Source organism: Spinacia oleracea, chromosome 4 (assembly GCF_020520425.1).
Source record: "Spinacia oleracea cultivar Varoflay chromosome 4, BTI_SOV_V1, whole genome shotgun sequence".
Taxonomy (NCBI): Eukaryota; Viridiplantae; Streptophyta; class Magnoliopsida; order Caryophyllales; family Amaranthaceae; genus Spinacia; species Spinacia oleracea.
The window spans coordinates 64,562,759-64,634,023 of NC_079490.1; the positions used below are offsets into that span (position 1 = coordinate 64,562,759).

Sequence of the window (71,265 nt, forward strand, 5' to 3'; positions counted from 1 at the left end):
TTTTTTGAATATTGGCTCACAAGTCATAGTAAGCTTGGAAATGAACCTACTAATGTATTGCAGCTTTCCTAGGAAGCCCCTTATCTATTTTTCAGTTTTTGGTGGGGGCATTTCGGTAATGGCTTTGATCTTAGATGGGTCAATCTCGATTCCTCGCGTACTAACAACATATCCTAGCAATTTTCCCGAGGTTACCCCGAACACACATTTTTGTGGATTTAGTCTCATGTTATATTTCAAGATTCGGGTGAAGAACTTTTTAAGTGCCGGGAGGTGACCGCTCCGGTCTTTAGATTTGACGATCATGTCGTCCACATAGACCTCGATTTCTTTATGTATCATGTCATGGAGTAACGTGGTGGCTGTTCTTTGATAGGTGGCCCCCGCATTTTTCAAACCAAAAGGCATTACAGTGTAACAATATGTTCCCCAAGGGGTAATGAAAGTTGTTTTTTCCATGTCTTCTTCTGCCATGAGTATTTGGTTATATCCGGCGTACTCGTCCATAAAGGAGAGGAGCGCGTGTTCTGCGGTGTTGTCTACTAGTATGTCAATGTGAGGTAGAGGGAAGTCATCTTTACGACTGGCTTTGTTGAGGTCTCGAAAGTCTACGCACACTCGTCCATCTTTTTTAGCTACGGGGACAATATTGGCCACCCATTTTGGGTAGTTAGAGACTTTTATAAAGCCGCCGTCTAATTGTTTAGTGACTTCTTCTTTTATTTTCAAGGCTATCTCTGGTTTGAGCCGCCGTAGCTTTTGTTTTACTGGCGTCATTTTGGGATCTAGCGGAATTTTATGCTCAGCGATTTCTCGATCTATTCCTGGCATGTCTTTGTAGGACCAAGCAAAGACACCCTCGAATTCCCGCAAAGTGGAGATTAGATCGACCTTTTCAGTGGGAGTTAAGGTGAGGCCAATTTTAATAATTTTAGGATTTTCTTCTGTTCCAATATTTACCGATTCTGTGTCCTCAATTATAGGAGTTTTGAGTTCTTGTTCACTTACAGCTTTTATTAGTTCGGTATATTCCTCTTCTGGCTCTTTTTCGTGCTCATTAGTGGCGAGACATTCTGCATTATTACTCTGATTTTTAAGCGGCACATACTCAAAAGTTTTGTTTATCTTATTAAAGTCATGAAGCATTACATCAAAAAGATCTCCCGGAGTAGAGATTTACGGGTCTAAACTATTTTTGGGAGGGGTTACAATTTTGCTAGGTTCGGACTTGGAGTCAGACTCGGATTCAGACTCTAATTCTTCGTACATCGGACCCTCTCCCGCAGATATCTTGAACTTCATCCCACAAGCATTAGTCCATTTAAAAGTCTTGCGCCACCCTCGTTGGATTTGGTCATCTTTTGAGGGTGATGGAGCGATCAATTTAGTAGGATCGAACACTTCATCTTGGAGAGCTAATGCCATAATTTCTGTTTCTTTCTTCGCTCTTTTCTTTTCTAACCCAAACAATAGCCCGAAAGCGTGTGAGTTGGGGAGCGTTTTTGGTATACCATAGTTCTTTGGGGCGAGTGGCCTTTGAGAACGTAAAGGGTTGTGTCCCAGAGCTTGCATCTCTTGGGTTTGTGCGACCTCTAGGTATAGATGTTCGGGATATGCTTCTTCCATCGCGTTCCTTGATGGCTATCACGGGCAAGTACTCAGGGGCCCTGCATTATTGTTGTGGAGTAGGAGACACATTAGTTTGTTTCGTGAGTCGGCTTTTTAGACATTCTATGACTACCCTTAAGTCGGACTAGTATATTTGGACTGCTATGTGTGCACTTTGAACTCTTTATGTTTTTGAAAATCTCTGCCCGTGTGACATTCATGATTATTTGCATGGTCGACTTTTAGTGTCGAGCATTGCCGTCGTAGGAGGCCTAACAACGACGCAAAGAGTTATTAATTTTTCGCGAGTCGCTTTTGAAATCGAGTGCTTTTCTTACGCCCTCGTAGCGATTCTTCTTATGAACATTTTTTGCTACGTATTTTCCTTTCGCTCGGGCACCGAGGCTGCTGCGCCTGACCAGAAGGCCAAGCAGCAACTTCAGCGCCCAACTAGGGGCGTGAGAAATTCTGGCGCCCATCCAGGGGCGTTGAAAATACGTCCCTGGCTGGTTCTCGTTTTCTGTCTTCTGTTTATGCGACTTCGACTTGCGTGCTTGCCTAATAACTTCCTTTACGCGTAACAGCGTTTGTGGGATTCGTTACAGGCCATCCCGAGCGTCGCTATTTTTGTGGCGATCATTCGGGTTTACGGAACACGTGTTTTGGTACAACTCTTTGGCAAATTAGTCTATGAATGTTTGGGCAGTTTTTTGAGGTCGTTGGTTTTCTAGGATAGTTTGTCACACACAATCACACATTTCGCTACACATAACTACATTACAAACATGGATTTGAAAATTAAGTATGCCACGTAGTTTATGATAGGCTTCTATGGGTAGTTTATTTGCGCCTGGCTTGGTACCGCTTCTATCGTAGATCCAACACATGCCCCGGTCGAGGTAGTGTCTTCAACAGACGGATTTCGCCCAAGAGGCCAACCCGCAAGTGCAAGCCAAGGGGGCATGCAGGCGAGAGGGACCTAATGGGCGAGCGATTGGGTTCAGGATAGGTGTACTACCTGCACAAGTACCGAGTGGGAAACATGCGCGGCGTATGCACCCCCCTATTGGTGAAAAAAGGTATCCTTAGTCCCAACTCCCGATGGAGCCGAGATTCGTTATGATGTTCTGCCCGTTCACATTAATATGCTCATTTTCAGGTCGTCCCAACTTGATGGGGAAATAAACGCGGGGTAGGATCGTTTCACCCTTCGGCTATTTTGATTACCTACAAGCACGAGTATTTCCTTCACTATCCCCAGTGGAGTCGCCACTGTGAGGGGGTCGAAAAAGCGCGAGGCTAATGCGTGACCTCGTCCCTCGTGGGTGTGACGATTCTTTTTATTCAATCAAGTGTAATTGGATTTCCTGTGAGTATACACCCAATTGACTAGTAATATAGGAGTCGCCATTCAGTTTTTAACGACAATGAGAAAAACTGACAAAACCCGGTTATCGTGACATAAAGGGAGTGCAATTATGTTTGACCACGACGGCCGTAGGTTCCCTTGTGATCCCTGGTGTGGGGATCTCTCAATATACACCCGCAAGGTAGAGATTGAGGGTTCAGGGGACTGTAACTACCGAGAGGAGTACTCCGCTCGTCGATAACTCCAGAGGCAGGATATCCTTACTAGCTCAGCATAAATAATTGAAGGGACATGCGTTAACTTTTAAACTAATCTGAGTTGATTTTAGCAATTAATATGCAACATATAATACTAATTCGATCGTGATTATCTGATTTAAATAGCATTAAGGGACCTAGCATGATAATCTGATTTCCCAAAAATATTATATTTGTTAGGCGTGATAGAACAATCAGATTAGGTTAGTTTAACAGTTCATAAAAAGGGCGAGGAAAGCAGTTAAATCATCGAAGAGGGACACATTACGACGCACCCTTGAGAGGTGCGTCACGGTTCTCAGAAAACTAGCCACTTTGACTTTGCTATTTCTCCTTTTTTATTTAACGAATCTCAATTATGGGACAGGATACGTTCTGTTCGATTTATGGATCGATTGCGACAGAACGCGTGAACAGTTTTGCAGCGAGAGGCTTAGGCTAAGGGTTGGAGTCAATACTCAGAATATAATTGTATGTTGTTGTGTGTTCTTTCACGTCGAAATTAGGGGCCTGTTTATAGGGAAGAGTTTGTGGAAAGATAGAATTGCAGAGTTCTAATCCACAAAGAATTAAGAAAAAACACGCACCCAGGTATTTTCAGCGCCCAGGCCTGGGCGCCGAAATCAGTTTTCTTTAGTCAGATTCGGATTCCTGAAATCCGCAGAGTTTGAGATTAATTCGAGTCTTTTAGCGCGTATCAATTTAATGACGGAATGCGTCTGGGCCCGTTACGAACTCTAGGCTCGTTAGGATTTCAATTAATACGTAACTCTTATTTCCGAATCCTATTAGGAATAGGATTCTCGCAGTTTTCTATCTCATTTAGGATTTATGTTGGAGTGCAACACCTAATTCTGACAGGTTTCTATCTTTTATGATTTGCCACTTTTAGAAGCTACCTTTTACGGCAGTTACTATTTTGAGCAGGCTTCCATAAATAGCAGGTTTCGGGTGAAATGAAATGGGGAATTGAGATTCGTTTATTTTATAGGAGATGAGTTGTCAAGTGGAGTTTTTACGCTTTCATCATCGAACCTTTACCTTTCGGGAATGGGGACAAAAGTAGGTGTCTACAACAGGCGTCCTCTTGACTGAAAACTTAGACGTTCTCATATTGGATAGTGATGAACCTATGACTTACAAGCAAGCTATGACGAGCCCAAGCTCCACTAAATGGTTAGAGGCCCTGCAATCTGAAATAGACTCCATGGCTGAAAATCAAGTCTGAAATTTGGTTGATTTGTCGGATGGGTTCACACCTATCGGATGCAAATGGGTCTTCAAGTTGGAGAAAGACAAAGATGGAATTGTATACATATACAAGGCTAGATTGGTAGCAAAAGGTTACAGGCAAGTTCACGGCGTTGAATACGATGAAACCTTTTCTCCAGTCGCGATGCTTAAGTCTATTCGGGTAATCCTTGCGATTGCCGCTTTTCATGACTATGAAATATGGCAAATGGATGTCAAAACTGCCTTCTTGAACGGTGTTCTTGAAGAGACTATCTTTATGACACAGCCGGAGGGTTTTGTCGATCAAAAGAACCAAGGAAAAGTATGCAAGCTTAAGAAGTCCATCTACGGACTAAAGCAGGCATCAAGGAGTTGGAATAAACGATTTGATGAAGCAATCAATAAGTTTGGCTTCATCAAGAATCAGGACGAATCTTGTGTATACAAGAAGGTCAGTGGGAGTAAAATTGCATTCCTAGTCTTGTATGTTGATGATATACTGCTTATTGGAAACGACATTCCTATGTTGGAGTCTGTAAAGACTTGGCTCGGGAAGTGTTTCTCAATGAAGGACTTAGGAGAGGCACAGTACATATTGGCATCAAGATCTATAGGGATAGATCTAAGAGGATGATTGGACTAAGCCAAATCACTTACATTGACAAAGTGCTAGCTAGGTTCAATATGATGGAACCCAAGAGAGGCCATCTACCCATGTCACATGGCACATATCTAAGCAAGAGTCGGTGTGCCAAAACATCTGATGAGCGTAGAAAGATGAGTGGAACTCCATACGCTTCGGCTATTGGATCCATCATGTATTCTATGATTTGTACAAGGCCGGATGTTTCGTTTGCACTCAGTGCAACGAGCAGATACCAGTCAGAACCAGGTGAGGCGCATTGGACTGCTGCCAAGAACATCCTAAAGTACCTGAAAAGGACTAAGGATCAGTTTCTGGTTTATGGTGGTACAGATGAATTGATTGTTAAGGGCAATACGGACGCAAGCTTTCAAACCGACAGAGATGATTTCAGATCACAGTCTGGGTTTGTGTTCTGCCTCAACGGCGGAGCAGTAAGCTGGAAAAGTGCTAAGGAAAGCACTATTGTGGATTCTACAACTGAAGCCGAGTACATTGCTGCCTCAGAAGCAGCAAAGGAAGCTGTTTGGACTCGGAAGTTCATCGAAGAACTTGGTGTTGTCCCCTCCATTAAAGGACCAGTGGCTTTGTATTGCGACAATAGCGGAGCCATTGCCCAGGAAAAGGAGCCTAGGAGCCACCAGAAGTCTAAGCACGTACTGCGGCGATTTCATATACTTCGAGAGATCATTGAAAGAAAAGAAATTGAGATTTGCAAGGTTGGAACTGACGACAACGTCGCGGATCCATTGACTAAACCGTTGCCACAAGTGAAACACAACGCACATGTAGCAACCATGGGAATCAAGCATGTTGGAGAATGGCTTTGATTTTCTAAGTATTGTTTTAGAACATCTGTTAAATCTATGTTTAAAACAATTGGTTTAACCATTTCATATTTATGAAATTTATTATTTTATATTCATTTAATTGTGGTTTAGAATTAAATGATAAGTCCATGTGATTCAAATCATTCAAATGGGATGTCAAGATGGATTCTTCGACAAAGAAACACCCATAAGTGAACTTGAATATTGAAGTCACAAAGGATCTCTAATTCAGGTCATTGAAAGGTGGACGACCAATGACTAATGAAGATTAGATTGCAAGTAGATTACTTAGTTCTGTTTCTTGAACTAGAGTGATTGGATGTCAGAATATTTTGCATAGATACTTATTGGATCTTGTATCGGATTGACCATGAGAACACTTTAAGAGATTAAAGTCATGTCATAGGTAGTTCTCATTAATGGTGATTAGAAATCGTTCCTCAGAACATGAGCGATTATGTCTGCTCGTTTGAGAATTAGTTCGCTTTGATACTAGCTAAACGTCGCACCGTAAAAGGAGGCTATAAAAGCAGTTATTGGGCGTACTATGAATCAAAGTGAGTGTTCATAGATTGCAAGAATGGATTGTCCTCCTATCTTTGATAGGATGGTGTTGTTGTGTAACAAGGCCTCTCGGAGAGTTAGATACTGTAAAATGCATGGCCGTGCTCAGAATGGTTAGGCTTAACCTTCTGCAAAAGTTTGACAGTTAAACTCTGTAATCCGAGAAACACTTATGGACCTAATAAGGATGGCTTGGATCTTACCTTATGTTCAGTAAGTAACACTAAGTGACAAAGGAATGTGAATGCACACTTGTCTGAATGACAAGTGGGATATTGAAGGAAATATGCCCTTCACCCAAGGTGCATTAAGTCTAATACCAAGGTTCAGATTAATTGCGAACAATTAATTCAGTGAGATCAAGTGACCGAAACAGCTAGCTGGAGCAATGCTTCCGATCAGTGAGTTCTAATGGATATTGAACTCACAGCTTACTCTTGACTGAACCTACAAGGTCACACCAATGACACGTAACAGATCACCGGATTAAATGAATCGAAAATTCATTTAATCGCTTTTGGGGAATTAGTTGGAAAACGTATTATACGATACGACCTTGCATCGGAATCGTATATCGTATCGCGAATATTCGTAAGCTAGGCGAAACGAATAAATCGTATCGTACGACGGTGATTCGTCTTATACGAAACGATAAATAATATATCGGAAATATATTTAATCGCGGATACTAAAGGGGCAACGCTGCCAGCCCAACGAGCCAAGGCGCGCAAGCGCGCAAGGCCCACTGGGCGTAGCAGCGAGCCAGCGCGCAAGGCCCACGCCTTGGCTGGGCGCGCGCACGCAAGGGGCAGCAGCAGCAACGCAAATAGCGCGGCCCAAGGCCCAGCGCCTGGCTGTGCGCGTGTGGGCTTGCGCGGACGAAGTGCTGGCCGGCCTTGCCTTATGGCTTGGTTGGTTAGTAAGGTTATGTAAATAACCTTCTAACCCCTTTTACAACTTAACACAATTCATACACACAACCCTAGGAGAAAACAGAGAACCTTATTCTCTCTGTGCCTCCAAAGTGTGTTCACCCAAAAGCACAAACTCTTGATCGATTGTCTAAGCTACGATAATCAAGACGGATCTGATCGTGTCGGTGAACCAAGTAGAGGAACGACAACTGGAGTTCTAAGTTCGTGTTCGTTGACAGATTATTGTGGAAAACACGCTTCGAATGTAAGTTTGCTTAATCTGTGCTTTATACATGTTTCCTGGCTTTGGGGATTGTTTCCGCACATGTTATTATGTTTAACTGTATTCCCCTACAGATTATACTATGTGGGTTTGAATTAAGAGCAAATTGAATCTCTAATTGTATGGTGGTCACTTTGCTTTAAAGATTGATTTAAGGAACCTAAGGCCGGGTTGTCCAGAAATATCTTTGTTAAGCGTGATGTAACCTTTGTATTTTGTTGTATTTAGCATGTTGGTGATGAAAGCGATAAAGCAAATAAAGAAACATCACAATACTAAATAAAGTGCGGAATTAGTAAATACAAGACCCCCTAGAAAAGGACTAGGGAGTAGGTCCACATTGCCTAGAAATGGACTAGGCAAGTAAAGATGCGGAATTGAAAGTGCGGTATTGAAATTGCGGTATTGAAATTGTGGTGTTGAAATTGCGGTATTGAAAGTACGATATTGAAAGTGCGATATTGAAATTGCAATGTTGAAAGGTGCGTAATTGAAATTTGTACTTGAGCACATGAGATTCGAACGGCAAGCGGCTCCTTTAAAATAAGTGCGCCCGACACGAATTCAAAGCAAAAAATCTCAACTTGGGAGAGGTTGCTCAACCCAAATATCCTAGATTTTGCATGTTAAACTTGAACTTGAAAGCTTGAATATTGAAGTTTTGAACTTGAAATAATTTAAATTTGAACTTGAAATGATCCTAGTTTAGGGAAATAACTATGAATAACCCTAAACATGGCAAGATCTTTGAAAATTGAAGACTTGAACTTGTATATTGAAAATGGAGTTTTGAATCTCAAAAGACTAAACCTTTAAATGTTAAAAGGTGTTTATCTTTGATTACCCCATGTTTGATGGTGATTCTAGTCCAAGAGATGATTGTAAACAACTTGGACATCCTTGAATCTTTGAAAATTGTATTTTGTATTTTGAAAAAGTTTGTATTTTTGGAAAACATGTGTGATTGTTACAAGTGGTGTTTTTGAATGATTAAAAACACCAACTTGCTAATCATTAAGAAATCAAAGCAACATAGTTGATTACAATGGGATTCGGATTTACCTAGTTAGGTTTAGGCAAGAGCTCCCAATTGCTTTTTTGAATTTAGGAATTTTGTATGTGTTTTTGAGGAGTTTTTGAGTTGTATTTTGAGGCGTAATGTCGAAATTACGACGTTGTATTGTTGTGCTCCCCCTTTTTTCAATGGAAATGAAGGGTATTTATAGGAGGGAATGGTGCAAAACGCCAGCACACGCCAGCGCAGGGCGCCAGGCCAGCGCAGGGCGCTGCTGACGTTGCTTGAATGCCGCCAAAGCAAGGACGCGGGCTCCGTCCTTGTTTCGTCTTGTAGTGTTGTACCCGTTGTACGAGTTGTACTAGGTTTGGCGTTTTGTGTTTACTTGGAGGTTAAGGCATCGTTTAGCGTCTAAAAACAAGCCTTTCTCGGGTTTTTGAATTCCGGTTTTACGGGACGGGGCCCGGCATGCTCGGTTTTGTGGGTCGGCGCCCGAATTTGACTTGCCTTATATGATTTTGAGTGGAAAAGGCCTAGTAAAACCGATGGGATGGTCTACTACTTGAGATTGTACTTGGATTTTGAAATTGGATTTTGGAAGTTGTATTTTGTACCGAGTTCCGGGACGGGAACGGCCTCGAGGATTGGAATTTGGACCTTGGATTTTGGAGGTGTTCTTAGCAATTGGGATTTCCGCCTGGAGTTACTCCAATTACCTAGTAAGGATAATGGTATCGTCATCATCCCAAAGGGGAGACACAAATTAGGTGTCAACACCCTGCCACCTTAATATTCAAAACAAATTCAAGTTTCCTCAATTAAGGGCATCCTAAAAATCAAATCAAGTTCAAAAACGAAAGTCAATTGTTGTTGTTGTTCTCATTCCAAATGTGCAAATAAAATGCATGTTCAAGTGGAATTTGGCACGATTTTCAAATGACTCTTATTCAAATGGCTCTAAGGCCTTAACTCAAGGTAATTCGATTACAAGGTTAGAATCAAATGAAGCAAAGTCATTTAAAGCCTATTCACTTCCACCAAACACATTTCTAAACACACTCCTAAAAACATTTCCTACAAATACAATTTTCAAACACTTCAAGGCTACAAAGTACTGGGGTTGGGTGACTATGCTCTTGAGCCTTAGCGCCTTAAGTATTATCCCCTTGTCCTTCTTGCAATCATTCATCCATCTTCCCCTTTCCCAAGCGGTGGGAGAAGGAGCTAGCAAACTTTCCAAGGCAAGATGATGATGAACCTCCACTAGATCCGAAACGGTCAAGCACCGAATGGGTCACGGTCTCATCACTCTTCTCATAAGTAATTGATGCAGGATGTCTAGCCTTAGAACCTCTGGCTCCCACAGACTCAGAGAAAGATGTGCCTCTCTGTCTTTGACCTTTCATCCATACAACATACCCCACAGACAGAGTAGCAGGCTCAGGCGGGAATTGAATATTCAAAAAAGGTTTGACAATCCAATACTTCCTCCACCATGCAAGATGGTCAGTATTCAGTACAACAGGCTTCAGATGCTCCATAGAACAATCCGGAATCTTTTGCCTCAAGCCATATTGTCTCATCACTCGAGCAGGAGAGTAGAAGACTAATGCAGAAAGGCTAGGCACCCTCAAAACAGAAGAGCCAGGTGCATGCCTCATGGAAGCAATTCCCCAACACGAAATTACCCACCTGATGGAGGATCCAATCTCCGAGAGTGCACAACGCCACTCATTCTAAGAAAGCCGGCCATACAGCATGTGCTGCATAGTGAAACCTTTTCTATTATAGCTTGCCATATTTTCTGGTGGTGCCCCCAACTTGAGCCTCTCCATAAGCCAGACCATGGGGAAGATACAAAAAAAGAGCAGCTCAATATTCAATGTTCTAAATACAAGTACAAATTACAATACACAAGAAACTTTAGATTCAGACCATGAAATTTAGGTCCGATTTCAGCATTTCAAGGCCTAGCAGTGTCTCGCCAATTATAAGCGGCATTGGGTCTCTGCCACAAGCAAGCTGCTCTACCATGGCGGCATTGCCGTTTCCAAGCCGATGTTTTGAAAAGAGGAAATGAGCAAAGAGACAAAAATTCAAGGCCCTCAAGCGATAGACCTTGGGGATGTCCATTCTAGTAAAATGAGCAACAAAGAGGGACAAATCCATCGCTCGCCCATATACAATGGCACACAAAAATGGGGGCTCAAGACCCAAATACCTTTGAAATGTTGAAAAGAAGTGTTCTTCAACACTTGGCAAGTAAGGCTCTACCATAAGGGGCCAGTCAAGTATAGCATTAAACTCTTCAGGGAGGGGACATACCTCGTTGGTTCCAAAGCGGAAAACATGGTTCACTGGATCCCAAGCCTCCAAAGCAGCATGAAGAAAGTGCAAATCAAGCTTTACAAACCGGAAAGAATCAAGCACTCCAAGATGCATATCATCAAGCTCCCTTTTCTCCAACTTGCCTAACGAACCAAGCCATGCGTTCAAGGCATTTTCAAAAGAAAGAGCCATTTTATTTTCAAATAAGAAGAAGGCGAATCAAAACAAGAAGTAGAGGTGCAAAGAACTGATTTGCAAAGCCCCCTATTTATACAAGAGCCAACATTTATGGTGGTACTTTAAAGTACTACCAGCGTAGGGCGCAAGGCAGGCGCCAGGCAGACACCATGCGCAAGACCTGCCAGACGGACAACTTCAGCCTCCAACTTTATGGCATCAAGCACGCTTCTTTTCGATCCATAGTACAAAGGAATCAGCTCAAGGATTTGGCCGGATGATCCAAAAAGTTGCAAGTCGCGCAAATTCAAGTACTTCAAATCAGCACCCGGGTCAATTTCGGGTTATTTGTCCAAAATTCAAGCATTGTAGTCCTAGATCGACGTCCTAAGTCGAGTCATCATATGCATAAGAAAAAGTTGAATGTACTTTGACTTGCGCTTTTTCTAACCATAAAACCTCAGTCAAAGTGGGGGATTATAGTGGGTATATACACCCGAAAAAATGGGAAATTTTTGTCCTTTTTGCATGCATACATGTAGCCACAAATTTGAAAAATGAACACACAATGCATACCAGTTCAATTAAAACCATGCAAAAACACGCAGCAACATTTCCAAAAACCTGCGAAATTTCAAAACCATACAAATTCAACCATACTAATACAGAATCCAAATTCAACACCGTACAAATCCAACCATACAATTACGAAATTCAAGTACAAGTATCCATACAAATATCCGTACAAAAATCCCATATACAAAACAGCGCACCCAAGGCAAAGCTAGACCTTGTTCCCATGCAGGATCAGTCAGAGTCATCATCTATCTCCTCAAAAATGGGCCCTCTCCGAGTAAACTGCTCCAGCTCCCAATAAAGCTACATCCTAGGGGTCAGAGGCTCCTCCTGCGACATCTGTGAAAAATCAGGTGGCCGAGCCCGAGGAGCAGGTATAACGTTGACAGGCATAGGCACCTCTAGCTCAGAAGCCTCCTCCATAGCTGCTCGACTGCTCGAGCACTCAAATAGTTTCCTCCGGGTGTGACGAGGCATACTAGAGGCATTCAAATACAAAAATCAACATTCAAATCTAGGGATATCTCATACTAGCCCGTACAAAATTCAAAGCCTAACATCCCTTGTGGTAGTACAAGTCTGGCCAGGGACTTCTATTTCAAGAGACTATTCAGAGTCAACATCAACGCCTAGGCTATCCATGCCTAAGCAGCCATTCAAGTTCTACACCAACGCCTAGGCTATCCATGCCTAAGTAGATATTCAAGTTCTACATTAATGCCTAGGCTATCCATGCCTAAGCTAGCATTCAAGTTCTACACCTACGTCTAGGCTATCCAAGTCTATTCTTATGCGAGACCCACAAAGGTCCCCAATGAAGTGGTCATCTACAAGTTCTAAGTATAAGATTCCAAGTACAAAAGTTCAATTTCACATTCTACAAAGTTCTAAAAGTTCAAGTTCGAGATTTTATCAAATAATTTTTCATAAAAAGTACAAGAAGCCTACTATTATCTACGTTTCAACATATTCAAGATACAAGTACAAAATCATCAATGCAAGAATATTTCAAGTATAAAAATTTATCCTACATGCAATCCTAAGGTAATTTCAAGAGCAAAATTTGAAATACTTACATGGACAAGTGTAGAGCAAAATGCATAAACAACAAGGTCAAAGGGAGAGAACAATCGGACTTTCAGAGAAAAAAAGCAAGTGAAGTGTGCTCGACCAAGAGCACACCAGGGGGTATATATACACTGCCCCAGCGCTCAGCGCTGATAGGGCGTAAGGCGCGTGCCCTAACTGTCCGCGCACGCGGAAACTTAGCGCAGTCCTCGGTGCTGATTGTACGTGCTTTGGTGCTACAATTTTCTGCACCAGGCATCAAACGTTGAATCAGGATCCTTTTTGACAAATACGGGTATACATCTGTTCCATCAACACTGACAGATAAATATCTCAAGCATATAAAGTCCAGAAAATATGCGGATTCAAGCTTCCTACTCCGAGCGGACACAAGCTCCGGGGTAGTCAAAGAAATTCAAATTCCAAGAGTCAATAAAAAACTCTCTCCAGCAGTGGATACGTTCCCCAGCGGATCAAGCCTTAAACGACATATCAAGAAAATACAAAAACCCAGCTGATTCACTCCGGGTTTTCAAGATTCAAAATTCAAAATTTCAAATATCAAAATTCAAAATTCAAGATTCAAAATTCAAGATTCAAAATTTTCGATGCCAAGCTCCGTTCTAAGTCAAAGGCGCAAAATAAATACAATCCATACCAAGATTAGAGTCGTCAAGCCGCACAGAGGTAGACTTTATCCTTCTCCTAATGCTTGTCTTGTGTAGGTACCGGCGTACAAAGAATGATCTTGATTGCAGAACATCTTGACTATTCTCTATCCCATTTCGAAAACTTTGACTATCGCTTTCGTAACCGAACGCTCAGTCAAAGTGGGGGCATTTGTAGACACCAAATTCGTGTCTCCACTAATGGGATGATGACGAAACCATTATCCTTGCTAGGTGGTTGGTGCAACTCCGTGCGGAAGTCCCAATTGCTAAGATATATTCCAAAATCCAAAGTCCAACTCCCGTGCCCGTTCCCATTTCGGAACTCGGTACAAAATTCAATTTCCAAAAATCAAGTTCAAAATCTAAACACAATCTCACCCAATGGACATCTCCATTGGTTTTACAAGGCCATTTCCAATCAAAATTCCATTAAGCAATCCAAAAACGGGCGCCGACCCATAAAACCGAGCATGTCGGGCCCCGTCCAATAAAACCGAGTCCAAATTCAAATCCCGAATACAAAAGGTGGTTTTTTAGCGCTAAAAGCCAAATCGTACAAAAGGTACGATGCCAACTATTAAAAGGACAGTATCATCGTCCTTTTTTGTCAGCTTCTGCCACAAGTCATTAGCGTTGAGCACTGCCCAGGCGCTGGCCTACTTGTCCTGTAGCAGGTTAATCTCCTATATAAATCCCTCTTTTTCACCGAAAAAGATAGGGGAAATTTTTAATACAAGGTCGTAATTCATAAATTTCCTCTCAACACCAATCAATACAAAATACAATTCAATCTTCAAAACTTTAAGAATCCTACAATTTTCCTAATATCAAGAGCAATTGGGAGTTAAAATCAGAAGCATAACCTAACCCAAATAAGGTAATCCGAAACACTATTCTAAATTACTATGATCTATTATAATTTTCTACCTTTCTAATCCAAGATCCAAACTCCAATGATGTTTGTGTTTGTGTTTGAGTTCATACTCATGACAAACTAGGAAAAATATACAAAGGTGCAATCTTTAGGAGAATTTCATTCATGAAATCTCTCTCAAATGATTTTCCAAGCACCATTTCAATAATCAAAGGCAAGTTTTAAGCTTTGTGTTCAAAAATAATCAGTAAAATGAGGAACTTTGACTCTTGAAAGATTTTCTCTTTAAAACAATCATCATACAATCTTACAAAATCCAAACTTTTTCAAAAGTTCAAGGATGTTTATGAAAAGTGTAATCCCTTTTCTAAACTAGAACACATGAACATTCAAGTTCATAATACAAAATTCAATGTTCAAGTTCAATGATGTTTAAATTAGAGAAAACTCTCTTTAAACTAGAACATTTCAAATCATGCAGTATGTTAAAGATGAGATTTTTCTAGCATGAAATCTCTTAGTCTTTGATGTTGAACCTCCCTTTTCAAGTTCAAGTTCTATTTCAAGTTCAAGTTATGTTTCAAGTTCTATTTCAAGTCCTATTTCAATGTCAAAAATCAATGACACTTTAAGATGAGCAACTCATCTAAAGTTAAGATTTTTAGAGAATTGAATACGTGTCGGGCAAACTTATTATTAAGAAGTTGTTTGGCATTCGGATTTCAAATACAATAGTGCTCTTTCAATATTGCAATTTCAATAATGCACCTTTATCCGATTAATTTGCTTAAGTGATGATTGTTATTACTATTTCTTTTATTATTACTATGATTGCATTTATAATATCGCACCCTTTACTTGTTGTTTTCAAGGGAATGTGGTTTTGCACCTAAACGGTGTTGTACGCATTTCAATAATTCCTTGTCTACTTGTGATGATGCTTTACTTGATTATTCAATTCATCACCAAACATGCTAAATACAACAAAATAAAAAGGTTACATCACGCTTAACGAAGATAATATTTGGAAAAAACGGCCTTAGGTTCCTTAAATTAACTTTAAATTAAGCAAAGTGACCACGTACAAGTTGCAATCTCAATGATTCTAAATGCATGATTCAACCAACCTACACTACTACAAAAATTGGCTAAGAAACCATGCCAAATAAGCAAAAGAGACCATAAAAGGTATGGTTTATATCTCAATGGTCTCTTAGCATAAGAAACCATGCTTTTGATGTGGTAAGTTAGAATGAACAAAGAAACCATAATTTAAACATATTTGGTTTCCTTAATGCATTTTTTATTCACATATTAAGAAGGCAAAGAGATCCATTTTCTATACAAAGGCAACGCACGGATGGTGCAGGCGCGTGCACATAGAGGAAGGTGCACCTGCACCAAAACGCAGAAAAATAAGAATAAAACCCAAAAACTTAAAAATACCACAAAACACGTAAAAGAACTTAATATAATAAAAAGAAAGAACATCAGGAAGTAAACGAAAAGAACAATAAGTAAAACAGGAAAGAACAATAAGTAAAAACCACAAAAAAAAAACTTAAAAAAACCACAAAAAACGTAAAAGAACTTAATATACTAAAAAGAAAGAACATTAGGAAGTAAACGAAAAGAACAATAAGTAAAACAGAAAAGAACAATCATATTAAAAACCAAAAAGGTACAAAGAAGAACAGAACGATTTCTCTGTTCTAATAAACTTTAAAAAGAACAAGTACTTTAAAAAATAACAAGTACTTCAAAAAAAGAACACGAAAAAATGCAACAGTAGAACACAAAAAACACGTAAAAGAACATAATACACTAAAAAGAAATAACATCAGGAAGTAAACGAAAACAAAAGAAAAAAAAGGAAAGAACAATCATATTAAAAACCAAAAAGGTGAAAACAAGAAAAGAACGATTTCTCTGTCCTAATAAACTATAAAAAGAGCAAGTACTTTAAAAAAGAACATGACAAATGCAACAGTAGAACACCAAAAAAAAAGTATCGATAATGAAAAAAAAACCTAGAAAAGAACAAAAACAAAAATAATAGAAAAAGGACAAATAATTCAAGAACTAAAACAAAGATTTTATATGCCTTCAAAAAAAATCACTTTCTTTTTCTTTATGAAAAAGAACAAAAGAAATCAATGAAAAGAACAACAGAAACATAATAAAAAGAAAAAAACCGCCAAACAAAAGTTTTTATTTGAAAATATGGAACGTGGCGAGAAAAAAAAACCGCAAAACAGAAGTGTTCCAATGAAAAAAATGGAACGTGGCATGTAATTTCTCTCTCCTCAATATCTTTTAATAAAAAAATTAAATAAGTTATTTCTCTCTCCTCATTTTGTATTTTAAAAAATTAAAAAATAGAGTACTGTTTAAAATATAAAAAATTTAAATTATAATTAAAGTAAAAAAAAGAAATAAAAATCAAATTCAAAAATACTAACAACAACGTTGTACAAGCTAAAAAAAAGAACATAATCACTCAAGAAAAAGAACACAAACGAGACTCAAACGAACATCATTTTCTTTACTTATCAGCCAAAAGAACAAAAAGAGAGGACGAACAGAACAACAAAAATAGAATTAAAAAAAAAAGATGTTGAAATTTGAAAATACTGTAGCATTTATTTTCTCTCTCCTCAATTTTTCTTATATAAATAGATAATTGATTGCGACATTCATTTGCACACTCAACCTACATGCAATTAAACTTCAACCCACCAATTATCAAAAACTTCTCAAAAACCTTTCAAATTCTTACAAATCCGAAACAAATAATTTGCAATTCTACTATTTTCTCTCTAAAAAATTCGCCAATTTTTTATTTGAATTGATAATCTGGTTACAAAAACTTGAACCATAACAATTGAAAATGGGTAAATCGAAAAAAGGAGAAGAAGTTGATGCGACATGTTCTAATAAGTAAGAATTCAACTTCACTTTCCTCTTTTTTTCTGAATTTCAAGTGAATTTTAATTTTTAGTGAATTTTTCATGAATTTTAATTTTTGATGAAATTTCATTTAAAGCGATGATGTTCCTTTGACGACCACTTTGTAGGATATAAGAAACAAAAAGAGGAAGGACAAACAAATTACACCAATAATTGATGCAGATTTGTTGGAAAGTATCAACAAAGAAAATCCAGTAACTGAAGAAGAAGAAGAAGAAGAAGAAGAAGAAGAAGAAAGCGAGTAAGTTCTTTTTTCATTTTTAAACAGAGATCCAGGTTCTTTTACACCTGCTGTTTGTTCTTTTGGTTTGCCTTAATGTTCTAATTACAATAACGAAACCGACTACATTTTGATGAATTTAAAAGTAGATCCACATTTATGTTTTTTTTCGAGTTAAAAGAACAATGAATGTTGACTCAAAAGAACAGTGACTATTAAAATTTTAAAAAAAAATCAATGTAGACGTAACACAGATCTATGTTCTTTTATTTATTTAATGGCTGTTCTTTTCATTTGCCCTACTGTTCTATTTACAATGACGAAAACCTCTATGTTTTGACGAACTTAAAACTAGATCTATAATTTTGTTCTTATCTAATGAATTTGATCTATGTTCTTTTTTAAAATGTATTTTAATTAACTGTCTCATAAAAACTTAAAAGAACAATCCGTGCAGATTAAAAGAACAACCAATGTACACTCAAAAGAAGAGTAGCAATTAAATTTAAAAAACTATCAATGTAGACTTAAAAAGAACAATCCATCTAGAGTAAAAGAACAGTCCATGTAGACTTAAAAGAACACTTGGCATTAAAAGAACAATCAATGAAGAGTTAAAAGATCAATCAGTGTAGATTTGATGAGATGGTGTTATTTTTACCTATTGTTAAATGTATTCTAAAGAATAAAAAGAACAACCAATCACGACAAAAAGAACAAACCATGTAGATTTAAAAGACAAACCTAAAATTGTTAGCACACAGTAAAAGAACACTTATTAAAAAGAACATAAGAAAAGGAACATATAAGCGTACCTTGATCAATACTTGATCAACATTTATCAACAACATCAACATAAATCTTCAGAAATTGATCACAATCCTCTTGAATTTCATGCTCTGCTCCGAATTTCTTTCTACGAAAATTAGCAAAATTGCATTTGTTCCTCTCCTGAGAACTAGTATTCTCTTTAATTCACTTATTCTCAAAAAACTAGAATGATACAGCAAAAAGTTGGAGAGAGAAGAAAGTAGAAATCGCATTTCACTCTTTCTCTGTCTTAAATTCTCTCTTCTGTTGAGAGAAAATAAAACCTCTCATCTTTCTCTCTCTAAAATGTGTTGCTAAAATTATGAAATGATGAATGGTTGAGATTATGGAGGACAAACATTATTTATATAGTATCTGAAAAAATAGAAAAATCAGATGAATAAGATATTGTACAAGTGTGTAGGATGAGAACTGTGCACTTGTTTTTTTGTTGTTCTTTTTTTCATAACATGTGTTCTTTTTTATAATAGTCTTTCCAAACAAAGGAAATCATTGCAAGAGCAACAGAAGATGGTGCAAGAACTACAAAGAAAGCTGATAGAACAGGAAAAGAAGCTGGAGATGAGAGAACAAAAAAAGATGGTTGAGAAAGAAATGGAAGATAAAGAAAAAAATTCAATCGAAGATCCTGAGAAGCAGGAAGAACATGAAAAGGATGAGGATGAGGTAAAAGTGCCTGAAGGGCAGGAAGAACCTGAGAGGAAAGATGAAGCAGATGGAACAAACACGGAAACAGTTCCCATGTTACAAAATGAAATGAAGAAAGATGGACAAGAAGCTGGCGAGGAACCTCAAAAATCAAAGGGGAAATCTAAGAAAACAGTACCAAACAGAAAAAGAACAAGGTAACTTTATCATAAAATAAAATGGTGTTCTTTTTATTTGCTATGTTGTTCTTTTTGTTACTACTAATGTTCTTTTGTTTTGGTCAACATAAGTCCAATGCTGAAGGAAGAATTTCCTGCTCTTATCAAAGAGGTTAAGTAGGAATTGGAGGATGCACAGAGGAAAAAGAACCTGTTCCCTGCTGAGAATGTTCCAAAAGAAAAAATTGCCCCAATTGCTAAGAAGGGGAAAGGAGTTACTTTGGAAAAGACCGCAGCACTCAAGATAAACTTCACATTACCCTCTTTGTATATTTTTTTTATTTACCTCAATGTTATACTATAATAGAGATAATTGATGTGTTTTATATAAAGAATGTTCTTTTTTTCTGTCTGTTGTTCTTTACACCATTATTTATGTTCTTTTTTCATTCAGAGGGGTAGCAAAATTAATCAGATAGTTGTGAGGGAAGTTTATAAAGACGAGGAAGATGAAGAAGAAGGTGAAGAAGAAGTGGAAAGTGAGGCTGTAATAAAGAAGGGGAAAAGAGTAGTTGAGAAGGTCAAAGAATTTCTCTAGTTATTTGTTCTTTTTATTCGTTATAATGTTCTTTTACACCCTGTCTAATGTTCTTTTATGTTTGTTCTTTTTTCCAGAGAGGTACAAAAGGTAAACAAATTGTTGTTGCTGATGAGGTCATGGAGGATATGGATGATGAGGAAGAAAATGCTTTGGTTGTTGCCAAACCAAAAGGCTGAAGAGAGGAAACTGAATCTAAGGCAAACTCCGCAATTGATGATGCGATTCTTGAAAGGAATTGGATCTGATGAAGACGCTCATGTAAGTAAACAACAAGCCATCACGGAGTTAGGCTTTGGATCTCTTCTGCAACTTGACATCCCACAAAACGAAAGTCCATTCCCGTACGAGTTGGTTCAGAATTTTAACTCGTCCGACCAGACCTTGAATCTAGGAAAATCTTCTCTTGATATTACCATAGAGGATGTATACTTGGTGTACGGTATACCTATTAGAGGAGCTCCGGTGGTGGAATGGACTGATGAACAAGATCCACAAGTCATGAGGATTTTAGCTGAATTTTGGGCGTACTGGAAAGTGAGGTGTGGATGCCCAAAATTGAAAACAATGATTCAAAAACTGATCAAAGATGAGACTCCAGTTGATGATAACTGGAAAAGATCTTTCCTAGTGGTTGCAGTTAACACCTGCATTAAATCCACTACCAATATATCGGTATACATCAAAATTATTTTGTTTCTCATTAATGTTCTTTTGTTTGCGTTTTATGTTCTTTTGTGTCTCATTAATATTTTTATAGTTCTTTTATTTGTTAGTTAAATTCCATGTTCTTTCTTTGTCTGTCACTGTTCTTTTATCTCTTTCTGATGTTCCTTTATTTTCTATTGAATGTCCTATTGTTGTACTTTCCTTTATTTGGATTTTAGTTGTGTTCTTTTCAGTTGTATTCAATGTTCTTTTCCTCGTCTTTCATTGTTCTTTTCTCTCAGTTTAATGTTCCTTTCTTTTATTTTGAATGTTATATTTTCTTATTCTATTTAAAAACATAATTAATGTTCTTTTCTTATATATTTTTCTGTTTCAAAAGCCAAACTTCATATTCCTAGCAAGCACTGTTGATTTGGAGCAGGTGAGGAATCTGAATTGGTGCCAGTATGCCTACACCAGCCTTCTTGGGGCAACTAAGTACTTGAATGTGGACCGTAGCATATGGTTTGCTGGTCCACTACCATTTCTAATGGTAAATTTCAATCATTAAGCTAGCATTTCCCTTTTTTGTATATTACTTTCATCTTCTTTTTTCATCTAACTAACAATAAAGTATTTTGTTTTTGTTAAATTAGGTATGTTATTTCGGTTGGGTGCAATGGAAGAGTACCCTCCAAGGAACTTCCCTCTAATTTCTTGCTGGAGAAGAAATATGATAAGCAGCAGGGTACCCAATGACAATGCTACAGGCTTTGGACATGGAGTGATTCTTGACCGAATTCAAGGTCCACCTTAGCAGCAACTATACAGGGATGAGATCGAGCTTCTCAGACAGCAACAAGCACAGAATCAACAACAACCACCACAACTTATTCTTCAACTACCACAACAACCAGCAGCAAATCAACAACCACAGCAACAACAATAACACCAAGAGAACACCAACAACCTATCTGGTTCACAAATGATGTGCTTGAAGCACATCAAGGTTCACCAGTGACTCACCTCGGCGATGACAAGGATATGCCACAGCAACAGGCACACCCCAGTGAGGAAGCAAAAGTCCCTTCTACAATTGAGGTAAAAATTAAATACACTTAACACAACCATTGCATTTATTTTTTTAACGTTTTTGTTCAAATGTTCTTTTTCATACAACGAATGTTCTTTTACATCCTCAATATGTTCTTTTTTCCTACCATGTTCTTTTGCATTCTGTGTTTATGTTCTTTTTATCAAAAACTAGTTCTTTACATTCTTGAACATGTTCTTTTGTAAGTTTATTCATGTTATTTCAGCATGTTCTTTTTTCTTAAAAGATGTTCTTTCTTTCATGCCACTAGTTCTTTACATTCTTAAACATGTTCTTTTATAAGTTTAAGCATGTTACTTAAGCATGTTCTTTTATTTCTTAAAACATGTTCTTTCGATCTTTAAGAATATTTTTTAGCTCTTGATGCATGTTCTTTCAACACCCTCCCTTGTTATTTTTTTCATTCGAATGTTCTTTTTCATCATTCAGTCCTTAAATGATGTTCTTTAATTTTGTTATTGTTAAATAGGAATTCCATGCTGAATTCACTAAAACCACTACTGCACTCAGTAGTGTCATGAACAAGTTCAACGACTTATTGTCGTTGTCTAGAAAGTTCTTTAACACTACTATTGATGTCAAAAAAAAAGTCTTCCATTCAATATGCCAAAAACGTGGCCAAAATGCTCTGGAACTGAAATTCCAGTTATTTTTTAGAAGGGCAAGTCGACGCAAGAGGAGCAAGAAGGAAGGAATACTGAGGAGAATGGTTCAATCCTCAGTCAAGACAAAGAATTTTTCAGCTCAGACTACTTCATAATACTATTTGATGAAGCAGTACGAAAGGCAACAGTAGGAAATGAAAGAAAGGAAACAGAGGAATCTAAGGATGTTTCATTAGATTTGCCACCATTTTTAACACCTCTGAATATGCCTTCCCAGCCTAATGTGTTTGGTGATTTGACATTGAAGCTTGGAATGGCTTCCGCTTCAAATCCTCCTCCTCAGGCACACGACTACGAAGAGGAAATGAATTTGGAAGCAATCTTGGCAAACAAAACTTTAACTCAACGTGATATGGAGACAATTTCTGGGGACAACAAAGATGATGCTGACAAAGAACAGCCACCTACAGAAAAAACTGAGTATGCGTTCTTTTAAAACAGTTCACATACACATGTATAATAAATATGTGACTGTTTTCTTTCATTATTCAGAGTGTTCTTTTATAAACAATTATTTTTTCTTTTATTCGTTGAATTTGTTCTTATTAATAATTTTGTGTCTTTATACAATTATTTAAGTGATCTTTTCTTTCTTTTATTCAGAATGTTCCTTTTATATATTTCTTTATGTTCTTTTCTATCTTAAGTTTAATATCTTCCTACTTTTAATATTACTTTTATGTTTATTTCATTACACTTTTGTTCTTTAAGTCTACTCATAGTGTTCTTTTCTTTTTTCTGTAATACACAGAGAGCCTGAAAGTGTGAGATCAGATATTGAAGATTTAATCAAAGGAGCTAAAGATGGAAACCCAAATTCTCCAAGCTTTAGAATTGAAGAATCCGAGTTTAAGACTCCGACTGCCGTTTAGTCGTAGACCGAAATGGAAACTCCGTCAATGTTCCTGAAGTAAGACTACTGTATTTTATTATTACAAGTTATTTTCGTGTATTTTTCAAAATATAATTTTTCATAATCTTTAATTAAATGTTCTTTTCTTTCACTCTTTTGTTCTTTTTATCCATAGTAAAATATTCTTTTCTTTCCACTCTTATAGCACTCCAAGCGCGGTTTCTCGTAGACAGAAAATGCAACTCCATCTATGAACATAAAGTAAGACTACTCCATTTTATTTTTACAAGTTATTTTTCGTTTATTTTTTAAAATATAATTTTTCATAATCATTTATAAAATGTTCTTTTCTTTTCACTTTGTTGTTCTTTTTATTGTATGTCTGTATTCGTTTTTCCCTCTAATGTGTTCTTTTTACTTTATAATGTCTTTGTTTTCATAAGTGAGGAAGAGGATCCAGATATGGTACAAGTACCTGCACTTGTTAAGAGAAAGAAAAATGTTCCCGTCAAGTTACGGTCACCCTTCTTAACTTAGTATTCACACCTACTGGTTGGGGAAGATCAGTTGGATCAAAAAGAAAAGGACATGCGATGCTTACTGGATTATGCATTTGGAGAGGGAAGACCAACGTAAGTATTTTTATACTATTACAAGTATTTTAATGTAGATGTTCTTTTTGTACCGTTTCATGTTCTTATGGCAATATTATTTTCATTCTTAAAACAGTCAGGTGTTGTACACTGATGATTAGAATATAGTTACCAGAGTAGAGTTTCAAACCCTTGGTATATATTTAATCATTGAAATTTTAAATGTTCTTTTAAATGTTGTAGGTGTTCCTTTTACTCATATTTTTGTTCTTTTCCTTCTAAACAGCTCCAGATGTCTGGGTGATGAATAATGTTATTGACACTTTTGCAAGAATACTGAATGATGATCCAGATCAAAGTGTCAAGAGTAACTTGAAATTCTATTTCTAGACAATTCCTTTCATAAGTTTTAAGATCACTAAAAATTCATTTTTCATATTTCTTCAGTTTTTTTTTATTATATAAGATATATTTACAATTTTTTTTTTGTTGCAGAATATGCTCTGGCAGAATGATTCGTATGGTGGATCATAGGATAGCCAAGCAACCGAGGAGAAACGGTTGGAAAATTTTATTGCAAGTGTAAGGCATGAGTATGTAACCGCTGGTGTGTTAAGTCTTTAAAGGGATTCCATCTGGTAAAATTATAAAATTGTTCTCTTCTTTCTTTGCATATGTTCGTTTTCCTTTGTCTAATGTTCTTTTCTCTGCTTGTAGTTGTTCTTTCCGGTGTGGTCTGGTGAACATTTTTATTTGATTCTAATCAACCAGAAGGCGAAGAAGGTGGAGATCATTGACAATCTCACTTTACCTGAAGGAATAACATATGATGATAAATATAAGACATTTGCAGAGAGAACTGTAAGTCTATTTGCATAAATTCGTCTTATATATTTTATTTTGTACTTTTATACTTTTGTTCTTTTATTTGTTATTGTTTGTTCTTTTACTAATTTATATTGTTCTTTTTGCATTCGGATCATTTCAGTTTGAAGCATGGACAATATTTGCAGCACAAGAGGGACATCCATTGAGGAAGGCACGAATTTCGACATATGAAAAGGTGTTGCTTGAAATGCCATGGAAAAATAGAATAAACAAGACTGATTGTGGGGTATATGCAATGAGGCATATGGAGACCTACAAAGGCAACCAGACGTGGAATTGTGGCTTCAAAAACACAGATGAAGATGTAAGTACATTTTGAATATATGTACTTATATTATTTTAATATATAATCTTCTAATATTGCACTATTTTTTGTTTTTAGAAGGACTATATTTGCAAGCTGAGAATGCGGTACAGTGGTGAAATCTTATTATCCGCTCTGAACAAAAAGCATGAGCTAATGTATCTAGCATTGAAGAGAGCTAATCAAGTAGAATAGTTGGTGTGTTTTCATGAAGGCATGAACATGGTTACTTTTCATTAGAAGTAAGCTTTTAAAAACAATGGTTTATTCAGTAGATATCAGTGTAGTTATTATTGAAATTATGGGTTGTTCTTTTGAACAAGTATCGTGTTCTTTTTTAAACAATTAGATGTTCTATTAGTTGCAGATATGAATGTTGTCTAGATAGTTTGGATATTTTAAGCAATATTTCAACTAAAGGTTCCAAAGTTGTTCCTTCACTATTTTAACAAGTTCCTTTCAATCCAGAAACAAGTTCTTCTATATCATGGGACATGTTCTTTCTATTCCAATATTCTTTTATTCTCTTTTAGCATGTTCTTTTCACATTTGAAGCATTTAAGCATGTACTCGTATGCAATAATTTTGCAATGTAATAATATATATTGTAATTGCACAAAAAGTAAAACAAAAATATATACAACTAAAAATTCTCATTTAAAAATATTGATTGAGCGAAACATTAGTAACCCGTAATAACATAAGCATCACGTAAAAATCTACATCAAAAAAAGTAAAAGAACATTCATGAGAATACAAAAGGAAAATGATAAAAAAAAAACAACAAATTAAAAATCAAAATATTACCAATCGTGAAATGAATCTACAAGGGATGTATGTGTACTCCAAAATAATCATCTGGAATAAAAGTTTCCAACTGTGAATTTGAAGATACTGGATGAACCAAGACACCACCAGCAGTAGGTTTATGATACGCTGGATAAAAAAAAGAACAAAAAAGGGGTCAAAAAGAATATTTAAGAGATGAAAAAGAACGTAAAACAATTTCAATAGAACATGTTTAACTGAAAGTAAAAGAAATCTAGAACAACAACATAGAAAAAAAGAACAAGCATAACCAAAAAGAAGAAATTAGAGAAACAAAAGAACAAATTAAGATATGAAATAGAACACTTCACCTGATCAGAACATTGTTTTATGTTCTTTCATCCATAAAAAGAACATTTTTGAGGTGAAAAAGAACATAAAACAATTTCAATAGAACATGTTAAACTGAAAGTAAAAGAACATCTAGAACAAAAATAGAGAAAAAACGAAAAAGGAAAACTAAAAAGAACAAATTTGAGAAACAAAAGAACAAATGAATATATGAAATAGAACACTTCACCTGATCAGTAGATTGTTTTATGTTCTTTCATCAATAAATAGAACATTTTAGAGAACAAAAAGAACATAAAAAAAATTTCAATAGAACATGTTAAACTGAGAGTAAAAGAACATCTAGAACAACAATAGAGAAAAAACGAACAAGGAAAACCAAAAAGAACAAATTTGAGAAACAAAAGAACAAATTAATAATATGAAATAGAACACTTCGCCTGATCAGTAGACTGCGTTTCCTCCCTCAAATTATCAACATGTCTTTCTCTTCTCTTGTTCCAACCTTTCAATTTATTGCGTTTCTTCTCAACAATTCCTTTTGGCCTAACATTCCTCTCATTAGTCTTTTCATTCCCTTTCTTGTTCTTCTTAATTCTCTTTGGTGGATTTTTAATCATTGTTGGAATAACTTCTTCAACAATCGGTTCCTCAACAATCGGTTCCTGCAAAACTGGTTATGTTGAAAGCTCAAAAGCATCAAGTAAAGTTTCATTGCGCACGAAATTGTTTGATGAATCATCAGCCCCTCCAACTCCACCAATGTACTCCTTAACTTTAGTTGACATATCCAGCACACCTGTATCAATAATCTCCCTTGCAGCCGGATAGTGTTGAGCTTCATTTATAACTTTAATGCAACTCCTAATGGTTTGCATCCTCCACACCGATGCAGAAACAACACTTACTTCATTATCTCTATCTTCTCCCTCCTCAACAATTGTATTCATAGCCTCTTTTGTCCATCTCTTCATAATGTATCGATTGGGAAGCCTTTCAACATTATGGACAATAAAAACTCGAAGGATATGAGAACAAAGAATGACTATTTCTCCAAATGACTTGCAAGTACAATCAACATCCATGTCTAACTCATTAAATCTGACATTGTGTCTAATGAAATCCTTTGTAGGATTCCCAACAATATACTCAGAAACTGGATACTCAAAACGAATCCGTTCACTCCTCAAACCAACGGCTTTGATGAATCGTTGCTCAAATATCAAATATGTTGCAATAGTGTACACATCCCGGGCATGCAAACATAACATGTTATCCGAACATGCATAATACTTATTACCAGTAGTAGAATTATAATCTCCCGTGTGCTCCTTACTTCTCCAAAAAACACTTATAAAAATCACATAAACCGTTGGTTTTATGCAACCTCCTAGAAATAGAATGATTTGTAGTCTCGATCACTCCTTTGAGAAGATAAAACACCCCCAGAAAACCACTCTTTGTTATATGCAGGACACCATTTCTCCTTCAAACTATATAACCTTATTATCCATGAATGTTTAGCGCAATTGTAATCAGCCAAAAAACTACAAAAGAACAAATAAGGAGAACAAAAGAACAATCAGGGACACTAAACGAACACCCTAAGTAAAATAAAGAACAAATGAAGAGAACAAAAAGAACAATAACAGAAACATACAGTTCAATAAAACTTGAAAAGAACAACAAATAAGATGTGAGGGAAAGGAAAGAACAAACAATCACAGTACAAGAAGTATAGACTCTATTAATTAAAGAAAAGAACTTTCAGATTAAAAGAACAAGTTTCGTCAAGCAAGAAAAAGAACAGTACCTAACAATAGAAAGAACATGTTCTGGAATGAAATGAACAAAATAAAATTCTAGAAGAACTAATCAGTCTATTCCAATAATGCTCGAACTCAACAACTGTGTCACTATATTTCAAAACATAATCAAACTGACGTTTGAATCCTTCTTTGGCCATAACACCTTTGATGTTTACAACTGCATTTTCTCCAATGTGCCACATACACAACTGATGCCTCGATTTTGGAAACACTTCCCTAAAAAAACATAAACCAAAACAATATATAAATAAATAAACTAAACAGAAAGACAAACGAAAAATAACATAAAAATTTGTACAAAAATATAAAAGAACAAAAATGTTTGATGAACGAACATACAAACATCCTAAACGAACATTACCTTATAGCCTTGTCCATGGCAGAACATTGATCAGTCATGATAGTCACAGTTTGCTTCCCTCCCATGGAAGTCAAAAAAGAATTAAAAAGCCAGTCAAAACTACCTGCCTTCTTATACAATATAAAACCAACTCCAAACATGATATTTTGGGTGTGAAGATTCATTCCAACAAAAGGCCCACAAATCATATCGTATTTATTAGTACGATAAGTCGTATCATGAATCAATAAATCACCAAATGCTTCATAATCAGACCGCATTCTTCCATCTCTCCAAAAAAAATTGGTCAACTGATTCATTTCATTAAGTTGAAAATCATAATAAAAAATGATGTTCATTAGTTTGTTTCATAGCAAACCATTTGATCAACTGATTTGAATCACAACCATCCAAATTTTTCTTCTGCTCTGCCAAAACTGTAGGGGAATTCAGTTAAATACATATAACATGTGCGGAAGATCCCCAAAGCCAGGAAACATATATAAAGCACAGATTAAGCATACTTACATTCGAAGCGTGTTTTCCCGAGTTTAATATCAACGAACACGAACAAAGAACTCCGATTGTCGTTCCTCTATTTGGTTCACCGACACGTTCAGATCCTTTTTGATAATCGTAGCTTAGACAATATTCAAGAGTTTGTGCTTTTTGGGAAGAACACATCCGTGGAGGCTAAGAGAGAATTAGGGTTTCTCTCTCTTCCTTAGGGTTTGATGTGTAAACTGAATTGTGTGTGTTGGAAAAGTGTATTGAGGTTATTAGAATAACCTAGTAGTCATAATAAGAAAGCCAACTAACTTGATGGGCAAGCCAACCAACTTGGCCGGCCAAGCCCACACGCGAAGCAAGCAGCAAGCGCGCACTGTTGGGTCGTGGGCCGCGTGCCGCTGCTGCTCCCCTCTCCTTTGATCAGCGCGCGCCACACAGCCAAGGCCTTTGGGCCAGCACTGCATTGTCATGTGCGTTGCGCCCATGGGCCTTGCGCTTGTGCGCTCCGGCTCGTGGGTTTCTTTCGTGTTGCGATTAAATTATCCTTCGACAATTTGTTTATCGTTTCGTACTTGACGATCCAATGTCGTATGATACGATTATTCATCTTGCCTATCTTACGAATATACGCAATACGATATACGATTTTCACGATCCAATGTTAAATCTTATAATTATGTTTAACCGAACTAATTTCCCAAAAAGCTATTAAATGAATTTACGATTCATTTAATCCGGTGATCTGTTACATGCCAATGGTGTGACCTTATAGGTTCGGTCAACAGTAAGCTGTGAGCCTAATATAGATTAGAACTCACTGATCGGAAGCATTGCTCCAGCTAGCTGTTCTGATCACTTAATCTCACTGAATTAATTGTTCGTAATTAATCTGAACCTTGGTATTGACTAATGCACCTTGGGCGAAGGACATATTTCCTTTAGTCTCCCACTCGTCATTCAGACAAGTGTGAATTCCTATTCCTTTGTCTCTTGGTGTTACTTACTGAACATAAGGTAACATCCAAGCCATCCTTATTAGGTCCAGAAGTGTTTCTCAAATTACAGAGTTCAACTGTTAAACTTTTACAGAAGGTTAAGCCTTAACCATTCTGAGCACGGCCATGCATTTTCACTGTATCTAACTCTTTGAGAGGCCTTGTACAACATCAACACCATATCCTATCAAATATAGGAGGATAATCCCTTCTTGTAACTTATGAACACTTTACTTTGATTCATAGTAAGCCCAATAAATGCTTTTATAGCCTCCTTTTACGATGCGACGTTTAGCGAGCATTAAAGCGAACTAATTCTGAAACAAGCAGCCATAACTACTCAGGTTCTGAGGAATAGGGTCCAATCACCATTAATGAGAACTACTTATGACATGACTTTAATCTCTTAAAGTGTTCTCATGGTCAATCCGATACAAGATCCAATAAGTATCTATGCAAAAGATTCTGACATCCAGTCAATCTAGTTCAAGAAACCGAACTACAAATCTACTTGCAATCTAATCTTCATTAGTCATTGGTCGTCCACCTTTCAATGACCTGGATTACGGATCCTTTGTGACTTCAATATTCAAGTTCACTTATGGGTGTTTCTTTGTCGAAGAATCCATCTTGACATCACATTTGAATATTTTGAATCACTTGGACTTCGTCATTTAATACTAAACCAAGATTAAATGATATATGAAATATAATTTCATAAATGATAAATGTTTAAACCAAATGCTTACCAATTTGTGGGCCTCTAACCCAAAATCAAGCATTTAATGTTTTACAGATATAGGCCTTTCACCCAATACTTAAAATATTCATGGAACTCAAACTTGATTCCATTTCTGCATATGAGTGTTGTATCTCATTCGATGCGGAGGTTTAGTTTATCATACTTTGCTATTCTTAGCATCTTTTCTATCGAAAGCCTTTCGATGTAAGATGAAAAGATCTTTGAATATGTTTATAGAATGATCTAGTCTTTCGTTGCTGTTTAGGATGATAATCATATTTAAAATAGAAAATTATCCAGATAGAAGACTTGTGATCAACCTGAGTTCATGGAAGAACTCCCACTAAAAAACGATTCTCTTTTCATTTCTTCTTTGCCAATAATGAATTCATTTCAATTATGTAGAATTTCAAATGATGCTTTCCTTTTGGAATGTTCCAACTAGTTCACAGAGATGTGGGAGATACATCTTTCAACTGAGAACTTGGAAACTAATCATTGATTCAGTTTCCCATGCATCACATATGGTTTATAACCTATGTTACCACCTTTTAATCACGACGCCTAATTGCCCGTGTTTGTTTGTGGTTTTCCTAACAACAAGATTCAACTTTTGCTTAGGCAAATGCATGTAGCATCAAAACTCTAGTTCATCTTCACTTCCGCTTATCAAGTGTTCATCGTATATCCAAATGTATTGGATGTTCTTGATATGGTTCTAATGATCTTTGATTTGATCAATAGAGATTGGTATGAAGTCGTCACGATCCAATGTTCACGAGTTATCTTGGCGATCTATATATCACATCATACATGATTGATTGTAATGAAAAAACCATTCGCATTTTAAAATCTATCCATGTAACTTTAGCTTTATTCTGTTTCAAGAGATACTGAATCTTGCTAAAATCTTGGCATTTCCATGTGATATAAGGTGAAGGCACCTCTTCAAGGTCCTTCATGCTTAACTTTAGTGATAACAACCTAACTTCATACTTAGTTAAGCATTCATTACTTAGACTTACTCATATGGGTTGAGAGTCTCTTTTGAGTCTCTCAATTGTGTTTGATTTAGTAATTACTTTTACAGAATCCAAACAAAGCTTTATATCCTATCCAATAGATCTTTAACCCACTATGTTCTAAGTTTCGCCATGGTTCTAATATTGACAAATACTTTCAAATCTAACCATTTAGAATTTGAATGTCATTTTCAATAGAGAGATGTGTATCTCATATATATATAGAACCAATAAATTTAACTTACCTCCCACTAAACTCCTCATCTACAAGATGATCCATGTTTTCATAGAGCCATGATTGCTCAATAGCCTTGTTCAAAAATATGTTCCAATTCCCACTTGCATGCTTTAATCTGCGAATAGATTTCTTAAGCTTGCTCTTTTATCTAGCATCCAAAACTTTTACATTGTGTGATTTACACAATTCCTTTCTACAAGTCCAATTGAGGAAGGTGTTTCATTTTCCAATTGCCATATTTCCATATGCAATGATTACTAGATTTATCCAAAATAGTTCAAGAATTCCGACTTGGTGAAAAAGATTTCAACATTATCAACGTCGTGAAGTTGTTTATAATCTTTAACCACCAATCTAGCTTTTCTTTTGTATGTGTATACAATATCATCTTTGTATGTTTTGAAAACATGTTTGCAACCAATGGGAGTGAACCCTGTATGCAAATCAACCTTGTATGTTTAGAAAACATGTTTGCAACTAATGGGAGTGAACCCTTTATGCAAATAAACCTTGTATGTTTAGAAAACATGTTTGCAACTAATGGGAGTGAACCCTTTATGCAAATAAACCAAATCATAGATTTTTATTCTTTAAGATGAAGATACTTTGGATAAAATGGCCTCAAACCATTTTGTATGGCCTCGAACCATACTTATATTTCTGATGGCCTCAAACCATATTTGGGAATTTTTAATTCGTCGTAGCTAACCTGTAAGTCGTATGTTCTTGAAGCACTTTCCAAAGTCTTCATAGTTTTCATTCCTCAAGATATATATGTATCTATCTTGGTTGAATTCTATTCCTTATACGATTTACATAGGTATTGAACATCAAACGTTAGTGTCTATAAAGATATTACGTACGCAAGTCCTTTGAGTATTAGGATTCTCTTGAAGCACTTCTAAAGTCTTCCTGAAGCTCTTTTAAAGGCTTCTAAGTACGGAGATTTTCCAAAGACTCCTAAGTATCCTACATTTGTTTGTTGCTTGACTCGAAGTCCTTTTGCGGTCACTTCGAGGTCATTTTTCTCCCACTTGCCTTTTTGGAAATATGATGGTTTCCTAAAAGTCATTATCTAGAGCAACAACTATATGTTCTCAGATTTGTGGTAGAACCAATACCTTTTGTTTCTATGAGTCGCTCATAAAGAAACATATATCTATTCTTGAGTTTGTTTGATGTAAACACTAACTCCCACTGGACCCTAGATATATATGTACTGAAAAGATGTACTGAACCGAAGTTCAATCCTTAAGACATCTTATCCTTAGCTTTGACAACTTTGTTTAGTGTGATAGTCACTTGGGAGTATCATTTAGAAACTATATCGCAAAATAGTCGTGATTATTGTTAATCGAATGGATTCCGATTTCTCCATTTGGACATAACATATTCTTATATATGGAGCTTCGATTGTCATAATTCCATATAAATAATCTATATAATATTTCTTGGTTCATGCAAACATCACCTTGACCCAGCCTAGATGTTCCAAAATTCTTGCCAAGTTGATTTTTTACCCTTTTGTGAATCGCATTGAAGCATTTCACATATTTCACGTTGAATAAATATAGCCATATTTTCTCAATTTCTTGTGAAATAGGTAAGTCATAAAATCCATCTTTGGCCCACGAACATAATTGTCTAGACTCTTCTAACAATTGTCCATTTCGATGTCATGTTCAACAAGCAAGACCCACGTGTCTTAGATTAACCAACTTTCAGAAATCCATTCCATGGAATCTTAGAATGTTGTCTTGTTGATATGGTCGTATGACATTGCCAAAGATATGTGGAACACAAATCAAAATGTTTGATTTGAAGTTTCAGTGTAAAGAGATTTGTTTTTTTTTTATTAATCAATCATATGACTCAACCCTTAAATGACCATTTCATTCAAATAAACGCTCAACGAATGTTTTTGTTTACTTTGAATGTGAGTCTTTTTGTTGTCCAAACAAAAATTGTTTATGATGATTAATGGAACATAATACCATTAAGTTCCAGCCTTTAGAAGGACTTTAAAACAAACATGATGACCCTACAATTAATGTTGCACAACTTTGCTTCATTTCCCACTTGTAGGTCAATAACCAGACTTAGCTCCCGGAATTTGAGTTCTTAACAAGAGTTAGAACCTCAAGCGGTAATCTAATACCATAGGAGTTTATTTGCTAAGTCGTTTCTAACACAAACTTTTAGGTAGAAATAGAATATCTAAATTCATTTCTTTTGTTCCCGTTTTCCATCCTTTCTAGCACGTTTTCTTATAGTCCAAAAGATTTTACTCTTTGCTTGATCTTCTTACTTTGTTATGCTTGCAAAGTCCCTTTCTTTTATTCACTTTGAATGACAAAATCCAATGAGTCTAGTTCATTTATTGAATCAAAAGAAAATTGGTTGTTAACCATTGGTAATACATGAGTCTTTAACTCAATACTTCATTATTCCAAAACTACCCAATATTATGAATATATGAGGTCTAATTGGTCTACCATTCAAATTTTAGTTGGGAAACAACCATGAAGATCACTATAAGAAAACAACATTCAAGATACAGTCTCACTTTCCTTTTCTTTGAGAATCGCTCTCAAAATTAGTTACCAATTGATCGAGGAAATATCGCAGTTCTATTATCCGGACGCAACAAAGTTGAAAATTTACAATTCTACAAAATGAACTACCAAAGAAAACATTCATCATACTTCAATAACTTGAATAAAAGCATTCACGTAATCATTAAAGCTATTAAACATTTCATTCATGCAAAAAATAAAACATGGTCCATAATGAATGAAACGATTCCAAGACCCTAAAAGTCCTAAATCCTTAAGCAGCTTTGGCATGTCTTAAGTCTTTTAAGATTCTAGGTAAGCAAAACCTATTGCTAGTAATCTCCAAATTACTCTTGGTTAATAAATTAATACCATAATTTATCCCATTCCCACAACATATGCCATTATTGTTTGAGTTAACACCACAATCAACGTGCTCCTTTGAGACGCCTTACCATCTAAGTCAACTAAAATAGCACCTCGCTTTGGCGTAAACCTACTATGTTAGATCCTTAGATTTTTGTAAGTGCTTGATTTGGAAGACAACTCATAAACTCAATATTACTTTGGACCTAGTTGTTTCTATGTTGTTTCGATTATTTAGTGAACTAAATCTAATCGAGCATACAAACAACATTCATGCATAATATATTCATTCAAGCATAATATATAGTGCATAAACTAAATTGGTGAACTAGTATGGCCCAAACTCTTGTCTTGAAGCATCCAATCTTCTTCACCATCTTGTTAGCTTGGCATCGTCTTGAATCTTCATTCAATGCTAACTTAAATTTCTAAACTTAGAAATACTTGAAATAATAAAATTACATCAAAATTTCAATGGTACGCAGACCATATTTAAAACTTTACATTCAAAGATAAAACGGTTCGCAAACCGTATTTAACTATCCTAGATTGGCCATACTAGTCACTTGGAGTACCTGCATTACATAAAATATGCATTCTATGCATTCACCAATTCGTATCCTAAAACGAATGGCCCAATTAAATATGCAAGTATTTACGTGAATTATTTAAAATTCACGTTTACATAAACGCGTCCTAAAAGATTAATAAATTTCAAATTATTAATCCTTAGAATTTATTCTAATTAAATTTTAATTTAATTAAAATAAAGCGACCTACGAAATAATTAAAATAATTATTTCATTTTAATTTCATTAAGCGGCTCCCACTCAAACCAATAATTATTCCGGATAAATAAATATTTAAATATTAAATTAAACTCACGGCCCCGCCCAAGTTAAATAAAATAATTAATTAATTATCCCGTTAGCCATTTTAATGCAAATATCAAATTTTAAAGCCCAACGAAACAAAAATGCCCAAAATTGTGCAATGCGGGCTAGGCTTGCGCCCAGCCCAACACTGCCTCGTGCTGTGTGGCCTACGAGGCCCATGAGCTCGTCGCCCATGCCCCGCAAGCCCTCGCACACACTGCCGCAGCTCGTCCCTACTTCGTGACATGCTGCTCGTTGTTGTGATGCTCGACGGTGCGCGCAAGGCAAGGCACCCTTGCCCTTGCTTGCTCACAGCTCGCAAGCCAAGGCTCGTTGCCTTGCTCGCTCACTCCACCCAGCGCGCGCGGCACGCAGCTCGCTTGCTGTTGCCCGCGTTGTTGTGGCTTGGCTACGGGGAGGCAGCCTGCATGGCTACGACGAGCCACACGCACCGCACACCCCTTTTTGTTCGTGCCTTTGGTTCGTGCAAACGAACCAACTAATTAAAAAAAATTCAATTTCACGAACATATTTGCATTTAGTTATTTTTCACAAAATTAATAATTTTTATTTTCGAAAAATAACAACTTTATGATTTAAGTAATTTTTACAACAATCCGATTTTGCAAAATTTATTAAATCTAGGCTAACTTTATTCAAATTTTAACGAACGAACAATGTCAATAAAAAATTTGAACGTTTTGATAATCGAATCTAAAACTTTAAATCGTTCTAAACATTTAAATTTCAGATTTTTACCAATTTGGTTTAAGTGTTGATTAAAATTAACGAATCTAATTAAAATTTTAATCCAATAATTTTTAATAACTGCCCCTTAATATGAAATTATATTCCCTTTCCCAATTAACCAAATTTCCAGATCCAAATTATTTAAAAAATCAATTAGCGATCTAAAATTTACGAATTTGGGGAAAGCAAAATTAGGGTTTATACTTAACAAAAATGGCCGAAATTTTTACCATAATTTTAAAATATACCCAACAGCAGTGTGTCAAAATTTCAGGCAATTCTGAGTAGTTTAGCTCGACCGATTAATTGAAAAACTTTCCAAATTTGTTAATTTTAATATGAAAATTAACTAAAACGCCCAAAAACACATACTTCGAGGCCTGTTTTTGCAATTCCGTTCACAAGAGTTGATCTTAGAAAATCGTTTTCAATCAGATTAGGGTCAGAAAAGTCGAAAATACAAAACGTTTTGAATTCAGAACTTATTATACGATTCATCCAATAATCCATAATAATTCGAAAAATTCAATAAAAAATCCAAAAAGTTCGACAACAACAAAAACAATAAATCATGCTAAAAAATATTTTGAATACATAAGGCTCATGATACCATGTAGGGGAATACGGTTAAATACATATAACATGTGCGGAAGATCCCCAAAGCCAGGAAACATGTATAAAGCACAGATTAAGCATACTTACATTCGAAGCGTGTTTTCCCGAGTTTATTATCAACGAACACGAAAAAAGAACTCCAATTGGCGTTCCTCTATTTGGTTCACCGACACGTTCATATCCGTCTTGATAATCGTAGCTTAGACAATATTCAATAGTTTGTGCTTTTTGGGAAGAACACATTCATGGAGGCTAAGAGAGAATTAGGATTTCTCTCTCTTCCTTAGGGTTTGATGTGTAAACTGAATTGTGTGTGTTGGAAAAGTGTACTGAGGTTATTAGGATAACCTAGTAGTCATAATAAGCAAGCCAACCAACTTGGTAGGCAAGCCAACCAAGTTGGCCGGCCAAGCCCACACGCGAAGCAAGCAGCAGGCGCGCACTGCTGGGCCGTGGGCCGCATGCCGCTGCTGCTCCCCTCTCCTTTGATCCGCACGCGCCACACAGCCAAGGCCTTTGGGCCAGTGCTGCATTGTCATGCGCGCTGTGCACTCCGGCTCGTGGGTTGCTTTCGTGTTGCGATTAAATTATCCTTCGACAATTTGTTTATCGTTTCGTACTTGACGATCCAATGCCGTACGATACGATTATTCGTCTCGCCTAGCTTACGAATATACGCAATACGATATACGATTTAACGATCCAATGTTAAATCGTATAATTATGTTTTCCGAACTAATTTCCCAAAAAGCTATTAAATGAGTTTCCGATTTATTTAATCCAGTGATCTGTTACATGCCAATGGTGTGACCTTATAGGTTAAGTCAAGAGTAAGCTGCGAGCCTAATATAGATTAGAACTCACTGATCGGAAGCATTGCTCCAACTAGCTGTTCCGATCACTTAATCTCACTGAATTAATTGTTCGTAATTAATCTGAACCTTGGTATTGACTAATGCACCTTGGGTGAAGGATATATTTCCTTCAAAAACAGCATCATACGCATCGGGAACAGTGAAGCCTAAATGCGCCTCACCACAAACTTTTTTCATCATAGCTCTAAGAATATCAGCAAGCGTAGTGTCACTACAAGTAAAAGTAGTAAGAAAAGCCAACTGTTCTTTTGAAATGTGCCTATATGACCTAATAAGGTATTTCTTATTAGCAGGAACCATTGAATGGTTATGCAGACGACAATGTTTAGAAAGAACATACACTCCAGTTTTCTTATCAACATCAAACTGAACTGAAGCCTTGCATCCAGTTCTCCTATCAATTTTTTTAAAGGATTTAGGCACAACAACATCTGGATTTTTAAACCCCTCATATGCACAAACAAAAAACCGTTGTCGAACTATTCTAGTACCACTTCTATACTACTTTTTACCCTTCCTAGTACCAAAACCTTTCCTAAATGCATGACTGTTGTATAACTCATACGCCTCATCATCATCCTTAACTACACTTCCCTCTAATGAAACTGGTTCTTCAAAATCTGCATGACGATAAAAAAAGAACCCAAAGAACATCAGAAATAAGATAAAGGAACAAACAATAGAAGTAAAATAACATTGTAACAAACAAGTAAAAGTGCAATTCATATACCTTGGCCAACAACCACATAGGATAGTGGATCCTCATTAGCATCATTTTGTCTGAATTATTAAGCGCATTATTTAAAATATCTGGAAATTTATAAAATAATCAGAAAAAGAACTCAATCAAAAGAACACATTAAAATTTTAAAGAACAATTTGTGCATATTTAAAAAGAACAACTAATGTAGACTCATAAAAACTTAAAACAATAATTCGTGTAGATTAAAAAGAACAACAAATGAAGAGTAAAAAGAACAGTAGTTGTTTAAAAAAAAAATCAATGTAGACTTAAAAAGAACAATGCATCAAGAATAAAGAACTGTCCATATAGACTTAAAAGAACACTAGCTAGGCATTAAAAGAACAATCAATGCAGAGTTAAAAGAACAATCAGTGTAGTCAATCGAAAGAACACATTAAAACTTAAAAGAACAATTTGTTCAGATTTAAAAGAACAACCAATGTAGACTCATAAAAACTTAAAAGAACAATCTGTGCGGATATAAAAGAACAACCAATGAAGAATCAAAAGAATAGTAGCTATTGAAAAGAATAATGCATGAAGAGTAAACGAACAGTCCATGTAGACTGAAAAGAACACTAGGCATTAAAAGAACAATCAATGAATAGTTAAAAGAACAATCAGTGTAGATTTGATGAGATGATGTTCTTTTTATTTTTATTTTAAATGTATTTTAAAGAATAAAAAGAACAACCTATTACGACTAAAAGAACAAACATTGTAGATTTAAAAGACAAACCTAAAACTGTTAGCACACGGTAAAAGAGCACTTATTAAAAATTCAATATGTTCTTTTAATACAAACATTTGTACGTTAAATACATTCACTTGTTCTTTCTGAAAAGTCAAATATATAAAAAGGAACGTCTCAATACGTATTCTAAACATGTTCTTTTGATACCGACATATGTTCTTCTGAAATGATTTAATGTTCTTTTCCGCAAACGAACATAACCAAACGTATATTCCTTAATTATACTAGTTATTACACAATCAATTTCACCACATAAATGACATAAAATGCAAAATCAACGAAAAAAACAATTCGTAACCTTCATTATCAACAATCTCCAAAATCAACGAAGAATGAAATTCAATATTAGATTAATCAAAGTAATTACAATCACCAATAACATAAAAAGTACGATTATTACGAAATCGAAATCATAAAATCAAAAAAAAATTGCAATTCGTTATTACAAATTGAAAAAATACCTTCGTAAGTCTGATTTTCAGCTGAAGAATTTGAATGAGAAGAAGAAGAAGAATCATTCGAAACTGATGTTGAAACAGATAAATCATGGAATATTTGAGAATTTTCCATCACTTTCTCTCTCTAAAAACAATTTAAACACAAATGTAAGCTTTCTCTCTCCTCTTCACACTTTTTAAATTCAAAATTATGAAGTCCAGACATATAAATACCCGCAAAAAGGAGCGAACAACAAAAAAAAATCGCGAAAACTAAACAGAGAAGAACAGAGCATATGATGTTCTTTTGTAAAGTGGAACATGTTCTTTTTATCTGCAGAATTAATGAAAACACGCGTTTTGTTTTAAAATGTTTGCGTTTTAATCTCGGTGCATCTAGATCTAGGTGCACACGCCTGCACCATCCAAATTGCGACTCTGAATGTGGTTCCACCGATCGATAACAACATCAAAGGTTTCTCTCCTAAAATGTCTTTTATATGATGATATTAGCAGCTTAGCAAGGTCCTTTGAAGGCTTTTTAATTTCTCATGTGAAAATGGTAGACAACACGGTAGCTCACCATGTGGTATGGTGGGATACCCGTGGTAGTACGGAATTTTTATGATGAACTCCTTTCCACAAAGCATCACAATCTTTGGTGGAACTTGATTTCCGATAATACTTTTAGCCTAACTTTTCCCTCAAAAAAAAAGGTGAAGTAAAAAATGTCCTCCTCTGGTCTAAATGTTGCAGGGATGCTCTGATTTAATAAAATCTGATCTAATAAGTAACAATGACATGATGAGAGAACATGACCTTAGCATTTGACTTGGACATAAAGGGGATTTAAGGGCTCCTTTTCCAGAAAAAAGATGATCCTAGAAACTTAACAACATCAGTGTCTAGCATCTGGCATACCAGGAATGATCTGTTTCATTTAATAACAACTTTGACCAAGATTAAAGCGAAAAAGTCAACTTGAGACATAGTATCATGTTAGAAAACATAGCATAGGCATAAAGAACAGAATTAAGAGAAGGAAATAGTATTGAACGAAAAACCCCTAAGATAAACAACTATAATTTTTGTTTGCAATCTGAATCTGATTTGTTTCCCTGCTTCTAGGTACATGAATATTTGTACAAGAAAACAATGTATGGCCAATGTCATTGAATTAACAAATGTTGGTACTAAACTTTTATGATACTAAATGCCGAGTGTCTGCGAGGTCTAAGTGACCCTCCTTTAATCTCTCTCTCTCTTGGAACAAAGACTCGATTTCCTCTAGTGTCTTTCCTTTTGTTTCTGGAATAAACTTATGGACAAACACTACCGAAAGTGCAGAAAACGCACAAAACACCAAGAACGTCCCGGGCACTGAAATGGCGTTGGAAACAGACAGGAAGGACAAGCTAACAAGCCCACTGCAGACCCTGTTAGCCGCAAAACCAACAGCTACTGCTTGAGCTCGTATCCTCAACGGATAAATCTCTGAAGTCAAAACCCAGCAAATTGGACCTATTCCTATTGAAAAGAAGGCGACATCGCCACAGATAAATAATATTGCCAATGCAATCCCAATTGGTCCTTTTCCCATGAATGGCAAACTCAGTGATATACAAAACAAGCAAATGGTTATCCCAATCGTGCTGGTATACAACAGCGGCTTTCTACCAATTCTATCAATGAGTAAAAGGGCAACTAGTATCGCAGCTGTCTTTGTAACTCCAACAGAAATTGTAGCTGCTAAGAGCTGAGAGTTACCCTCTATCCCAGCTGTTTTAAGAATCGTTGGACTGTAATAAACTAATGCATCTATTCCTGTGATTTGTTGGAAACACTGTAACCCAACACCAGCAGCAAGCATTTTATAAACTGCATGACTAGGCTTTACAATTTCACGCCAAACAGCTTTCTCTTGAGAGTTGTTGGATTTCGCTTTGCTGGCAGTTTTTAGAATGTCATCAAGTCTTTCCGCTACTTCCTTTTCATCTCCAATCGTTTTCATTAATATCGTTCTTGCTTCATTAACTCTATCTTGAAGAACCAACCAACGTGGTGATTCTGGGATTACCAAGAGTGCAAATCCTATGATTACAGAAGGGAGTACCCCTAAAGCAAGCATTACCCTCCAGTTGATATTTGCAGGAAGACCTGAAAATGCATAGTTTGAGACATAACCCAGAAGGATTCCAAGATTGATGCAGATCTCAGGAAATGTAGTGAGAAATCCTCTTGAGCTAGCAGGCGCTATCTCAGCTATGTAAACACCCATGATGGTTGCTCCAAACCCGATACCAATCCCTGATAAAAGTCTTCCAACCATTAAGATCTGGAAAGAATTAGCAACAGTCATTATCAAACCTCCTAATTGAAATATGATTGCTCCTATACCCATCGTCCATTTCCTTCCAATTGCATCAGATGTTCTTCCTCCTACCAGACTACCTATCAACGAAACAATACTCAAACACCCTACTAATACTTCTTGTTGCACCTCGGTTATCTTTAATTCTTCCTGGATAAATATGATTGCTCCACTCATTACACCAACATCTGAATCAACAAAAGGTCTCACCTGATATAAATTCAATATATGGAAAAAAAAATTAAAAATAAACAGAAGGGAAAGGTATTGTCTTTTCAGGAGTGGGTTTTCTGGACATGATTTGAAGGATTCATTTCTGTTGTCCACATTAATATAAACATGTATAATTAACAATATGTTAAAGGAAAACTACACCTGATTGGCCATGGGCATTCATTCATATCATTTTCTAGATTTAAATTCAGTAATGAAAGGTAACAAGGGTCAGATTAGATTTTATCAATCATTGTTATGAATTGAGTTAAATGAATTCCTTCCACCCTTATATACTTGTTGTTCAATTATCATTATATTGGTTAACTAAACTAAAGAACCCTGATTTCACTATAACAAAATTGAATCATTAAAGTCAAACATCTAGAAAGCTTACATACCGTAACCAAGAAGAACAGAATTGACAGAAGCGAAAAAGGCGCAAGTCATAACATAATTTCTGGTACTGTTTATCTTATCTTGCTCCTGATGGTAACTTGAAGATTCATTGTCATGCTCTCCAACTTCAGAATCCATCCTGTTGTACTTATTTTGACTTCCCATCTCAATGTTGGACATTTCTGAATTTCCATTTAGCAACCCCATATCTCCTGACTTCAGTTGGCTCAGCTGCCGCCTTCTGAAGAGGAGGGAAAAAGGCGAACACACGATACAAATGCAAAGCTTTATTGATTCATCCTCCTTTCTGTAGTAGCTATAAAGATGAAAAAGGTTCTATTTCCTGAGTTATTTTATTTTTTCTTTTTATGAGAGAAGGATGGGGGTTGATTTTTAAATAAATCCATGTATTATGGCTGAAGCTGCTGACAAAAATCAATACAGAAATAATTTCAAAGATCTGAGTTTATGGAAGTTGTAAAATATTGATTCAAGTTGCATAGATTAAAATACTGAAAATAAATAAATAAGAATAAGTAGAACAAAAGTATGGAAGTTATAAAATGTGGAATATTCTTTCAGGTCAACAGAATTGTATGACTGGTTCCTCTGACTATTACACATTTACACCAACTTCCTTTTTTTCTCCTCCAAATTTTTATACATCCTTAAGCATGTGTATTGCACAAACTTCCAGAGATATTATACTATTGTTGCTTGCTTATGCCGTTATGACGATAAGTTAGCGCTCAATAGCCACCGATCAGGGTTGTTGACCCTTGCGTCCCTAGGGACCTGGCCATTCGGAACTGCAAGGAAAAGATGTATACCAATATACCATTCATGGGAGCTGCAACATCAGTTTCTGCGGTGGAAATTTTCGTTATTTCTGCGGGCCAGGCTGTGTACTAGAGACAGACTTCAGAAAATCGAAGTCCATAGTACTGCCTTTTTTTTAATTTGTGCCAATCATAATGATCACAGGCATATGTTCTGTGGTTATTACTTCAACTCTATGTACTTCTATATAAACTTCGGCAATGGTCAGGCAACTTCACCACTAAAAAAGCATTAGCTTAGCCTCCAGCATACAAGAAATGACTTGGAGTAGAAGAGGCTTTAAAGGCGCAGTTTATGGAAGAAGATGATCTGAGAAACTATAACAGCAGTGTATAGCCTCCAGGATACAAGGAATGCCCCTTTTCAGAATGCAATACTATATACAGTACGAAATAGATGATGAAACTGTACACAATATGATACTGTGAAGAAAGAAACTACGACAGTGTATGGAAAAGAACTGAAGAATTGGTTATATTTAGGCCTTTTAGGCAAGCTAGTGCTTTCTTACCCAAAAAAAAGCAGAAAAACCCAGTACGTATGGTGACAGGTTGACAGCCATCCAAATGATCCAACGAACTAACGTTACGAGAAGAAATATCTGCAAAACTTTTGTTGGTCGTAACAGACTCACAGTTTATACCGATGAAAGAAAAGAAAAAAAAGGTGAGCATCAATTGTTATCGGGTGATATGTAAAGGAAAAAATGAATGACAAATTAGAAAGACAGAAACTATAAAACCAACCAGAATAAGATCATCAATTGAAGCTTAAAATGACTTTTTTTTACCCCTGATTTCATACACTGAACTGCTTCCTTTATTTCTACATTATCTTTGAACTACATAACCTATCGACTGAGATCATTACTGTTGGATACTTGGCTGCTGACATTCGTAACATATGAAAATTTCCTAAGCCAATCCAACAAGCTTTTCGCTGACCTCCCACAATTTCTTTGCTTTCTCTTCATCGCTAGCTTCCTTTGATAGCTCATTTTCAAATGATTTAGAATTGTTGTTCCAGCTCCAGTAAACCCCTGATTTCGTTAAGCTCGGATCACTGACCACCTGTTACAAAATATTTTACAAATCAGCTCCTGGGAAAATAGTTTTATAATCTTGTGGTACCGTGCTAAATGATTTAAACTAACCTGTGCAAGCCGTTTTCCAGCCTCTTCTTCAGAAACATAACCTTTTGTAATGTATTTTTGGAAGGGTGGGAAAAGAGTTCTAAACAACGCAACATGATTCCTGAACAGACCAGTCTCAGCTATACATCCAGGATAGAGAGATGAAAAGGTAATTCCAGTTTCTTCGTGGAACCGCTTGTGGAACTCTAGCATACTGAGCATGTTACAGACTTTGCTGTCTTTGTAGGCCTTTGCACCATCAAACTCACCTCCGTCAATCATTGATGAGGTGTTTACTCCATTCAGCCCTCCGGCAAGTCCCCTCAGATCTCCGAGGTTGGCCTTTGGGGGGACATTCCCAGCGACCGTGTTTGAGTTACCTGTAATAAAATCAACAGTAAAATATTTGCATAAATTTCAGATCCAAAATAAAATGATAATGCAGAAAGTTACCTGTGATAGAGCCGACAATGATAAGGCGTTTTAATGGGTAGTCCGACTGTTTTAAGTCATCGAGGAGCAACCTTGATAGAAGAAAATGCCCAAGGTGGTTGGTCCCAACACTTAGCTCAAAGCCGTCAGCAGTAAAAGTTGGGTCTTTATCAGTAGGCAAATACACAGCTGCATTGCAAACCAAAACATCGAGTGGTTTACCAGAACGGCGGAAGTTATCCACAAATTGTCGAACGCTTTCGAGGGAAGCAAGGTCTAGGTGCATGACAGAGTAGGTCCCTTTGGCCATACCTACTCTCTTAGCTGCCTTCTCTGCTTTAAGGAAATCTCTACAAGCCATGGTTACGTTCCAATTTCCCATCATTGAGAGGGCCTTGGCGGTGGCTAAGCCTAGCCCAGATGAGGCTCCTGTAATAACCACATTTCCTTTTCTTAATGTCTTCTTACCTTCGGGGGTTGCTTGGTTGATTGATGGTGATTCCGTTACTGCTTGAGCTTTAATCATCCCATTTCTGGATTCCTGCTGTTAAAGTACTATGTAACGTCAATACAGGTATATGAAATGATTATCTTTGGTACACACCAACATGGCAAAAACATACAAACCGGTGCATCAGTCTTAAGCGTCTTAAGCAAACGCACCCATTGATTATTTTGATACATACTCTCCTGTAACTAAGATTGCAACCATTAGAACCTTAATTGCTCTTGCATGCATTCATGATCTTGTTGTGCATCAAATGGATGTGAAAACTGCATTTTTAAATGGTGATTTAGATGAAGAGATTTATATGGTTCAACCTGAAGGTTTTGTTGTTCCAGGTCAAGAAAACAAAGTTTGTAAACTGGTCAAGTCATTGTATGGGCTTAAGCAAGCGCCTAAGCAATGGCATGACAAGTTTGACAAGACGATGACTAGTAATGGCTATCATGTAAATGAAGGTGATTCTTGCGTTTATTATAAACATGATTCTTCTGGTTGTGTGATTATTTGTCTTTATGTGGATGACATGCTAATTTTTGGTACTGATTTGGATCGAGTGAATGAAACAAAAGAATTCTTGAGTTCAAAATTTGAAATGAAAGATATGGGTGAGGCAGATGTGATTTTGGGAGTGAAAATTATTAGAACTCCAAATGGCATTTGTCTCAGCCAAGCTCACTATGTTGAAAAGCTTCTTAAAAAGTTTGATTCATTTTATGTCGATCCAATCAAGACCCCTTATGATATAAGCATTCATTTAAAGAAAAACAAAGGTGATCCTGTTTGTCAATCTGAGTATGCTAAAATTATTGGTAGTGTTATGTTTCTCATTAACTATACTAGACCTGACATTGCCTATTCTGTAAGTAGATTGAGCAGGTACACCCATAACCCAAGCAATGAGCATTGGGGTGCGTTAAGGCGATTGCTTAGGTACCTAAGGGGTACCATGGATTGGGGATTGCATTACTCCAAATTTCCAGGAGCATTGGAGGGTTATTGTGATGCCAACTGGGTATCTGGAAATGATGAAGTCAACTCCACTAGTGGTTATGTCTTCACCCTAGGGGGTGGAGCTGTCTCTTGGAAATCCTGTAAGCAATCTTGTACTGCTATGTCTACTATGGAATCTGAGTTTATTGCTCTTGAATTGGCAGGTCATGAGGCAGAATGGTTGAGGAACGTGCTTGCAGATATTCCACTGTGGGGGAAGCCAGCTCCTTCAGTTGCACTTCATTGTGATTCGCAATCTGCTATTGCCGTGGCAAACAACCAAGCCTACAATGGAAAGAAAAGACACATTCGTTTGAGGCACGAGGCTGTCAAAGAATTGCTGTCAAGTGGAGTGATATCACTGGACTATGTCAAGTCCGAAAAGAACATCGCGGATCCGTTAACGAAAGGCCTATGTAAGAAACTAGTTTTGGAAACGTCGGAGGGGATGGGCTTGAGGCCCATTGGATGAATTGTAAGGTAATGAACTCCTACTCACCATGAGTTCAAAGGGGAACATTATGTAATAATTCAGAAGCACAAATTTTATTTTCTGTCCATCCCTTAGATTTTATGATGTGCTTGCTATTATTGAACGAGGTTGAGCATACGGCTCTTAATGAACCCATATCCATATTTTTGGTGGTGTGATGTAGCTCACACTTGATGGGATTCACCTACTTAGGTGTGGAAGTGAGGCCGCTTCCTATGAGAATTGCATGGGCTATTCTCTAGAGCACCTATGAGCATCCAGGTTATGGACGTATGGCCAGTATAATGCGTCACTTTTATTGGCGGAGATTCAGAATATCATACATGTTCAATTGTGTGCTTTGAGTAATGAGTTTCTAACCCCCTATTAAGTTCAATACGAAAGTCACTTGGTAGGAAAGAGATTCTAGCTTGAATGTCACTAAGTGTCAATTCAAGTCGCAAGACATTGACACCTATTCAATTGTTTGTTTTGCCCAGAAATTCAATTCTTTTACTTCTTTCTTTTTCTTCTCATCTTCGGACCTGTGGGGGATTGTTGGAAATCCTAGTGAGACAACAAAAGAAAATGAGTGGGAAAATGTGGGAATATGAAAAGTCCCACATGGGAAAAACACAAACCATATTCAATGTTTATATTTGGGGGTTTGAGGGAAACATTTGTTTAAGAAAGCATGTGAGTGGCATGGGTGGTCACAACACACACACGCGCGCGCGCCGGGCCGGGCCGGGCTCGGGCGAGGGCCTTGGGCCTTGGGCCTTGGGCCTTGGTACTTGGTACTTGGTACTTGGTACTTGGTACTTGGTACTTGGTACTTGGTACTTGGCGAATGCGGTTCGCGGGCGTGGGGTGGGTTTTGTGGGAGAAGACTTAATCAACCCACTAACTTTGGAAACTGCTCCATTACTCCCCACTAGCCGTTTTATGACTGTTGCAGTTCCCCATTACTCCCGTAACTTCTCCACTAATCACGTCATTACTCCCCACTAGCCGTTTTATGACTGTTGCAGTTCCCCATTACTCCCGTAACTTCTCCACTAGCCGTTTTTTGCTGTTACAGCTTCCCAAAAGCCTCACTATAAATTCATCGTTCATTTCCACAAAAATATACAGAAACTTACAATCAATCTCTCTCTCAAATTCCTCTCTTTCTGGGCAAATATTCTGGTCTCCAATCGGGGATTGTGAGTGCACATAATTCTCGGTGTCGTGTAAACCCTGGAGGGCAACCGCAAGCGTTCTACTGCATCGGAGGTAGCGCGGAATTGTCTTTTAGAGCAGTGGTCCGGCCACGGCACGACAATTGTTTCAGTTCGTATTACGCAATATCCAGTTAAGTCGTTCCAATTACTTATTTAGCTAACAAACACTTCATTTTCGACAAAAAAAACATGGCAACTTATAATGAAACGACCTATTTAAACACTTGAACTTGTACCAGTGTGACCATTTGTCGTACTATTGAAGTGCCCAATTCGTAGTAACATAGAAGTATAGAACAACATCCCAAACAAAAGAATCCAGTACCAATTCAATCAAAATAAAGCAACAGCTCAAATTTCAGAACCAAACAAAAAAATATTCACCTTGATTCTCAAAGATGGAGCATGAAATTCAGCCTTCAAATGATCAGAAAATGAAACCCCAAAAAAGGATGTCTCTTTAAAACCAATGCATTTCCCCTGATATCATTCCAACCAAAACTTTTAACATTTCATAAAAAAAAAAAACAGATAACCAAAATTAACATTAATTTAATGATAAAATTGCAAGATTATCATAAACATACCTCTTTATGAAATGAGACTGAAGAAGGTACCAAAGAAGCTGCTTGTAGCGCCATTTATTTCTTCAACTAAGTTATATAAGTTGATTTAAAAATTTTAATTTAATTTAGGACGATGAAATGAGACATTGAAAGAAGAATTGCGGATGTTTTTTATGATATTTTTAGATGCTGAGCAAGATAAGGTGGGGCGGATTAGGACCGTTGATGGATTGGCCACGTCAACAAGATAAACCAATCAAGATTTCATATTGGATTTTTGAAATTTCTAGAGTGCTGAACGGCTAATGCAAACGTCAAAATTTAATACTCCGTAATTTTATTTATTTTAGGCTGTTTGGACCGTTCTGCGATGCGAAAATTCTCCAATGTACATTATCTAGCGAAATGATAAAAGTCGCAATTTACGAACTTGTAAGATGTGTTGCAAGGGTGATGCATCAAGTTGAAATTAAATTGCCATGTCACCTTTGACAAAATATTGCTATGTTTGAAGTATTTAGATAATATGACTAAGGAGGAGTAAAATATATTTTTAGGGACTCATCTTTCTTTATTTTCATCGTTTGGGGACTCACCTTTTATTTTTCATTATTTGGGGATTGGCGGTGGAAAATTGATTATTTCTGGTGAGTTTGATTTAACTAATATTAGCGTTTACATTAAAACAAGCAAGTAAATTAAATTTCATTAAACAAAGCTATTTTTTTTTAAAAAAAAAAAAGAGATAGAAAATACAAGTTAGAGCAGACTCCTGACTCTTGGACGACCCTAAGCGAAAATCTCCAGTCTCTTTCAAAGAATTCACGCTAATCTCAGCCAGGTATTACATCTAATTTACGTTCTTTCTTTGCAATTTAGACATTTAACGTCACTAGACATCTATTTGTATATGTAACTTGTTAGGGTTTAGGGCTTAGGACTTCATGTAAAAGTTTCAATTTTTTGAAGGAAATTCGACCAAAATCTGTGTGAATTCATAACAGGTACTTACATTGTTGCAATGGAACCAAAACCATGCATCGTTGTTCATCACGGTGGATGTTGGAAATCAAATTGTGGCAGTATGGAGTACGAGGGTGGGTCTACCACAATATTCAATGATTTGGCAGAGGATTTAGATGCATTATATCTCAAAAAATTAGTATTAAATTTGGGGTACACTAATCTAAGTAAGTTGCATTATTTGGATCCTAGGAAAACTATGGTTGATGGTATTAGGTTCCTTGGATATGATCATGCGACATTCGATCCTTTTGTAAGTCTCTTGCTTGAGTATAGTCTGATTCATGTTTATTGTGAACATAACTTAAATAATAATCATGAACCATGCTATATTGTTGACTTAGGAAATTATTTTCATGATGAAATATATGCCAATACTAGTACTATGACTTTTACTGAGTTGTTACAACACGATAACGAGGATGATAATGATTTTGAGAATCATATCACACCTATACTAGATGATGGAATTGATTATGATGAAGACGGTAGTGATATGGATGATGAAGAGGTTGTTGATGCAATAGAAAAGGTTAAACAAGCTAAGAAAACTGAAAGGGACTACGAGGAGGAACTTAAGCAACTTGAAAGAGTGGCACAAAACAAAAGGAAGCAACCTGATGATTTGGATAGTGAATATGAAGATTCTACTGACCTGGACAGTCCTGACGAAGCCTCCGATGAGGAAGATTGTGGGTATATAGTGCCAGCACCACCCAAAAAAAAAAAGATCTTCAATGTTCCAAAAATACAAACAAGGGACAACACCTCAAGAAACTGTGTTCTATGTTGGGCAAGAATTTGATAATGCAGAGCAGTTGAGAAAAGCAATAACAGACTATAGTATTTTTCATGGGAGGGATGTGCATTTGAGTACAAACAAAAAAAATAGGATCGGAGCCGATTGTAAAGTACAAGGTTGCAAATGGAGAATTTGGGCTTCTTGGGCTACTGGTAAAAGAACTTTTCAGATTAAAACACATCATGCTGAGCATATTTGTGGTAGAAAGAACAAGGTGACAATGATTTCTTCGTCATGGGTTGCTTCAACTTATGCTAGTAAGTTAAGATTAACCCATATATGAAATTGCGAGAAATAGTGGAGCATGTGTGGTGTGATTGGGGTTTAAAGATTTCCATCTGGCTAGCAGTTAAGGCTAGGAAAAAGGGACAAGCTATGATTCTTGGTGAGTATCGAGAACAATATGGCTTATTACACAGATATGCGTTGGAGATATTTAAGGCGAACTCTAACAATACAGTTGTTTTGAAATTAGACAACGGAGAATTTCAACGAGTGTACTTTTGTTTTGAAGCATTGAGGAAAGGGTTTCTTGCAGGATGTAGACCATTTATTTCACTAGATGGTTGCTTTTTGAAAGGTCCGTTTGGTGGGCAACTTCTAGTAGCCGTCGGGAGAAATGGAAACAATCAAATGTTTCCGATTGCATGGGCTGTTGTGGAGGTTGAAAGTGGTGATAGTTGGGGTTGGTTTTTGGAACTCTTAGCTCAAGACCTAGGTACGAATGATGGTGCAGGTTATACCTTAATGTCAGATCAAAAAAGGGTTTAGTGAAAGCTGTTAGTGAAATATGGAAGCAAGCAGAAGTTAGGTGTTGTGCTAGACATGTCTACTGTAATTTTAGGGGCGTGTTTGGTGGGGGGCAAGAACTCAGGAAATGGTTCTGGAGGATTGCCAAAAGTACAACTGAAAATGTTTTCCGTGAAAATATTGAAGCTTTTAAAAAAGTTTTTGATGCTGCAGCAAATGACTTGCTGAAAAGGAATTACAGTAAATGGTGCAGGGCATTCTACACACCTCAATCTTGTTGTGATAACATAGACAATAACATGAGTGAGGTCTTCAATGCATATATTCTTAACTCTAGGCACAAACCAATCATTACTATGCTAGAGGACATAAGGGAGAGTATCATGGAGAGGTTATTTAAGAAGAGAGATTTCATCAGCAAGAAAGAGTGTTTTATTTGTCCGAGAATTCAAAAAAAGTTGGAAGAGAACAAGTTAAAGTCAAGGGGGTGGTCTGCATTTTGGGATGGGAGGTTTAAGTTTGGTGTGAGAGAAGGGATTGATCAAACTAAATATGTTATTGATCTAAGGGATAGAACTTGCAGCTGCAATGCATGGCAACTTAGCGGAGTTCCTTGCAAACACGCAATTGCTGCCATTTGGAAGTCAGTGGAACATCCCGAGCAATATGTTGCAAGTTGTTTTACTAAACTTGAATATTTGAAGGCTTATGATTATCCTTTGTAGCCTTTAAATGGACCTAATGAATGGCCAATTTCACTAGCAGAACCAATTTTGGCCCCTCCATTTAAGAAGGTTAGAGGTAGACCACAAATAGCTAGAAAAAAACAGGTTGGAGAAGTTACTAGCAATGGTAAAATGAGGAAGACTGGCATGATAATGAAATGCATTGTATGTGGAGAGCAAGGACATAACAAAAGAAGATGCAACTTAAGAGTAACCGAAGAGCCCCCTCCAATTCACCATCCCCTACAACATAAGAAAAAGGGGAAGAAACAAGCCTCCCTTGTCACTGTTAATATACCTCCTGCATCAAATGACCATGCCCCTCCTGCACCCCAAATGCATCAAAGAGGGGTAGGGTTGATGACATATCCTAATGAGTTTCAGAGGGTAACCTCAGTAAGTTCACTCACTTAACTCCTTGAAACAATCATTTATATTATATATGCTGCATTATGTTAATGGTTTTTGTTTTAATTTCTCATAGATTAATCAACCAAGGAGGCAAGCTGCTTACTACATAGATTATGGGGGAGAGCAAACTTTGCGGTCAACGACAATAATGAATGACAATGCTCAATTACCATCACAATCAACACAAAATAGTGTTACTTCCTCTAATCATAGCTTTATTGCTCCAAAAGGAAGAAACTATATATACTCTCAAGCATTACAGGTATTATTTTCTTAAAACCTCCATGTTGAACTCATTCTTTTTACAATAAAATCAAGTAAACTTACCAACTAATAAGCCATACTCTTGTTGCAAGGATTTGGCTAACAAAAATAGAGTCCTCTGCAATCGAGATTGATCAGAGGGTGCAAAACATTTTAAATTCCAGGTAAACTCATTTCTGTAAATTCATTTTTCTACTTGTAAGCTAGACAATACTACTTTGATAAATGTATAAAATGACTCATCACTTTGGAGTTGGGATTACCTGATATGGGATTATAATCATTCTATTTGATGAGCTATGAGTTGAGTGTAAAAATGCATTGCATACGTTGCAAGGTGCATATCTGATCTACTTTGTTATCTTAAGGGACATATTATCTGATAGTTTGTTAATATTTCTATTTTATGCTCTGTATTTCAGGAACTTGGCATCACTGCTCTCCGTATCAAACTCCGTGCTACTGGAGGAAACAAGACTAAGACTCCTGGATCAGGTGTTCAGTCTGCACTTAGAGCCCTATGATAGTTCTATAGACTTATTTAATTAGAAGTAGTATGGAGTACTAAATAGCATTGAACAATTTGTGAAGGATAAACATTTATCCAAGAAACTAGTTGTAATTTTTTTGGGCAAATTTTGTGGTTACTCTGATCATTTTAGTGGTCATATTATGACCGGAATTTGCAGTACAGTTTAATCTTCATAAATTGTATTTTTTTTTTTTAATTAAATATTGTATTTATTTTATAAAAAAAACAAAGCTTGCCGGAATATTATTTCTCCGGCCATAGTCGATCCCTAAATGATGAAGGATATAAGGTGAGTCCCCAAATGATGAAAATTATGAAAGGTAAGTCCCTAAAAGTGTATTTTACTCGACTAAGGAGAACCAAAACAATTTTCATTTGTACCGGTTAGATAAAACTAGGAAGTTGCAGGACGTAATATAGGTTGATGCTCGTAACAGAGTGAGTATGAGTATTTTGGGGATGTGGTATGTTTTTACTCTACATAAGTGAAAAAAAAGCATGAGTTGCCTTTTTCAAACTTCGGAGGGGTAAATCACCATGGGTATGTCATTACTGTCCCATGAAAATGCCGAGAACCTTCGTGTGGTTGTTTAGGGAAGGGGTGAAAGTTTGGTATTCGGATTGGATTATAGCCCAAACCGAATCCAAACCGAAATAATTTGGTTTTGGTTTTTTCAAACCAAATCCAAACCGAATTGGGGATGGATCCCAATCAAACCGAACCGAAATTTAAAATTTTAATTCGGATCCAAACCGAAAACAGAATTAGTGAAGTATATTTTTGTTTCACAAATTCTTATTTATAATGGGTGTACAATAAATATTGTACACCGGAGTAAAAGTTGACTCAAAATGCTTAAAAGTTACATTTATATATGTAAAAGTTATTTATTTTTTAATGATAAATTTTTTCATTTGAATAAAAATTATTTCTTCAAAATCACTAATAATTTATAAATTAATCATTTAATCCTTTAAAATATTTATCTATCAACTTTTTAATTTTATAATATAAAAGTTATAGGAAAATATGTTAAAGTTACAAAAAAACTGCATAAAAGTTATCTTAGTGTACAATAAATTTATTGTACACCTTGTGCGCGCAAGACCTTTTATTTTTGTTTGTTGTGTTTTTTAACTACACGTCCAACCAAAAGAATATTACCGGCCAATAAATTCATAACATTAAATTAGAAGTATGTAAAATTGTAAATACATCCTAGATCTAAATCTAAATGAAAATTAAACAAAAACATAAACTAAATAAATGGAAAATTTAATCTTCAAAGTTGAACTGGTAATCTCCAGCGCCATAGAACTCCTCATCAAAGTGTGGAACTTCCTCTTCGTCGCCAACAAAAATATCATCATATTTGTACGCATCATTTGGAGAATCGTCCATTCGTTTATACTAATTACCCCAATTTCGTCTAAAACCCAGAATACTAGTAAAAAAAGTCAACCCAACAAAAAGTTAGAAAACAACAATTGAATTATTAAAGGGAGATCAAGAAAGAGTCACGCCGCCTCCATGGTTTATGGGAAATAAATGAGAAAGAGAGTTGAGAAAGACAAGAGAAATGATAAGAAAGAATGACAGTTTAGAGAGACCAAAAGATGAGAGAGAAAGGCCGATACGCAAAGTGGATGAGAGAGAAAGGAGCTACGAGAGTAGAGAGAGACAAATGAGGGTTAGGGTTTCTACAAAATATGGTTTATACACCCGGGTGCACAATGCTCACTGTGCACCCTGTTTTACAAAGAACATATAGTTCAAATACAAAGAACCTATTGTTCATACCCAAAGAACATATAGCCAATGAACATAGAGTTCAAATTCATAGAACATATAATTTCAATATTTCACTAGTACATGTACATTGAAATCGTTCTCAATGTTCATTAGATTTTCAATAAATGTTCAACAGGGTGCACACTGAGCAATGTGCACCCGGGTGTATAATCCAAATTGCGGGGTTTCTTAGTTAATCTATATTAATATATTAAAAGGCGTTGTGGAAAATGTATATGTGTCACGTAGTACTTTTGTAGACACCTAAATCGTGTCTCCCCTCTGGGATGGTGACGATACCATTATCCTTGTTAGGTAATTGGAGCAACTCCGTGCGGAAATTCCAATTGCTAAAAGCATGTTCAAAATCCAAGAGCCACAATCCAATCCCCGAGGTCGTTCCCCTTCCGGAACTGGTACAAAATACAATTTTCAAAAAACCAATTTCAAAATCCAAGTACAATCTCATCTAGTAGACCATTCCATTGGTTTTACTAAGCCTTTTCCACTCAAAATCATATAAGGCAAGTCAAATTCGGGCGCCGACCCACAAAACCGAGCAAGCCGGCCCTCGTCCCGTAAAACCGAAATTCAAAACCCGAAGCGGCTTGTTTTTAGACGCAAAATCAAGTCTTAACCCCCAAGCAAACACTATGTGCCAAACATCGTACTATTCGTACGAAGGTACATCAATACTAGACAAATCAAGGACGAAACCCGCGTCCTTGTTTTGGCAGCATTCATGCCACGTCACTAGCGCTAGGCGCTGCTTCGGCGTGATGCGCTGGCAATGGATGACGTTTAGCAGCCATTCCCCCTATAAATACCCCCTAATTCCAAGCATTAAGGGAGGTAGATTCAAGACATAACGTCGTAATACAAAAATTGCACCTCAATATTCAATACAAAAATCAATACAAAATCCTCCAAAAATACCATACAATCTTCAAGCTTTAAGCAATTGGGAGTTCTAATCGGGAAGCTTGCCTAAATCTAACTAGGTAATTCCGAATCCCAACCTTAATCTATTCAATGATGTCTTGATTTTCTATTTTCAATACAAAAATCAATACAAAATCCTCCAAAAATACCATACAATCTTCAAGCTTTAAGCAATTGGGAGTTCTAATCGGGAAGCTTGCCTAAATCTAACTAGGTAATTCCGAATACAAAATCCTCCAAAAATACCATACAATCTTCAAGCTTTAAGCAATTGGGAGTTCTAATCGGGAAGCTTGCCTAAATCTAACTAGGTAATTCCGAATCCCAACCTTAATCTATTCAATGATGTCTTGATTTTCTATTTTCAAAATGATTAGTAAGTTGGCATTTTTACTCTTAAAAATGTCACTTGCAACAATCATACATCTGTTCAAAATCCAAACTTATCAAAATACAAAAATGCAAACTTTCAAGATTCAAGGAAGTTCAAAGTTGTTTGTAATCACTTCTTTGAACTAGAATCATTCTCAAGTATGGAGTAATAAAAGATGATGTCTTTCTAACTTTTAAAGGTTTATTCTTTGAGATTCAACACTTCATTTTTCAATATACAAGTTCAAGTTTTCAAATTTCAAGATCCAACGATGTTTAGGGTTGTTCATGACTACTTCCCTAAACTAGGATCCTTTCAAAGCAAGAGCACATCAAAGATCTAACCTTTTCAACATTAAAAGGCCCGATCTTTGAGATTCAAGTCTCTTAATTTCAATATTTCAAGTTCAAGTTCAATATTTCAAGTTCAAGTTCAAGTATTTCAAGTTCAATATTTCAAGTTTCAAACTTTCAAGTTCAAGTCCTATATGCAAAATCTAGGATACTTTGGGATGAACAACTTCTCCCAAGTTGAGATTTTTGGCTTTGAATTCGTGTCGAGCGCACTTATTTTTAAGTAGCAGTTTGGCGTTCGGATGTCATGTGCACAGGTACACATTTCAATATGGCAATTTCAATTACGCACCTTTCAATTATGTAATTTCAATTACGCACCTTTCAATTATGCACTTTCAATTCCGCAATTTCAATTCTGCACTTTCAATTCCGCAATTTCAATAACGCATTTCAATTCCGCACTTTCAATTATGCAACTTTACTTGCCTAGTCCTTCTAGGCAATGTGGACCTACTCCCTAGTCCATCTCTAGGGGGTCTTGTATTAAATAATTCCGCACTTATTTAATATTGTGATATTGCTTTATTTGCTTTATTGCTTTCATCACCGCGCATGCTAAATACAACAAACTACAAGGTTGCATCACGCTTAACAAAGATAATTTCTTGGACAAACTGATCTTAGGTTCCCTTAAATTAACTTTAAAGCAAAGTGACCTCCATACAAAGTAGAAATTCAATTTGTCCTAAATTCAAACCCACATAGTCTAAACTAGGGTATTTTTGAAAATGTCGTGTCACGCACTTGAATTATTTCTAAAGCTCGCGGAATAAGCATCTCGTTCCCTTGCCCGGATCTCACCCATCCGTTTCGAAGATTCAAGTCTTATCCTAATAGAGTCATTTTTCCAAACAAGACCCTAAACAATGTTTGCTGGCGACTCCTACAAAGTACAAAAATAGGAAGGTTTCTAAAACAACTGCCCCCCGTAGGGGAAACTCCAAAAACACCTCCTACAATTCTGGCGACTCCACTGGGGACTTCCTGATTTCAACTTCGAAAATACGAGCTGACTTTGAGCATCAAGCCACTGATCTGCTTAAGTTCTGGATGCCATCACTGGCGCCAGGCGCAGCCTCCTGCGCCCAACGCCACTGTCTGCATCCAGCACAGTGGCTCACAGTGGCTTGCTGCCCATATTTTGCTCAAATTTTCAAGTGGAAGTCAGTCTGTTTCTGTACTTTGAAAGACGCTCCCAAACCTTGAAAATGAATGTCGAAAAACGAGCTTTTCAAATACAATATTCAAGTGCGATTTCAATTTTCAATTTCTAGGCATTTCATGCATTTTTCGAAAACCATATTTGTGCAAAATGAATTTCTACCTTTGCCCAAACGGATGTGTTCTACATTCGGGCTAGCCCCGGGGGCAACAAAATGGTGACTCTCCATACGGTTCCCGACCAAAGTGTGTGACCATTTCCGCGCCTACCGAAACTTGGCATTTACTTGACGTTCCCGATATCAAGTATGGAGACCGTCTGCCGACACACACGTCCCTTAGGCGGATGTGCAAGTTATCGCCGGATCCGTTTCTTAGTAGAGTACCTTTTGACACCCAAAGACGACCACTTGCATCATACAAAAACTTAGACCGACCTTAGGTTGAGAACTTTGCATGTCGCATTCATATACATGTTAGTGTGACAACGTGTTATTTGTGCATTGTGTGGGCGTCTTTGCACGCGTGAATGGTGTGAGGGGGTCGAAAAAGCACGAGGCTAATGCATGACCTCGTCCCTCGTGGGTGTGACGTCGTCAGATCAAGTGTAGTTAGATTTCCTGTGAGTTTACACCCAATCGACTAGTAATATAGGAGTCGCCATTCAGTTTTTAACGACAATGAGAAAAACTGACAAAACCCGGTTATCGTGACATAAAGGGAGTGCAATTATGTTCGACCACGACGGCCATAGGTTCCCTTGTGATCCCTGGTGTGGGGATCGCTCAACGTACACCCGCAGGGCAGAGATTGAGAGTTCGGGGGACTGTAACTACCGAGAGGAGTGCTCATCGATAACTCCAGAGGCAGGTTATCCTTACTAGCTCAGCATAAATAATTGAAGGGACATGCGTTAACTATTAAACTATTCTGAATTGATTTTAGCAATATGCAACACATAATACTAAATCGATCGTGATTATATTATTTAGATTGATTTAAGGTACCTAGCATGATAGTTCAATTGTCCAAGGTATTATCTTTATTAGGCGTGATAGATCAATCAAATAGTTTAACAATTTTATAAAAGGGTGATGAAAGCGATTAAATCATGCGAAGGGACACATTACAACGCACCCTTGAGAGGTGCGTCACGGTTCTCAGAAAACTAACCACTTGGCTTTGCTATTTCTCCTTTTATTTAATGAATCTCGGGTTTCAGAGCAGTGTTCCAGTATTTAGGCTTAATTCATCAGCTACAGGGGACATGATACGTTCTGTTCGACTTTTGGGTCGATTGCGACAGAATGCGGGATCAATTTCGCAGCGTGAGGCTTAGGCTTAGGGTTGGAGTCAATACTCAGATTATGAATTGTGTGTTCTGTTGTGTTTCTTTCACGTCGGATTTAGGGGTCTATTTATAGGAAAAAGTGGCGTAGAAAGATAGATTTTCAGGAATATGAATACGAAACGGATTAGGAAAAGAATCCGTCCCAGGTATTTTCGGCGCCCAGCACTGGGCGTCAAAGATTTCGGCGCCCAGGGCTGGGCGTTGAAAATAGGATATGGGCAGAATTCTTTGTCAGATTGCACTCTAAAGTACGGAGTCCATTAAGAGACTTAATCCGAGTTATTTGGTGCGTATCAATTTACGACGGAATGCGTTTGGGCCCTTTACGAACTCTAGGTTCGTTATGAGTTTAATTAATACGTTAACTCTTTTATCGAATTGCGATAGGAATAGAATTCCTTTTACAATTTCTATCTCTTTTAGGATTTATGTTGGAGTGCAACACCTAATTCTGACAGGTTTCTATCTTTTTATTCTTACTACTTTTAGCAATTACCTTTTTACGGCAGTTACTATTCTTAGCAGGTTTCTATAAATAGCAGTTTTGGCTGAAATGAAAGGGTGATTGAGATTCGTTATTTTATAGGAGATGCGTTGCCAAGTGGAGATTTATGTTCTCATCATCGAACCTTCCCTTTCGGGAATGGGGACAAAAGTAGGTGTCTACAAATGGCTAACCTCGAGTTCTAGCTTGCCAAAACCAATTAGCCTCCAACTAGGAAACCAAACCCCTAGGAGCATCATTCTAACCTCATGCATCTAAAATCGCCGATTTAAGGTCTTTTAGGAGTGCCACTCCATTTGATTCAAAACCCTCAAACACGCCTCACGCACAAATGCCAAATACAAAATTCGAATCCAACGGCGTCATAATGCCGGATTTTCCACTCCAAATTTCAAAACCTCAAAAAGCAATCCAACGACGTCATAATGCCGGATTTCCCATTGAGTTTCAAAGTCAAAATTCAAACCAACGGCGTCATAATGCCATATTTTCTAGTCCAAATTCCGAGTTTCAAATTCCAAGTTCAATCCAACGGCGTCATAATGCCGGATTTTCTAGTCCAAATTCTGAGTTTCAAATTCAAATTCAAATCCAACGGCGTCATTATGCCGGATTTTCCAATTCAAATTTCAAATTTCAAGTTCAAAACTCAAATCCAACGGTGTCATGCCGGATTTTCTAGTTAAAACTTTCAAGTCTTCAAACCTCAAATTCAATTTACCAATTCCAATCTCAAAACCTCAAGTTCAAAAGTCCAAACTCATGCCGTCGTAATGCCGACTTTTCCATTCCATATTTCAAACCTCAAGTTCAAAATTTCTAATCTCAAGTCCCATATTCGAAACTTTCAAATTCCAAATCCATGATGGCTTAATGCCGGATTTCCCTCATTCAATTTCAAATTCAAAATTCCATGATCAAACACACCTCAAAATTCCAAGTCCACGCCGGCATGATGCCGGACTTTCCCAATTTCGAATTCAATAGCGTGACGCCGGTATGTTCAAATTCAAACATCTCATGCTCTATACAAAAGTGCCTCTTTCCCATTTCAATGTTCAAACTTCGAATCAAATTCAAACTTCAAATTCATCTTCAAGCTACAAAAAAATCCTTGCTTTCCGTCGCTTCCAATTACAAATTCAAAATTCCTATCCAATGGGTTGAAACTCCGCTGAAATAATACAAATTCAATCCCTCAAAACACTTCCAATGGGTTGAAAATCCCTTGAAATAGTGCAAATTCAAATTCTATTATGGGTTGAAAATCCCTTGAAATAATACAAGTCCAAATCCAATGGGTTGAAATTCCCCTAAAATAGTACAAAATCAATTTCCAAATTCTATTCAATGGGTTGAAATCCCCCTAAAATACTTCGAAATCAAAACGGGTTGAAACTCCCCAGAAATAATACAAGTTCAAAAATTCCATTCGATGGGTTGAAATTCCCCTAAAATATTCCAAGATCCAATGGGTTGAAATTCCCCTAAAATATTGACGAGTTGAAATTCCCTTGAAATAATACAAAAATCAATGCCCTTTCAATCGGGTCGAAACTCCCTTCAAATACTCCAAGTCCAACGGGTTGAAATTCCCCTAAAAATATTGACGGGTTGAAATTCCCTTGAAATAATACAAAATTCAATCTCCTAGTACCAGTCCAATTTCCAAATTCTCGATGGGTAGAAATTCCCCTAAAATAGTTCAATTTCCAATAGGTCGAAATATTGTTTTTCGATATTCCAAGTCCTAGTACAAAGAGTCAAATTCCACCAAAGAATGAAGGCTCCTCTCAAACACTTCCAACGGGTTGCAAATCCCGAATACAAGTACAAAATCCAAAAATCCCGAATCTTCGGAGTGGCACTTAGAGTCAAGTCTAGGTCTCATTCATTGAATGCATATCATATCATGTGTCGGGAAGTTCAAGTTCTAAAGTTCTAAATCGTGTGGTGTGTCCTAACTAGGAGTCCAAGAATCCCGTGGGTTCACCGAAGAGGAGAGAGGTTGAAAAGAACTCCATCAGCCCTAGCCTCACTCATAGCTGGCATCGAAGGAGCAGCCAGTTCATCTCCTACAAATAAAGCTTCTAGTCCCCTTCAAGAATCAGTCCAAATGTCTACCCCCGATCAACTCACCCAGCTCATAGCAGCTGTCGCCAGTCTCAGCACCAATGTGGAGAGCATAAGCAACCGACTGGGTATTGTGGAGCAAGCTACACCCACCGATGACTTAACCAAGAAAATCGAGAGCCTGGCCAGTAAGGTCACCAATCAAGAGAACTATTTTGACACCTCAATGGAAGAAAACCTCAAGGGGAAGGCGAATCTGCCAGACAAATTCTCCGCCAATGACATTCCAAAGTTCAAGTCCACCGACAATCCTAAATATCACCTCAAGAACTTCAGAGCTACAATGACCATCAAGGGGGTCGAACTCGAGCTATACCCCGTGGTATTTCCCATGTCTCTGGAACCAGTCTGCCAGAAATGGTACTATTCACTCAAGGAACATCAAACATGTACATGGGAAGCAGTTGCTCGAGCATTCATGGAGCAGTATCAGCCAAACATTCAACTTCAAACTACTCTAAGGAAGCTAGAGGTTCTCAGGCAAGGGCCTCAGGAAGGCTTCACTACTTACCTCAACCGGTGGAGAGAAATGGCGTCCCAGATGGTGACTCGACCCTCCGAGAGAGAACTGGTCAAGATCTTTATTGCTGGTCTTCTTCCGAAATATAATACTCACATGAAGTATCTAGGCTTGGAGAGCTTCAAGAGAACCTACGACATCGGGGTCGACATAGAGGATGACCTGATGAATGCACCAACAGCCTCGGCTCCACAAGCTGAAAAGTGGAAGGGAAAGAGACCTGAAGCGACACACAAGGTTCACGAGGTCAACGCTCTAGAGGCTCCTCAAGGTCCAAAGCCAAACAATTTCAAGAACAATGCCAACCAGCGCAACTTTCAGGGCAGACCACAAAGGGTTTTCACGAACCTCGGAATGTCTTACAGCGAGGCATTCGATCGGCTGGTCGAAAAGAAAGTCATAACACCAATCGGTCCAACACCCGATCCTCCAGTCGACAAGAGATCCAAGAGCTGGGATCCGGCAGCCCATTGCAAGTACCATCAAGGGAAGGGTCATGACATCGAAGACTGCTACAAGCTTAAGCATCTGATCCAGAACATGGTCGACAACAAGACCTTACCCCTACCTCCAGGAGCCAAACAAACTCCCTTGGTCCAAGCCATCTCCTATGACTGTGAAGATGACGGAGAGGAATTTCCATGCAACTTAATCTCTACAATATACAAGCCAGGTTACGAGCTGATGGTTCCAAGCTTCTGCCATCTCCTTCTAAGTTCTCAAAACTGGGTGATCCCCGAACCTAGGGTAACCACCGACATTCAAGAAAACATCTGTCCCCTCGCCACCTTGAAGGCTTTGGGCTTCTTCGAATACGATCTCATGCTGAGTGCTCAGCAGACCGTCAAACTCCAAGATGACACATACAAAGTCTTGGGAGTCCTCGAATTGGTCTTCTCCTTCGACACCTATTACAACAGTGCTGAATTCCTAGTTATCGATGTGCCTGCCAACTTCGATTTACTATTCGGAGAGCCTTGGTTCGAGGAAATATTGGACGGCCCTGCCTGCCTCACCCTCAAAGGTTCGAGCTTCCGAGACACTTCCATCAAACAAAAGCCGGCTGTACGCCAGGAAAAAGATGAGTGCATCCAAGAATACTACTACAGGTGGGAAATCTCCGCCTGTACAATCAAGCCTGAGCTGCTAGAGGGAAAGATGGTGAGAATGTTCCTCTTAGGGCTCAACACTTCATGCAAAAGCAGCTTCGCCATATTTCCCTACAGCACCTGGGACCAAGTCTGGGATCAAGCCCTGAAGATCTGTGCATGTAGCCCCGTCTTCGATGATTACGACGATGACGTGGATGTTTGGGAATACCCCGAGAACTATCTTTACGATTAGTGTCTTTGTCCAAGTCCAGAGTCTATTTTTCAATTTTCGAGTCTAGCACTGAGTCTAAGAGTCTAGGACTAGAGTCTTGCATTAATCAAGAGCCTCTAAAGGCCGAGCTTCAAGTCAAAACAGTCGATGTAATGATTGTTGATTTCAATAACACTTCAATTTCTACTTACTCTTCGAGTTCTAATTCAAAACACAATCCTAATCCAAACAACTTTTCTTCACAAGAAACTGACCTTGAAATTCTAAAAGGTATCGAAAATCATGAAAACAGGACGCCCATAATTGAGGAAACAGAAAAAATCAACCTTTCTAACAACAGTGATTCAAAACTAGTTCAGATTGGCTTAACTCTTTCTCAAGCAGAGCGGGATGATCTTATCAAGATACTTTCAGAGTACATAGACGTCTTCGCATGGTACTATCATGATATGCCAGGGGTTGATCCAAGCATCGGTCAGCATAAAATTCCCCTCATTCCAGGTTCAAAGCCCATCAAGCAGAAACTCCGTCGCATGAAACCGGAAGTTTCCCTCAAAATTCAAGAAGAGGTCTCCAAGCAGCTAGAGGTCGGGTTTATTCGAGAAGCAAAATATTCGGAATGGATCGCAAATGTCGTCCCAGTTCCAAAGAAGGACGGCAAAGTACGAATGTGTGTGGACTACAAAGATCTTAATAGGGCGAGCCCTAAAGACGGTTATCCATTGCCTCACATTGACATTTTGGTCGACAACACCGCAAATCATGCCTTACTCTCTTTTACGGACGGGTATGCAGGCTACAATCAGATTTCCATGGAAGAGGAGGAAATGGAGAAGACAACCTTCATCACTCAGTGGGGTATATATTGCTATACGGTTATGCCGTTTAGACTAAAGAACGCAGGGGCAACCTACCAAAGAACAGCCACAACCATCATGAGCGATATGATTCACAAGGAAATTGAGGTATATGTCGATGACATGATTGTCAAATCCAAAGAGCGACACGAGCATACCTCAGTACTTCGAAAGTTTTTCAACAGGCTCAGGCAATACAACATGAGGCTCAATCCTCAAAAGTGCGCATTTGGGGTAACCTCGGGCAAGTTGCTCGGATATGTTATCAGCTCTCGTGGCATAGAGGCTGATCCTTCAAAAATCAAAACCATTGAAGAGATGAAGCCGCCAGCAAACGAAAAGGAGATTCAGGGGTTTCTCGGCAAACTGCAATACATTAGTAGGTGTTAGGTTATGATATATAAAAATCATATATATTTCATGCGGAAAAACCATAAAGCCAGGAATCCAAATTAATTGCCACATAACAATTAGCATAATTTAGGATACATACTTATGAAGCGAACAGAACAAGAACAAGTTTAGGACTCCAAATGTCGTCCCTCCTTAGATAGTCCACAGTACGTTCGGATCCGCCTTAGATTTAATTAACTAGAATTGCACCTAAGGTTTTAAGTTATTCGAATAATTTGAGGCAAATCAATGTTAGTTTTAATCCTTAAAACTTATGTGAATACTTGAAATATGTGTTCAAAAATTGTGAATGCCATCACATATTTATAGGGTTGGAATAATGGAATTAGAAGTCTATTAGGTTTCAATTAATCTAATCCTATTAGAATTAAACATTAATTAAAACTAGTAACTTTAGGAAATTAATCTTTTAATCTAATCCTAATTGCTTAAGGATTTGATGCATGCACGAACTTCAACACACACACGCACACGACCCACAAGGGGCGCCGGCCATGCGCGCGCGCGCGGAGAAGCCCACAGCGCTGTAGCCCACGACTGCTCGCAGCCCATGAGCTTTGGGCGCGCCTGTTGCCATGCGCGCTGGGCCTGGCCTTGCGTGCTTCTTGGCTAGGCCTGCGTGCCTTGGCTGCTGCTGTGTTGCCTTGCGCGCTGGGCTTGCTAGGCGCGGGCCTGGCCTTGTGCTGGCCCTTGCGTCTAGCAAGCTCGTCCGATGTTTATTTTGTACGACGCGCTTACGATTAATTTTCCAATTCCGGAATTCATTTCCGATTCGAACAATATTTAATATTTCCGATTCCGGAATTAATTTCCGTTTCGAACAAATATTTAATATTTCCGATTCCGGAATTATTTTTCGATTCCGATAATATTTCCGATTCTGACAATATTTCTGTTTCGGGCAATATTTCCGATTCCGTCAATATTTCCATTTCTGATAATATTTTCTGATACGTACCATGTTTCCGTTTCCGGCAACATCTACGACTTCGATAATATTTATATTTCCGATACGATCCTTTTTCGTTTCCGGCAATATCATCGTTTTCGTAATTTTCCTTTGACGATTTCAGCTCCCACTAGAACCGAGATCCGTCGATTCCGAATATCCATAAATGGAGTATTTAATTCCTTTAAATACTTGATCTGTTCACGTACTATTTGTGTGACCCTACGGGTTCAATAAAGAGTAAGCTGTGGATTTATTAATTCCACTTGAACTGAAGCGGCCTCTAGCTAGGCATACAGTTCACTTGATCTCACTGAATTATTAACTTGTATAATTAATACTGAGCTGCATTTATTAGACTTAGAATTAAATGCATACTTGGACCAAGGGCATTATTTCCTTCAGTCTCCCACTTGTCCTTAGGGACAAGTGTGCATTTCCTAATTCCTTTGTCGCTTGATGCTTGCTCATGAACATAAGGTAAGAGTTGTCATCCTTATCATGTCCAGAGGTGTTTCTCGATTTCAGAGTTCAACTGCTCAAATAAACAGATAATCATAGCCTATGATTCATCTGAGCACAGCCATGCATTTTACAGTTTCTAGCTCCCCGAGTTTCCTTATACAACTTTTAGCATCTCATCCCGATTTATGGGAGGACAATCCCAATCTTGCGATCTTGAGATTAGACTTCGTTTGATAGGTGATTACTTGAGCGTTGCCTTTATAGCCTCCTTTTACGGTGCGACGGTTGACAACGTCAAAGTAAACAGTTCTCAAACAAGTAATCTCAAATCACTCAGGTATTGAGGATTAATGTCTAATATTTTTAATGAAATTTACTTATGACAGATTTTCATCTCTTACAGTAAAGCTCCATAGGTCTGTCCGATACTAGTCTTCCCAAAGCAAGTATCTATGCAAATGATTGCGACATTGCCATGTCCACATAGTTCAAGAAACAGAACTACTAGTCATCTTGCATTCTAGTCGTCTAGCGTTTTCTATGCGTCCATCTTTATAGAAAAATCCGACCAGGGACCATTTTCAACTTTTGACATTCAAGTTCACTTGATAGACATTTCTTAGTCACAGGACTGGTCCTGACAGTGTATCTTGAATATATCGTCAATTTGGCAGCAGTCCAATGTGCCTCTCTTGGGTTTGACTGGTATCTGCTCGTAGCACTGAGTGCGTACGCAATATCCGGGCGTGTACATATCATAACATACATTATTGAACAAATCAATGATGCATATGGAATCCCACTCATTCGTCTACGCTCATCCAGTGTTTTTGGGCACTGAGTCTTGCTTAGAGTCATTCCATGAGACATGGGTAGGTAGCCTCGCTTGGAGTCTGCCATATTGAACCTTTCAAGCACCTTATTGATATAAGTGCTTTGACTGAGTCCAATCATCTTCTTAGATCTATCTCTGTAAATCTTGATGCCCAGTATGTACTATGCTTCTCCTAGATCCTTCATCGAAAAACATTTCCCAAGCCAAATCTTGACAGAATTCAACATAGGAATGTCATTTTCGATAAGTAATATGTCGTCGACATATAATACTAGAAAAGCAATTTTGCTCCCACTGACCTTCTTGTATAAACAAGATTCATCTGCGTTCTTGATGAAACTAAAGTCACTGACTGCTTCATAAAAACGTATATTCTAGCTCCTTGATGCTTGCTTCAATCCGTAGATTGATTTCTTAAGCTTGCATACCTTTTTAGCATTCTTTGGATCCTCAAAACCCTCAGGCTGTGTCATAAACACAGTTTCTGTTAAAACACCGTTTAAGAAAGCGATTTGGACATCCATCTGCCATATTTCGTAATCGTAATATGCAGCGATTGCTAACATTATCCGAGTAGACTTTAGCATTGTAACAGGTGAAAAGGTTTCATCGTAATACACACCGTGGACTTGCTTGTAACCTTTTGCAATCAATCTAGCTTTGAAAACTTCCAGTTTCCCATCCTTGTCCTTTTTCAGTTTGAAAACCCATTTGCTTCCTATGGCTTGGTAGCCATCTGGCAAATCAACCAAATCCCAAACTTGGTTTTAAGACATGGAGTCTAATTCAGATTGCATGGCTTCTTGCCATTGCTTGGAGCTAGGGCTCGTCATAGCTTGTTTGTAAGTCGCATGTTCATCACTTTCAAGTAGTAGAACTTCATAGCTCTCGTTCGTTAAAATACCTAAGTACCTTTCTGGTTAAGATCTATATCTCTGCGATCTACGCGAGGTTACATTTCTAGATGGTCCTTGATTCTCACCAGATACTTCTAAAGATCTCAGAGTTTCATCCTGAATGTCATCTTGAGCACTCTCTAGAGTGTTGTTTGACTCGAATTTCTTCGAGGTCTACTTTTCTCCCACTTGTCATTTTGGAAATGTGATCTCTTTCCAAAAAGATACCATCTCGAGCAACGAACACCTTGTTCTCAGATGTATTGTAGAAGTAATACCCCTTTGTTTCCTTTGGATAGCCCACAAGGATACATTTGTCAGATTTTGGTTGAAGTTTGTCTGAAATTAATCTTTTGACGTATACTTCACAACCCCAAATCTTAAGAAAAGACACTTTTGGAGGCTTTCCAAACCATAAATCACATGGAGTCTTTTCAACATCTTTAGACGGAGCTCTATTTATAGTGAGTGCAGCTGTATTTAGTGCATGTCCCCAAATTTCTATTGGAAGTTCGGCCTGACCCATCGTTGATCTAACCATGTCTAGCAAGGTTCTATTCCCCCGTTCCGACACACCGTTCCATTGAGGTGTTCCAGGAGGAGTCAATTCTGATAGAATTCCACATTCTTTCAGATGGTCATCAAATTCATAGCTCAGATATTCACCGCCTCTATCAGACCGCAGTTCCTTAATCTTCTTGCCTAATTGATTATCTACTTCACTTTGAAATTCCTTGAATTTGTCAAAGGATTCAGACTTATGCTTCATTAGGTAGACATAACCATATCTACTGAAGTCATCAGTGAAAGTGATAAAGTAGCTGAAACCACCTCTAGCATTTGTACTCATTGGTCCACATACATCTATATGGATTAAACCCAATAGTTCAGTTGCTCTTTCTCCAACTTTAGAGAAAGGTTTCTTCGTCATTTTGCCAAGTAAACATGATTCGCACTTACCATAATCCTCTAAGTTAAATGGTTCTAGAATTCCTTCCTTTTGAAGTCTTTCTATGCGTTTTATGTTTATATGGCCTAATAGACAATGCCATAGATAGGTGAGATCTGAATCATTCTTTTTGGCCTTTTTGGTATTTATGTTATAAACTTGTTTGTCATGATCTAATAAATAAAGTCCATTGGCTAATCTAGAAGATCCATAAAATATCTCTTTAAAATAAAACGAGCAACTATTGTCTTTTATTAAAAAGGAAAATCCCTTAGCATCTAAGCAAGAAACAGAAATGATGTTTTTAGTACTTGGAACATGGAAACATTCTTCCAGTTCCAAAACTAGCCCACAGGGCAACGACAAATAATAAGTTCCTACAGCTAATGCAACAATCCGTGCTCCATTTCCCACTCGTAGGTCGACTTCACCCTTGCTTAACCTTCTACTTCTTCTTAGTCCCTGCGAATTGGAACATAAGTGTGAGCCACAACCTGTATCTAATACCCAAGAAGTTGAATTAGCAATTATACAGTCTATAACGAAAATACCTGAAGATGGAACGACTTTTCCGTTTTTCTGATCTTCCTTAAGCTTCAAGAAATCTCTCTTCCAATGCCCCTTCTTCTTGCAGTAGAAGCATTCAGATTCAGAAGCGGGTTGGCTCACCTTCTTCTTTTCAGACATGGTGCCGCCAAATTGCTTAGTCGGGCTGGCCTTCTTGCCACCTCTCTTAGCATTCCTCTTCTTACCATATTTCTTGAACTTTCCCCCACGCACCATAAGCACAACTTGCTTATCACTTTTGAGCGTCTTTTCAGCGGTTTTCAGCATACCGTGAAGCTCAGTGAGCGTTTTTTCCATACTTTTCATACTGTAGTTTAGCTTGAAATGATCATACCCGCTATGAAGAGAATGGAGGATGGTGTATATAGCCATTTCTTAAGCTTGGTCTCAAGAATTTGCCTATGAGTCTCGAATCTTTCGACTCGAGCCAGATCTTGGAACATGTTCTTTAACTCACTGATGATCGTGAAAGCATCTGAGTTGATGAACGTTTTCTGCAGATCTGTACTCATGGTTGCAAGCATTAGACACTTTACATCCTTGTTGGCATCAATCCAACGATTGAGGACTGCCTGAGTGACCCCGTCGCCTGCGGCTTCGGGCATCGCCTCTTCCAGGACATACTCCTTTTCTTCCTGTATAAGAACTATTTGCAAGTTCCTTTGCCAATCAAGGAAGTATTTCCCGTTCAACTTCTCCTTTTTGAGAATTGATCTGATGTTGAATGAATTGTTGTTTGCCATAGTTAAAACTACAATTGAAAAAGAATAAACAAATAAATAACCATTCACAGTTTCTCTTAATAAACTTAAATTCTAGCATACATGCATAATTTATCATTTATTAAGCATTTTATTCAAGTTATGTGTTCCGGCAGGTGTGAATAAAATGATTCAAGATCCTTAAATCATTGAAGAATTAAGCACATTATGTATTTAGACTCAATTCTAAAATATATTAGTTAAACAAAGTCTTTTCTAATAGTCTAGAAACTATTCTTGGTTGATAGGTACGTCTAAGAACTTATTAGGTAAACCTATCTCATTTGCCACGACATAAAAGGACTCCTTACTTATATCATTGAGTTTTACCAAAACTAACATGTACTCACATTTATTTGTGTACCTTACCCCTTTAGGATCAATAAGTAACACCTCGCTTAGGCGGAAAACTATTACTAAGATTGATGTAAAGGTTATCCAAGTAAGTGTTATTTTGGCATGGCACCTTTTAACTCAATTTTTAAAGTTTGGAACTTAAGGCTCTTACTATGTTGGTTAGATTTTAAGTGAACTAAAATCCTTAATCATGCAACATAATCAAGCCATAATCTCATGCATAATTAAAACATATTTAAAGCAATAAATAATTTAAAACATGCATAAGATGTAAATGTGATCTAGTATGGCCCGACTTCATCTTGAAGCTTCAACTTCAAACTCCGTCTTGAAAATGGATTGGAAACTCCGTCTTCAATTTCACCATGGGAGGCGCCATTTTCTTCAAATAGGATAAGCTATAATTTAAACTAATTACAACTATTTGATGGTACGCAGA

The 71,265-nt window shown here is 37.3% G+C and overlaps 6 protein-coding genes across 9 annotated transcripts; 3 read left to right on the forward strand and 3 right to left on the reverse strand.

Moving 5' to 3' along the window:
• Positions 1–12,020: 12,020 nt before the first annotated feature.
• Positions 12,021–20,014, forward strand: LOC130471585 (uncharacterized). Its single transcript, XM_056841798.1, has 6 exons — positions 12,021–12,074; positions 17,488–17,621; positions 18,902–19,276; positions 19,370–19,409; positions 19,692–19,817; positions 19,913–20,014. The coding sequence occupies exons 1-6, from the start codon at positions 12,021–12,023 to the stop codon at positions 20,012–20,014; spliced, it is 831 nt and encodes a 276-aa protein (XP_056697776.1).
• Positions 20,015–27,409: 7,395 nt separating this feature from the next.
• On the reverse strand, positions 27,410–39,800 carry LOC110776230 (protein FAR1-RELATED SEQUENCE 5-like). Its single transcript, XM_056841799.1, has 6 exons — positions 39,692–39,800; positions 38,244–38,351; positions 37,849–38,162; positions 28,210–28,499; positions 27,921–28,064; positions 27,410–27,566 (listed from the first exon to the last, which is right to left on the reverse strand). The coding sequence occupies exons 1-6, from the start codon at positions 39,798–39,800 to the stop codon at positions 27,410–27,412; spliced, it is 1,122 nt and encodes a 373-aa protein (XP_056697777.1).
• Positions 39,801–40,699: 899 nt separating this feature from the next.
• On the reverse strand, positions 40,700–44,143 carry LOC110776228 (probable polyol transporter 4). Of its 3 annotated transcripts, none has more exons than XM_021980780.2 (3): positions 44,002–44,143; positions 42,653–42,891; positions 40,700–42,226 (listed from the first exon to the last, which is right to left on the reverse strand). In XM_021980780.2, the coding sequence occupies exons 2-3, from the start codon at positions 42,855–42,857 to the stop codon at positions 40,869–40,871; spliced, it is 1,563 nt and encodes a 520-aa protein (XP_021836472.1). In that variant the 5' UTR covers positions 42,858–42,891; positions 44,002–44,143; the 3' UTR covers positions 40,700–40,868. The 3 variants fall into 3 exon arrangements, with proteins under 3 accessions (XP_021836472.1, XP_056683248.1, XP_021836473.1); XM_056827270.1 differs by having other exon boundaries at positions 42,653–42,966; positions 44,002–44,141; XM_021980781.2 differs by lacking the exon at positions 44,002–44,143 and having other exon boundaries at positions 40,700–42,248; positions 42,653–42,788.
• An 81-nt stretch (positions 44,144–44,224) lies between these two features.
• LOC110776229 (protochlorophyllide reductase) lies at positions 44,225–49,124 on the reverse strand. 2 transcript variants are annotated; one of them, XM_021980782.2, is made up of 5 exons: positions 48,835–49,124; positions 48,632–48,727; positions 45,076–45,598; positions 44,644–45,002; positions 44,225–44,560 (listed from the first exon to the last, which is right to left on the reverse strand). In XM_021980782.2, the coding sequence occupies exons 1-5, from the start codon at positions 48,886–48,888 to the stop codon at positions 44,405–44,407; spliced, it is 1,188 nt and encodes a 395-aa protein (XP_021836474.1). In that variant the 5' UTR covers positions 48,889–49,124; the 3' UTR covers positions 44,225–44,404. The 2 variants fall into 2 exon arrangements, with proteins under 2 accessions (XP_021836474.1, XP_021836475.1); XM_021980783.2 differs by having other exon boundaries at positions 45,076–45,595; positions 48,835–49,028.
• Positions 49,125–49,262: 138 nt separating this feature from the next.
• On the forward strand, positions 49,263–52,953 carry LOC130459744 (uncharacterized). The gene is made up of 3 exons (XM_056827272.1): positions 49,263–52,509; positions 52,598–52,786; positions 52,881–52,953. Exons 1-3 carry the CDS (start codon positions 52,246–52,248, stop codon positions 52,920–52,922), a joined length of 495 nt encoding a protein of 164 aa, XP_056683250.1. The 5' UTR covers positions 49,263–52,245; the 3' UTR covers positions 52,923–52,953.
• LOC130471586 (uncharacterized) lies at positions 49,835–52,113 on the forward strand. The gene is made up of 4 exons (XM_056841800.1): positions 49,835–50,528; positions 50,596–50,895; positions 50,937–51,387; positions 51,483–52,113. The coding sequence occupies exons 1-4, from the start codon at positions 49,835–49,837 to the stop codon at positions 52,111–52,113; spliced, it is 2,076 nt and encodes a 691-aa protein (XP_056697778.1).
• Positions 52,954–71,265: the final 18,312 nt, after the last annotated feature.

Coding starts and splice junctions, on each gene's coding strand:
- LOC110776229 (XM_021980782.2), bottom strand. CDS start 48,888: ATGGCGCTACAAGCAGCTTCTTTGGTACCTTCTTCAGTCTCATTTCAT. Junction 45,599..48,631: donor CTCCATCTTTGAGAATCAAG/GTGAATATTTTT, acceptor GTACTTTAACAG/CAGGAATCCAGAAATGGGAT. Junction 44,561..44,643: donor CTGGAAAACGGCTTGCACAG/GTTAGTTTAAAT, acceptor ATTTTGTAACAG/GTGGTCAGTGATCCGAGCTT.
- LOC110776230 (XM_056841799.1), bottom strand. CDS start 39,800: ATGGAAAATTCTCAAATATTCCATGATTTATCTGTTTCAACATCAGTT. Junction 38,352..39,691: donor TGAAAATCAGACTTACGAAG/GTATTTTTTCAA, acceptor ATCGTCATGCAG/ATTTTGAAGAACCAGTTTCA. Junction 38,163..38,243: donor AGGTTTTGGTACTAGGAAGG/GTAAAAAGTAGT, acceptor TTAAAAATCCAG/ATGTTGTTGTGCCTAAATCC.
- LOC110776228 (XM_021980780.2), bottom strand. CDS start 42,857: ATGGGGTTGCTAAATGGAAATTCAGAAATGTCCAACATTGAGATGGGA. Junction 42,227..42,652: donor TTCTGTTCTTCTTGGTTACG/GTATGTAAGCTT, acceptor TTGTTGATTCAG/ATGTTGGTGTAATGAGTGGA.
- LOC130459744 (XM_056827272.1), top strand. CDS start 52,246: ATGAGGAAGACTGGCATGATAATGAAATGCATTGTATGTGGAGAGCAA. Junction 52,510..52,597: donor AGTTTCAGAGGGTAACCTCA/GTAAGTTCACTC, acceptor AATTTCTCATAG/ATTAATCAACCAAGGAGGCA. Junction 52,787..52,880: donor TATACTCTCAAGCATTACAG/GTATTATTTTCT, acceptor TCTTGTTGCAAG/GATTTGGCTAACAAAAATAG.
- LOC130471585 (XM_056841798.1), top strand. CDS start 12,021: ATGCAGGATCAGTCAGAGTCATCATCTATCTCCTCAAAAATGGGCCCT. Junction 19,410..19,691: donor TTCCTGCTCTTATCAAAGAG/GTTAAGTAGGAA, acceptor TTTTTCATTCAG/AGGGGTAGCAAAATTAATCA. Junction 19,818..19,912: donor GGAAAAGAGTAGTTGAGAAG/GTCAAAGAATTT, acceptor TCTTTTTTCCAG/AGAGGTACAAAAGGTAAACA.
- LOC130471586 (XM_056841800.1), top strand. CDS start 49,835: ATGGAACCAAAACCATGCATCGTTGTTCATCACGGTGGATGTTGGAAA. Junction 50,529..50,595: donor AGCCTCCGATGAGGAAGATT/GTGGGTATATAG, acceptor AATACAAACAAG/GGACAACACCTCAAGAAACT. Junction 51,388..51,482: donor GGTGCAGGTTATACCTTAAT/GTCAGATCAAAA, acceptor CTGTAATTTTAG/GGGCGTGTTTGGTGGGGGGC.